General features: G+C 49.7%; 3 protein-coding genes across 3 annotated transcripts in view; all 3 read left to right on the top strand.

The window, feature by feature from the left end:
* LOC121834003 overlaps window positions 1–8899 on the top strand; it is a 14704-nt gene extending 5805 nt beyond the window's left edge. The window contains exons 5-9 of the mRNA XM_042287732.1: window positions 331–480; window positions 819–1034; window positions 2473–2647; window positions 5998–6074; window positions 8412–8899. Coding sequence (XP_042143666.1) covers window positions 331–480; window positions 819–1034; window positions 2473–2647; window positions 5998–6074; window positions 8412–8687 — 894 coding nt within the window. The 3' untranslated portion in view covers window positions 8688–8899. The remainder of the gene's footprint in view (window positions 1–330; window positions 481–818; window positions 1035–2472; window positions 2648–5997; window positions 6075–8411) is intronic.
* Window positions 8900–37277: 28378 nt separating this feature from the next.
* On the top strand, window positions 37278–39178 carry LOC120847197. The gene has a single exon (XM_040219045.2). The coding sequence runs from the start codon at window positions 37307–37309 to the stop codon at window positions 39176–39178; it is 1872 nt and encodes a 623-aa protein (XP_040074979.2). The 5' UTR covers window positions 37278–37306.
* Window positions 39179–47885: 8707 nt separating this feature from the next.
* On the top strand, window positions 47886–50377 carry LOC121833994. The gene has a single exon (XM_042287726.1). The coding sequence runs from the start codon at window positions 48317–48319 to the stop codon at window positions 50375–50377; it is 2061 nt and encodes a 686-aa protein (XP_042143660.1). The 5' UTR covers window positions 47886–48316.
* Window positions 50378–72089: the final 21712 nt, after the last annotated feature.

Below are 72089 nucleotides of genomic sequence, written 5' to 3'. Positions count from 1 at the left end.
ACATGGCGGCCTCAGTGAATGGGCGGAGATGAGGGTTCTGCGGCTGAACCGAATTTATTGATGAAACTATCGCATTTACAAAACAAAGTTGGAAGATATGTAATAACGTCAAATGGGTTTCAGCAGCATAGTTTCAAGCAAATGGTCTTTAATAGCTTGGTTAGGTGAAGTCCTCTTATTCAGTGTGTTGCTAGAATGTGATATTATGGTAGATATGTTTCTTAATACATGCCCATGTGAGATGTGATGTGCTGTATACAAGAGATACCATTTTGCCAGGATTATTTTTAAACAAGCTCTCTGAAATTCTTTTTTTGTGGGTACATCCAGGACTCCTGGCGCGTTGCCATGCGATATAAAGCAAAACGTGAACGGTCAAAGCTGCGGATGCAGGACAACACTGAAAAGCAGGCTTCACCGCGGAATCAGCCGCGGGCATCGAGGGACCCTAACCCAAAGCGGGTGACGAGGCCTGGGACGGTAGGAGAGATTGTTTCATGGAGACTCTTTTCTATTTTAATGGGGCACTAAAGTGCTTTCTTTACATCCTCGTTTTATGGTCACGAAGGTAGAAGAAGCATCCCAAAATATCTAAAATTACTAACATGTGCGGCCAATTTGCATATTAAAAAAAGTGATCAAAGATCCTGACATCGTTGACACAGAATGACTGACGGCGCTCGTCAGCTACTCGCAAGTGATGGGTTCCCACGTGGAGTCATGACCATAAAACGAGGTTTCAAAAAGCACTTTAGTGCCCCTTCAAGAATTGGTAAGCCTTGATACTAATTTTTTTACTTTTGTGTAATATATTTCAGAACATAGTGCTGCCAGCACATGGAGAGGATGCCGAAAGCCTGCAGGGCCATATCATCAACATGGAAAAAGAACTGCGAAAAGCAAATCCAAATGTCGCCTATGTTTCCGACTCCATGTCGAGGACACTTGCTACACGGCGGGCATGGATAACCACTGATCACCCAAGTGTGGCAGCCATTGTTGCAAAATACCCTGCTTTTGAACATAGCAGTTTTGTAAGTATTATTGAAGGTAGGATTTTAAAAGGGCTGTGCAACTATTTTAACATTAAAAAGAATTCTTAGTTTGTAATTTTTAGATTGTTTACCTTGTCAAGTGATAGAAGTAGCTTCTCTTTCCTCGGAAATAATGCCATAACTTTGAGGAATCGAAAAATGAAAACGGACTATTTCTCTATCTGCATTCGCAACGTGGCGGCAGTGTGAAACATGTAGCACTGCATTACTGAGGGATGATGTTATAAGTGTCCTCTCTGTTGGGATGGTGGCACCATCTCCTTGTGTTGGACTAAAACCATGTTCTACGCTCTTTTGCCTGTCGTGCGACCTTGACGTCAGTGGTGCTCATATCTTACTTGCGTCACTACCACGGGAACCGGACGTCTCCTCGAAATTAAAAAAGCGTCTTACGTTTGAATCTTTTTTTTTTTTTTTTTTTTAATGAAAATTTGGGCTTGTAGGAAAAAAAACTGTTTTCTATTCTAGAGATGGTGAAGACTAACTCCCAGGCTTAACGTCCCAAAGTTCGAAAATTGTTGCACAGACCCTTTAAACAGGCACTGAAGACCGTTTTGAGATCCTCATTTTGAGGTCATAACTAGGGTTTGGTGTTTTCGGTTCAAAGCGATAAAAGTATGCCGAATTAACTTTCGGAAATTCGGTTGATCCAGTCTTCCTGTGTCAAGTTTGCTCTTGTCCTCTCAAGATAGTCTCAACTGCTGGCATTGTATTTTATTCCTTTGATTTTTTCTCAAAGAGAAAGAGGGCAGGTCATCTTGTCTGATCTAATTCAGGTTGTATTGTAGGGGACACCGAAAAAAAACACGCTACTATCTAGCACACACCATCACGCTTCCACTTTGGTTAAAAGAAATTCAGTTTGCTGCTGTACGAGCATGTTGCCAGTAGAAACTAACCAGCTTTGGCAGTCCTCAAAATGGGAAGGAAGAGAAGGCATGCCAAAAATGATCATTGTCTAGAACAGCACATAGAGTCTGCGCACCACATCAAAGTGAAAACTACACTGTCCTAATTTCTTTAAGGAAAGTTGAAAATACAGCAACAGATAAAATAGTTAAGTGCCTAATGTACTGCACTTTGGATGGACAAGCATAAAAAGAGTGTATTTCATCATTACATATTCATAGACAAAAACCGGTTAACTTGCATCTGTAATATACTTACCAATAAAAACCAAAACATCATTATTCAGCAAGGTTTCGTAGCACCATGTGTCCGTCTGCAACAACGGTAACTCACAATCTTTGATCACTTCATTAATAAGGCGATCCGCCGCGTGTGAATGTAATTGCGGGTTTTTTAGGACGCTTAGAACTCGTAGACAGAGTTATGATCATAAAAGCACTTTAGTGCCCCTTTAAGTGTTCCAGAAACACAGTTCACTTGCCTTGACATCTTTTCTTTTTTAATACAGTTGCAGCAAGAGTTTACTGCTGTGACAAGCAAGTCAATGGAGGTCAGCTTGGCGGCCTGCCTGTCCGAGAGCTGCCTGCGGATCTTGGATGCCGCTAGGAAGAAGCGACACCTGTGTAGCTTTTTCGAGGATCTGGACCGACGGGTCGCACAAGGGGACAAAGGCCCGGAAGATGGTAGGACTTGATGGTTCAAATAACTTGGGGTTGATAAGATGGATACTGCAGGAAGGCTACAATGCTCAGTCTTCCTGTGCTTAATCTTTGTTTAGATAGATTAGGTAGAAAGGAGAGAAATGTACTATTTGGGCGTGTTGGTAGCTTTTATACACTTAGAAAGAGGAGACACATAAGAGATGACACAGACAGGACAATCTTTCACCTTTGACTACATTTCTTTTAGACTTCAAGCACGACGTACAACCATTCTGTGGGAAGAAGATAATGGGTAATTGCTTGGGGGAAGGGGGCACAAAACGATTGCAAGCCAGGTGGAATGCGAAGGTATGGACACGAATAACGCTGCTTTGGATTCCTAACATGCAATTTTTATTCACGGGGGAAAATGCCCTGGCTGCGCTCCTAATTTCGCTGCCATGACGAATTTGGGGAGCCACTGCAAGTTTGTCAGAGAAATAATCTAGGCTTTTTGGATGTTGACTGAGCCCACAGAATATTAGGTTCCCCACCCATCTCTCTATAGCAAAAAGGATTAGCCATTCTGAGGCTGACAATGGACGTTGAGCATTGAAAAACACTGTAAGGCAATGAGTTCAGCAGAGTCTACTACGCAGACGCCCCTTCTCGCTGTAATTCCCATCTGCCCCCCCGCCCCTTCCGCTTAGAAGCATCTTTGTATGCCAATCCTTTTGCCCCCCCCCCCCCCCCCGTCTGACTTAAAGGGGCCCTGCAATCATATTTAGGCGTCTACCTTTTTTGTGGTTTCCAGGTCTCTTGGGGTTCGGGCAAGCCAGCAGGCACGGAGAGAGTAACTAAATATGAGTGCGTCATATTTTAACCGGACGACGCGGAACCTCCTCCACCGACGAGGGCGACTCGCGTTGGCGAAAGCGCGCGATATCTGACGTCTTTGGTCCTGGGCTTACTGCTGGTCAGAACCGCTAAAATCTTTTTTTTAGTCGAGATACAAAATATAAGTGTCGCGAACCGTTTCAGTTATGTATGAAAGTAGTTTTTGTTCTGTAAATGAGATCAGAAAAGAAAAAAAATGCAGTTTATAAAGTACGGAAACAAGAAATGACCCGTCGACATACCCTCCACCAAGCGGCGAAAAAAACGGCGCATACTAGAAAGGGCTAGTGCGATGAGGCGCCGACGAACGGCGTGCGTAGAAAGGTCCCGGATGTACGCGGCGGCGCTGTGGTCGAGGATCCGACCGGTTCCGAGCGTCCAGAAGGCTTTCGGCGCCGGCTTTGCTGGCGGTTTTGCCATTTGGCGGTATGGCAGCGCGAAGTGGCTCCCGTTCTGCACTGATATTTACCCCGTGTTTGCTGTCGTTTGTGGCCAGTGAAGTGTTATGCCGAATTAGTCTTTAATCGTGCAGCAAATGCAATGCGAGCCGCCCTGACCGCCTGCTTCATACAGCCGATCCAACGGGCGCTTTAGTGGCGCCCTCTCGAGCCGTCGACACGGAGTACGGCAGCCGTGAGCGCTCGATGAGCTCACTATCCCTCCTCTAGTTCACGGCCGCTCAAGCCAGGACCTACTACGTTATGAAGGAGGTTATTTTTTGCTTGTTTTTGTGATTCTAATTTGCCTAAAACTTTTAAACTAAAGCGAAATTTGAGAAAAGAAAAGTTTCATTAAGTTTCTACGTTCAGTGCGCTCAGGATCGGTGCAAATTAAAAATCAGTCAAAAAGTTGTTGCAGGGCCCCTTTAAGCATTTTCCTATTCCCTTTTTCCCATGGAGTGGGGCACCATGCTTGATAAATGTAGTTAAAGTTGAAAGATGGTCCCATCTGTGTCGTCCCCTATTCATTTCCTCTTTCTAGTTGTTTGAGAGAAATGTTGCATGTGCTCTGTAATAGTTTGTTATCTAGTCTCAATAGTATTAAGTTTGAGCCAACATGCCTTATTCGCATTGAGACCTAGACTTAGTTGTGTGGAAGCGTGCTCTTGCTTGTCTATGGTTTCCTATGAGGCATGTGGTAATGAAAGTTGGCTACCGTATTTATTCGAATCTAGGCCGGCCTGATTCTAAGCTGACCCCAGAAAGTTTGAAGCCAGCAAAAACAAAAAAAAAACTAGCCTCGAATGTAGGCCGAGCCAAAAGACTAGGACACCATTCACAAAAATGAGACATTTATTGGACATGAAGATGTTCAATCTTCATGTTCACCGGATTATGAAGAGGCTGTGGTGACGGCCTTTCACCGGACCACGAAAAGGCCGTGGCGACGGCCTTTAGTGGTCCGGTGAAATCCATCCTCGTTGCGGCGCACTCAAATATCCTCTCCCGTTGCCTCCTGCAACGACGGACAGTTCTTTCATCCATGCTGAAGTCCCGCCCGGCTTCAACGTTCGACGACAACTCTGCGGCTGAAACAACTTTTCTTTTAAAAGCGGAACTATAATGGCAAAAAAACGCCATGCCGCACGCAGGCGTGCGGCGTGGCGTTTCAAGTATTAATGCAGGTGATACTTGATAGTGGTGATACTTGATAACTCCCCATCTACTTAAGTGGCTACTGGCTCGGCTAGTAATGGCTACAATACTTTCTTTTCTAGGTGGCGCCAGCTGCGCGCCACTTTAATTTTACTTGGAAATTGGCACATGTTTTAAAAACCTCGAATCTAAGCTGACACTAGAGTTTGATGTATTGGTATTGGAAAAGACTATCGGCCTAGATTCGAATAAATACGGTAAATCAGGAAAAATTACCAGTGAAAGTGGCGTGGCAGTCTGGACTGAAGGCGATGGTTATGCATCGGCACAGCCATGCTAAATAATGTTGCCCAGAGTTTGTCAGGGAGTTTTATCAAAATAGTCGGGAAGAAACTTGGAAAAGTCAGGAAATTTGAACTCAGTAATTTGGTAGACACCCTGGGTAATTCCCTTATGTCCACAAAGCAGCTGGGTTCCAGGCATTTACACTAAAAACACGGAAAAGGGTACAATGCACAAGCTCTTAGCTTGAAGGGTTGATTTCAATGCACAAGCACGTGCATTACATTCGGGCCTACCTCAGCCTCAACCTCACGTCTGTAGCATTCTAGTAGCTAAGAGCAAAACCTAGTTTCCGAGTAAGAGTAAAATAGATAGTTGTACGCCTTTTCATCATATCAGCCATGATGCTTGTATATCGAAGAGAGTAGAGGTTTTCATATTCTGAGGCAGCATAAGCCAGAAATATTCTTAAGCAACCTTCTGGTTCAGGAGCATGACCTGCTCATACTTTGTGCTGTGTTTTGCCATTTTGTGACTTGTACAGCCAATGTCCTTGAGCCATTTTATGTTTTCGTGGGCAGTTTGTACTAAACGTCATCATGGCCTTTATCATTACAGAAGTTTTGACAACGGCTGCTCTTTATGTATTGCCGTCGTTGGTTAAGGAGAGAAGCTCTGCCTTTCTCTACCCACATGTAAGTTTCAGGGACCAATCTTGTTCTTCACAGTTTATAATGTAATTGCAGCTTTTTAAATGACTTTGAAGCAGTCTATATACATTCTTACCTGGCTCTTATAAGGCGGCACTAAATTTCTTTTTATGGTGGTAACTTCATCTACACACTCTAAGGTTTTAAAAACCCTGAATTGTGTTGTGTGGGAATATTTATGCAGCGCGGTTTTTGTCTGCATTCAAGTGATGCGACATGTCTCGCACTGTAGATGAGAAATTTAGCCAAAGCAGTACAACCGCCAGCCTGGGGTCTTTACGTACGTAATGCAGTAGTGAAACACGAACGTGTGCCGGTACGATGCTCATCCAGATTGAAACGGGTAGGGGTAGGGACTGAACCCAGGATCCCTGGATTCTGCAGTGCAAGCTTTCGCTACACATACTCCTAGCTGCGACACGGTGCGCTAGGCCACCGATCCCCCCTTAAAAACCTTGGAATTGCAATAATCTGTGGCTTATTCCCATATTCATACCTGCCAACTCTTCTGAGTTTCCGAATTTTGCTTCAAATCTTACGAAAACATTTTATTTATTTATTTATTTATTTATTTTTAATTCGTTGTTGGCAGTATCTTGCACCACCACAAGAGGGCGATAGGTACTGTCCACGGCAGCGTCGTGGTCCTTACCGTCTTTACTATCCGTGTATCCGGTGGCCACGGATCGGTCCACAGGTTGGCAGGTATGCATATTAGAAAGGTGACCAAACATCGTTACACGCCCCTTGTTCTGAGATATATTGCAGAGTGAAGTTGCCAAGAAAAAGGGAGCTCCTCGACTAATTGCAAGCAATAGCCTGCGGTTACCCATTTTATGACCTTGCCACACATTTTTTTATCAAGTTGACAGCTCATCATCAGAAGGTCTCTGTTGTAGATACAGTCTTTTGGGTATTGTGTCCAAGGTTGGCTTAAGGGTTAAATCTGTCTTCTTTTGGGGGACTGGATTTCGTGTGTTAAGTGACCAGCCGTTCGAAGAAAATGTTTCGATTGTTTTCATTGCCTGAAACGGCTAACAACTATGTATGAGGGCAGTTTCAAAATTTCAGAGCAAACAATGACCTAGATTTATATTGTAATTAGAGTTCTAGCTGGTTGCAGTGATTATATGTAGTGGCCATAGCTCTGAAACATTACGCATTACTTGGACAAATAGTGTCGTATTTCTCGGCTTTACATTGTCATGCTCTAGGCATATACGTTTAGTGTCCTGATTGTCACAATTTCAAATGGCATTTTCATACTCCCCATGCCTGCACTGATCACTGAACAAGCACATTTGAACTTTAATATGCATGTACATGGTAACTGAAAAAAGAAACAATTCGTTTTCCAGAACAATATTATCCCCCAAAAAATTATTTTGAGTTAGAAACCGAATAACGTGTGCCGAATTCAACAGAACTGAAAACGCTAAACCCCATGTATATTGCATCGGACGCTGTAGGAATATTTAGGATCCATTTGAGAACTCAAAATGCCAAAAATATTAGAAGAATTACTATAGCACATTGAATTTCAATGCTGTGTGTCCTCACTTCCTACTCTTCTTACTGCTGTTATTTTTTTTTTGCATTTATCTCTGCATTTTTACTTAGGTGCTTGCATTAATTTTTATGTCTGCTGTAGTAAGTGCTTTGGAAGTGTACATATATGATTTTATGTAATCCTGCTTTTTTGCACCATGCAGATTTGGTAAATTATACACAAAATGTGTGCATCTTAAAATTTTGAGCTCTGCGAAACCGGAACATACCTATCTTTGTCTTGCACTGCTGTAAGCTGCGGCAAACCATGACATTATTGCCATGGTGACCGTAGCTGACTTGGCATGGCATTAGTAAAAAAGAGAGCGTGGTAGTGGTAGCAGAGGAATGTGATAATGCACCTTGCACTACATTGTTGTGCTCAGTGCGCAACAGCTTAGGGCACGTAGAGTGGTAGGTCATATTGCGGAACCCAGGGAGACATTGTTCAATTTCTGTCTATTTTAATCTGAATGAGCATCATACTGGCATTTGTTTGTGTATCTACTATGTGAGCGTATTCTCAATCCTATGTTAGCAGTCTTACTGTGCTCACCAAATCACCCATCTACTGCAGAGAACTTATCTGGCCCTTTTGAGGGCTGACTAACTTCATGTTGTCTAAACATCTGCGCAACACAACTTTTTGGGTGGATTGCTTGGCACTTTGTCTCACTTATACAATAACATAATTACAAAAGAAAATATAGAATTTGGAAATGTGTGCCATGGTATTTGTTAATATAATGCTTATTTTTTTTTACATTTCTTTAGGACCCAGACGCACTTCAAGCGTACCCAGCAGTGAGCTATGAGGAGAACATCTATGAGTCGTCATCGTTCGTTGTGACCGTGGATGGACTTCATGTTAAGGAAGACTCGCTGCTGGCTGCAATTACAACCATGACTGCCATGTATTGGGTGTTCAATATGGAATTTAGTCCAAGAGCCTCCAAGACAATGCAGTTAATGTCACATGTGTTTGGGGTTAATTCTGGCATCCCAGCTAGCCCTTTGGTGCGGGTGGCCATAGGTATTCTTTGTGGCTAGGTTATCCCACCGGCAGCTGTACACCTTGTAAAGGTTTCTTTTTTATGAATTTCAGGCCAAATTTTAATGAGAAAACTTTGCACCACAGAGCAAAGAGGTTGATCTCATTTTTCTATCTAAAACAATTAAGGTGGGAGGCTGGTCTTTAACTTTTCGTTTTTTATTTTTCATTTATCGGGCTGAACTTTAGTATACTTATGTATTTCTGAGTGATGATTTCAAATAAGCAATTAGTTTTCAGATAGCTTCATTAGATTTTGAGTTATTAATAGATTTATCATTTTAACTAGGTCCTCCTTACGGGCCGTTACCATAAAATTGTCAGAATATATCAGAAATATCTATAGAATTGCATTGACCAAGACATGTTTTGTGCGGTGATGCTATTTTAAGCCTGATTTAATGATAATACATCGGTAAAAAAACATTTGCAATCAAGTTGCACAAAACGGGAGGCTCTATCTTTTTGAGACTAATTAATTAAAATTATTGTATGAGCTATAAAGCAACAAAAATAGCATCACCGCACAAAACATCACTTGGTGATTTCAATTCTATAAATATGACTGATATATTCTGAAGAATTTTACGGTAACGGCCTGTAAGCAGGACCTAATTAAAATGACAAATTTATTGATAACTCAGGATCTACTAAAGCTACCTGAAAACTAATTGCATATTTGAAATCACCACTCAGAAATACATCAGTATACTAAATTTTAGCACGATAAATGAAAAATAAAAAACATGAAGTTAAAGACCAGTCTTCCCCCTTAATAATGTTTGGAATAAAAAGGTGTTCAGCGTTTTGATCAATTTGCTTTTTAATTAACAAAGCTACAAGCATAAATCAATTAAGAAACTTGGGCATCACCGAAAATTACTAAATCTTTGTACTTCAAAAAGATGCAACATGCATGCCACATTTTACAGTATCCTGAAGAAAATGTGCTCTATGAAAGCACCTTAAATTTACGCTTTAATGATACTTTTTTCAGAACGTTGTAAGAATGCTATGCACGCATACCTTTGTAAAGTGAGGCAGTTTAGTGGTATTGCATTATACGTAACGAGTTTTTAATTTTCATTTAATTATGCTCTTATTTTTGTTATTTAAAAGTTAATTATTTGTAAATAATTAACTACCTTTATATTCCCTAGGCTATTAATTTTCCTACGTTTGGCCTTATGATATCAGCCTTTTGCTGTGGGTGCATAGTTCTGGTGGGAACAATTTGGCCTGCACTTTCTGTAGCACTTTGTAGTTTTATACTTCCACTTGTTTCCAGAATTTCCATTTCACTATTTTTATTTTTTTATTTACTTATATCATTGTCTCCTGATGTTCCAGAATCTCACTTTATTTTTTTCACACCACATGTGCAATTTTTTTGTTAAGAATTTAAACTTGCAAAGGCTCTGAACTAGTGATGTGCTTTGTAGCACACTGTGATAGAATTCAGGCTCACTGTACTAATTTTGTAATTTTTTTTTATGTTTTGAACTGCAGTTCTTGACTTTGCGTCATGCATAAGGCATGTGGAATTCCATCTTCCTAATTTGTTTTTTATCAATGTCAGATTACATCATGTTTTATGTGTTTTACATCAGATGTGCATTGTTTTTGTTTAGAATTCAAGCTTACCTATAGTCTGATCTATAGTCATTGACAGGTTAAGAACCCAGTACAAGCCCCCCCCCCCCCCCCCCCCCCCCCCTTCCCTAAAGCTGTCTAGTCTTATCACCTCAGCACAGCAATTGCTGGAGATGGTTCGAGGAGGGACTCACCTCCTCTCCAGCATTTGCTCAAGTGGTGTAGAGCTTTGCGGGGCAGCTTGTCCTGGGTTCTCAACCTGTCCCTGACTATAGTGCCGTGCCTGCAGTGCACCCTGTGATAGAACTCCAGCCCACTGCCACTTTCTTTGTCTTTTGTTTACTTGTTTTACTTGTTGGATGTGTTCGTAATTTTCATCTTCACAGTTAGCTTTTGCTTTTTTTTATTTTCTTATATCAGTGTCTCTTAATGCCCCAGAATAAGTCATATTTTATGTTTTTTCACCCCATATGTGCAGTGTTTTTTGTTTAGATTTCAAACGAACGGGCTCAATTAACTGGTCCATGCTGTGATACAACTGAAGCTCACTGTACTACTTGCATTGTATTTTGTTACATGTTTTTAACAGCAGGTCTCAAATAAAGGTGTGATTGACTTGAGCTGCAAACTGAAAAACCATCGAGGCAACAGCAGTGCATCTTCAAGCGTACAGCTTGTCCTAGGGGACAAAAAGCAAGGGCTCAAATATTTGTCCCTATGGAACAAATGTAATGGATTAACATTTACTCCTTCGGGATTAATATTTAGTCCTGTGGGACTGAATGTGTGGGATTAACATTTAGTCCTAGGGGTCTAAGGGGTGGGTGCATGTGTTAGTCCTAGAGGACTAAATGGAAGGGCACTACTGTTAGTCCCAGGGGTCTAAATGCAAGAGCACAACAGTTAGTCCTAGGGGTCTAAGTGGTGGGTGCATCTGTTAGTCCTAAGGGACTAAATGGAAGGGCGCTACTGTTAGTCCCAGGGGTCTAAATGCAAGAGTGCAACAGTTAGTCCTAGGGGGACCAACTGTGAGGGACTATCCGTACGGGTGCAACAGTTGCTCCCATCCCCGTTAGTCCCCAAGGGGACTAATGGTAGTGTCAGCGCATTTACTCCCCGAAGGGACTAAATCACGCTCCCTTTTTTCTTAGAGTGTAGGTAAGGCTCGAGGTGCGCGATGGTTCCGTCGCAGACGCTCTCCAAGTCATCTATTCGCTTTCTCAAATCGTTTATTTCTCTCCTATAAAGTTCCAAGTCTCGGTCTTGGCGCAGAATGTCGGATACATTGAAGGTTTTATTTCCCAATCGCACGTAGTCCTCTACGAAAGGCGCAATCGCACCTTCCTCGTCCGCCAAGTAGGCTTCGCGGCGTTCCAACTTTACCGGGATCCATTCGTCGTTGTCGTCGTCGACGACCATACTACTTCTCTGCCTCTTAGCGGACAGTGTCTCGAGATAGCGTCAATGTAGCAGGTCCCTCGCCCTAATCAAGTTGTTGTACATCATAGTTTCTCCGACTGACACGGGCGCGTCCACCTTGCGAGCCAGGATCTGAAGGGCGTCGATAATTTTTTGAGGAGACAGCGAAGCGTCGGGGTGTGCCTCGGCAAAGTCCAGAATCTCCTGGACCACGCGCAGCGAATCGTCCCACTCGTTTCGCAGGCGAACGGCCTCGGCGTGCCTCTTGATGTAGTCCAGGAGAGCGTGTTTGTACAAGTTTTCTCTGTTTACGGGACACGTCATTTTTTTTTCCTCTCTATCAACAGACCTCGAATATGGCCCGGATGTCGTAGCGTAACTTCTTGCTGCCTCGAACGCTGTCGGAGGAGTCGACGGCGTACTGCCGCTGTCCCAGCCGACTTCCTCGAACAAAGTTCATTTCCAAGTCGGACAGGTTCAGGGCCGGAGGCAGCGTCGCGTGATCCGGATAGAAATCGCCGACTCCTTCACCGCTCCTCCTCCTGAGAAACTTCCAATAGGTCTTGTTGTAAATGGACGCGTCGCCGCTGTCGTAGACGGCGTACGCGTTGAGTCTGCCGTCCGCCACGCATCTCACCTCGTGGCGCACGACTGTGTTTACGTCCACGTCTCGAATGTCCGTCGAGTACGAGGCGTCTCCGTTGGTCAGGTAGAGGCTGTAGTCTCTAAAATTGCCCACGACGTTCTTGCCGTACTGCATGCACTTGCGCAGGTTCTCGTCCTTTTCCAGCTCGGACGCAAAGCCTAGGATGCTACCAGAGATGTACGCGTTGCCCAGAAACCACCAGCTAGGCACCGCCCCTTTTGACGTGAGAACGGGGAGCGGAGTGGTGAACGTGTTTCTGTCCGAGTACGAGAGGCCTCGCTTCACTTCGTTCAGGGTGTTTATCACGCTCCAGACAAAAAAGATGCCGTTCAAAAGGCAAAACTCGGCTCCGTGCTGTCCGCGCTTGGATATTGGCCCGCCGGCGATCCGACCAAAGACTTGGGCGTTCATGGTCCTGTAGCCAATCTCAAACACGTACGCCATGTTATGTTCGTGCGTGCCGACTATAACGGGAACCGGCTCGTCTCTCTCCGTGCGCCTCACCATCGTTTCGCGCGTGGTTCGCGGAACGAGGTTGCTATGATCCATCGAAAGGCGGTAGAGAGCAATCTTGCTCAGGCCGTCGAGCCAGGCCGAAGGCCCCAGGTACTTGACCAACGGACTGGCGGCCGTTCTATCGTCGCTCTGTCTAACAAACTTGCGGTATATGCCGCCGCCGATGGCACCGGCGTACCTGTTTTGTGCCATTGAACGACGCATGACGCAGTGCGGATACACGAAGCGCAAGTCGTCTCGAATGGCGGTTTGAATAAAGTTTGCCAACGGATTCGGCGACGTCGCTATGTTTAGTTTGCCGGCGGCCACGGCAGCGAGTACGTTGTACAGCTCGTCGAGGCTATAGTAGACCGTTTTTAAGAGCGGCTTGTGCTTGTCGTCGGGCCCCACTATCGTAGTAAACAGGGGCTTTACCGACCCCACGTACACGTTGCCGTCGGGAGTCTTTTGAAACTGAGAGGAACCGGATAGGTGTTCCACTTCCGAATTTGCCACTTGGGTGAAAGCGTCGGTCACCATGGTTGTCCAGTAGTGGGTCAATTTGACGGACAGATCGTCGTTCTGTATGCCCGACGGTTGATCCGGAGCCCCGACAAAGTCCTCGTTCAGACATTTGCGTATAATTTGCGCGACGACGTTGTATGACAGCATTTTTATTAAATAAAATGGAGACGTTACCCACTTTTTCGGCCTTCCTACACAACCTGGCCAACGTGTACTGGGCCGGCTGCTCGCCCTCCAATTCGCTCAGGATCCCCAAAGACTGGTTAACGGCTTTCTCGTCGACGCCAACCAACTACGTTTTGGCACTGGGCGAGCCGTCGACCACCGTCCAATCGCGAGACGTAGGCACGACCGGTGTGCTTCCCAAGTCAGACTTTCTCAAGGCCGAGGAAAATCGTGCCGGTGGAAATGCGAATAACCTGTCGATAGTGGTGGTGGACGGCGTTCAGTACGACGCCAGGGAAAAGCATTACGTGAGACTCCAGCGAGTTTACGGCGAACTGAGCGAGAGCGCACCGACCCTGCCGCCTGGAAAAGGCTTCTCCGTCCTGATGGACCCGAGCACCAACCTGCCCGTGCTCTCGACGCTCAACACGGTGGACCGGATGCTCTGGGCCCTGATCGTGCGCAACGCCGCGAGCTACCACCACTACAACGCACCCGACATGTGGGGCGGACTGCCCGCCGAATACTACGACAGCGATTCAAAGAGACTCGCATACGCCAACATGATCAACCAGACCTTTGGCACAATCACCAATGTGCAGGAGCTCTTTGTGGTTAACGAAAGTCTCGGAGACTGTCTCTTGGGCTGCAACTTTGCCAAACTCTTTGACAGACACTTTTGCAGCGGTGATCCCAGCTTACCGTCGTCCTACGGAGGAGTAAAGACCTGGGTCGTCGCGGCATTCATGTACCTCTACTCTCCTTCGGTCACGCAGGCAGTGGTAAACGGACGGACCAGCCTCTGTAGACACGTGGAGAGGACTTTTGCGCTCGGAAGACCAAAGTCGGACATGTACGGCATAGGCGTCGATCTGTGCTTGGCCCTGGACAACTTTAGACGCAACTATGCGGCCGCCCTGGGCAACGGCGGAGTGTTGGCTTCGCGGTTCGGAACGCCGTGTGTAGACTACCTCTACGCCTTTCAGACGATCGTTTACAAACTGCTCTATAACGAGACGACCAAGAAGAGGACAAACGTCCAACTCTGGTGGTCTCACCATTACGACGTCGAAGTCGGGGGCAGCAAGTTACCTAGCGGTAGCGTGGACGAGATTCACGCGCAGTGCATCGGAAACCGCAAGTTTACCCTCGTCGATTCGGCGGTCCCCGAACCCGCCAAGTTAAAGGAACTCAACGAGCATTTTACGAAGGAGGTGAACGAGCACTTGAAGAAGGTCATGCTCAAGGTGCTTCTCCCGGCCTTCTCCAAGTGGTTCGCGAGCGACTTTTTCCACTACGAGCAACGCGTCGTCAAGAACATTCACCAATTTATCGCCAGCATGTCTCCCGACGCGGACCTGTTGTACAACGACTCTAACTTCCAGACACAGTTCCCGGGTCGGAGCAACAACTACGCCCACTTGAACGCAATGGTTCAGCAACAACAAGTCGCCGCAGCCGTAGTACAACCGCAACAACAGCCACCACCGCCGCCTCCGCTCCCGGGAGGCGTCGGTGTACAGCCGCAGATGGTAAGGGAGTTTGATCCGGCTCGCTGGCTACAAAACGACAGACTCGTCACCGACTACATAAAAGACTACAACAAGGAAAACATTTCCGAGACCCTGGGTTTTTACCTGATGGACAAGAACACGATGAAGATGGTGCCCAATGCCAAAGACGTTCTCTACAAGGACAACGTCATTAACGTGGCCGAGTTGGCCTCTATAATTAAACAGGAAGCGACTGCCAAATACAAAATTTTATTTCCCTTCGACAAGAGATTGACAGTGTTCCCCTACGAGGTCTTCTTTGGCGAGCAGGACGTCCGGCGCATCGACGACGACATTTCAGCGGTGGCTCTGAGTCCGATCGAGACGTGCGCGGTCTTGCACGCAAATACCTGCAAGTCGGTGTCGGAGAACATTGTCACAACGTATCGTTGAACATTAAACTTCGTAGTTTCGTGAAATTTTGATAGTCATCTTCTTTTATAGTCTTTCTCTTTGATCCGCTAGAAAAGATGTAGACACTTCGCAGGATTCGCTTGATGTGGTGTTCGCAGGCCTATTGTAGTACGTCCAGCGCTCGGGCCTGTATGCGTACTACCTCGTTGGGCTGGTTTTTATTGTCCATGCATTCTCGCACGAGGCGATCAAAGGGTAACCTACGCATGGCAAAGTCTCGGTTTTCCACCGGTTTCTTCTTGACACCGCCTTTCTTTTTCGACCCTCCATTCTTTTTCGACCTTCCATTCTTTTTTTTCACGCGTCCTTCTTCGGATTCTGTCTCTACGCTATCGCTTACGGACCCGATTCTTGAATCGTTGTTTCTGTAAATCTGTGTGTCTTCTTCGGATTCTGTCTCTACGCTATCGCTTACGGACTCGATTCTTAAATTGATGTTTCTGTCACTCTCTGCGTCTTCGTCGGCCACTGTCTCTTCGTGATTGATTACGGAGTCGAGTATTGAATTGACGTTTCTGTCCCTCTCTGCGTCTTCGTCGCCTCCTGTCTCTTCGAGATTGATTACGGACTCGAGTATTGAATTGACGTTTCTGTCACTCTCTGCGTCTTCGACGGCTCCTGCCTCTACGCGATCGAGTATGGACTCGAGTATTGACTTGACCTCTCTGTCAATCTCCATGTCTTCTCCGTTGAGTCCGAGTCCAGCGGCTCCTTCGATAGCGTCCATCTAAATTTTTATTTATACCTGTGGTGAGTATTAGCGTCTCCTGTTGCTGTTTGCGTTATTTGCAGACGAGATTTGTATCATCTGCGCTACCTTACAACTCATGTCCAAAACGTTTCCTATGACATTCAAGCCCAAGATGGTTTTATCTGCGGTGGTTTCTATCACTTTGCTTCGGTTCTTGAGCGCAAATGTTGCCGAACCGACCGACGCTATTCCCGATGAAACGACGCCGACGAGCGAAGGGAGCATGCTGTACTGGGGGAGGACGTCTCGAGTTGCACCTGCTTGGCGGGTAGCTGCCATCTCTTTTTATATATATTTAAAGCTGTCTACCGCCGAGATTGTTTTGTTGATGTTTGCTAGCGTCGCTATTGATCTTCCACAATTGCCAGCTCGAGGACAGGATGCAACCGGCGTTCCCCAACATGCTCACCGAACAGGCCGTCTTGTTCAGCTTGGTGCTCATGTTACTCTTTTCCCTTTGCTTGTAAATCATTGCACCCATTGTACCGGCTGCCAGCGCGGCGGATGCTATGGCTATGATGGAGGGTTGTTTGGATGGAACGACTACTCCGTTTTGGGTGGCCATGATTCTCCTTTTTTTTATTATACGAACAGAACAAAAACTAGAAAAATGTTTGTAGTGAACAGGGCACTGCTCGATGCGTCCTCCGATTTCGAGGACGACCGCGACGACGTGGAGAAGACGCCGACTATGTCGCACGATTGTAATAAACGGTCAAAGCGTTCGCCGGAGCCGGAGTGCAGTAAACGCGCCAGATTCGACACGCACCAAGAAGCGCACGCTCGAGATGAAAGGGGCGAATCCGACTCCGTATACGGGTTTACAATCGAAGACATCGGTCCGGAGTACGAATACAAAGATTCGACGCCGACTGCAGTCTGCGATCGCGCGAAGGAAGAGCTCTACGAAGGCCTTACCATAATTTCATCGAAACTCTAAAGAACGAGTGCGAAAAGAAACGGATGGACGAACAGGTCCAACGAGAGGGTGTCAAGAAATCCTACGCGAGAATGTTTACTGCGCCCGACTTTAGCAATTTGATACTTAGCGACGACGCGTTCGACGCGCTTAGTAGCGAAGACGATTACGGAGAAGACGAAGACAGTGAGTATCCTAAACAACCGGACTTTGGCGACGATATTATACGCGCGTCCTTCAGGACGAACCAGAAAGCCGACGCATCTTCGTCGGCCAACCGGAGCAGCAGCCGTCGTCGTGCGCTCTGCACAAACAACTCGAGGACTATCTGCGAATGCTCAATCATTGGTTTTCGTACGTCGTGCCGGACGACAGCGTGGCTCAGGTCTTGGACATGAAGAACGTTACGGACCGTTTGGAAACTATATGCCTCCTCTTTCAACTCGTCGTAAACCTCTTGGTGTATACCATAGCCGACTCGATTCACGCAAACTACACCTACAGGTCAAAGGTCCTCTGGCGCAACTCGGGTATCATTGCAAAGTTTTGGAAAGTCGAGTTGGAAGACTACACCAACACTCTCATCGTGTTCAACGCAATCGTGAAAAAGACCATCGTCGAGTTGGACTACTCAATCTACTCCGAGGCGGCCAACAAGTACATAGAGAGGTTGCAATCGCCCGACGTGTCCAAGACTAGGGTGTGCATGGACCCGTTTAGCATAATGCGAGAGACCTGCATCGACTCGCTCTTCAAGTCACTGATCAACCTCATTACAAACACCATGCTCTACGACGACTATGTGCGGAGAGAGCTCGTGTCGCCGATACGTTTCGGCGGGTACGAGTCGGTGGCCAAAAAATCGCGCAACGCCAACCTGGTCAACGGAAAGTTGGGAGAGCGACTGTCTTCCATCTTTTCGGACTCGCGGAGCACAGACTTTGGCGCCGTCTACGGCACCGTCGAAGAGCTACGTAACGACCGGAGGAGGCTCTACTCGGACAGTAACGTGTTGGACAATTCGCTGAGGGCCAACGTGGAGCTAAACAGCACCATACAACGCGTCCTGTCGCGCAACGGCAGCTTCGTCCATCTCTTTTCGCACACCGACTCGAACCAGACCGTGGTCAACCGGATCACGACCATGCACATGTTGAGGGTGGCCGTCTCGTACACTCGCTGCGTCTCCATCGTGCTCTCTACGCCCCTGTTTACCGAGAGGACCTTTCTGCGCGGAGACGTTGCCGTCTCGGCCGTGAATCACGGCGACTACGTAAACGACACCGTCATGGTGGACAACCTGTCGACTGTGCACGCTTACGCCACTTCGATGCGAAACACAGAGACGATAGATCACAAATTGTACCCCGAGATGGTTAGCGTCGTCTTCGCCAAGCCGATTCGCCTGTCCATGCGCTACTCGGAAATCACCCGAATACTAAGGTATTTGGAGCGAGTCAGCGGCGAGGTGGACGCCTACCATATCGTGCACTGTGAGGTGACTTCGTACGACATTCAGCAGCGGGCGTCGTCGCCACGCACGGACGAAAACGGCGTCAGCCTCACCTCGATAAAGATGACGGTAGACGAGCTCGGTCAGTGCGTCGAACAGCACATACGAAACGTGCCAACACTCTTCCTACCCAACAGCCTGAACGAATCGAACGACCTCGCGCTGTTGCAGAGGGGCGTCGATAACCTCATCATTTGCCAGATTCAGCCGCGCATAGACGAGTGTTCAAAGTATATAGCCCTGTACATGGCAAAGACTCCGAAGGACATACCGTTTTTGAAAAAAACGGCCTTCAATATGCTTTCGGCGATCGTCTTCGGCTACATTAACCAGGCTAGCAACGCGATCCAGAGAACGCGACGGACGGAACAGATCATGTGGTGGAGTGATCAGACGACGCTCCTGTCCAACATGATCACCTTCCTCAAGGAACAGCTCCGCGAGTATGAGCGGGTTACCACAATGGAAAACGAAGCGCCCGACGAAACGTCTGACGAGAAAAAGGGACGACGGGATAGGGTAGAAAAGACTGCATCTTTAATGTGTTGAGTAAAAATTGTAACCTAAACCGTACTATATCTTTCGGCGTATTTTTTCGGATCGCGGACGATTAGAGTGCCGCAGTAGGCGGTGACGCCTATAAACAGTGTGCTCACGACTCCCACGCCCGTGTACCAACCAAAGTCGATCAGATCGGGAGACTCATCGTCGTCGCTTTCGGGGTTGCCGTTCGAGTCGTTATCGGTTATGTCTGCTTCACTCTCGGCTTTCTGCACATCTCTCTGCGGATCGGTATCGTGTATGCTATCGTCGCAAATGTGCGTGACGATGAATGTCTCGACGCTCATGCCGAGTTGATTGGTGGCCGCGGAACCGCCGCAGCCGCTGTGTACGTAGTTGTCCTCGGTCACCGTATAAGCTTTGCCGTCGTACATGAACATGTAGACGGAGGCGCGATCGTTGCACTTGGAGCCGTCGAGCGACGATTCCCACATGGTACGGTTGAAGGGCTCGTCGGGTAAGGGGTAGTTGTGGATGGTCTTGGCGTCTTGAAAGTAGAACGCGTAACCGTAATTTTCGTAGGGATTCAAACTATCGATGTACTGAGACAGGTTGGTTTCTTGCCCGTCGACCATTATGGCCTTGCTGTGAACAAAATTTTTAAAGGATACCCCTACTCGATAGTAGTTTTCGTCCGCCGAAAACCCGAGACGCCCGTGAGACGGGTCGGTGATGGCCATCTTGAGACGCCACATGTCGTTAGTCAGGTCCGTGACCCCCCAACATGTACCGTCCTCTGCGGCGAAAATGAAACGCTTCGTGTCCCAGTTGTACGAGGGAATAATCAGGCTGTCGTTGAAGAAATTTAAGATGACTGGTCTGCCGCGAATGCCCGCCAGTTCCCTCTGCAACATGGCCTCGCTCATGAGCGTGTGCGTTCTGTGTAGACCGGAAACCTGAGAGTGCGCAATCGCAGAGGCGTCTTGAATTCTGAGAGTCCGGAGAACGTCCATAAAATACTTGTAGTCGCGATCGAAGCTATAGCCGCTTTGAGCGACCGTCTGCTTGGCCTCTGAGAGCGCTTCCTGAATGTCCGTGTCGATGTCGCGCGAGCGACATTGGTGCCCGAGCCAACCGCCGTACATTATTGCAGAGTCGTTGTATCTGCTCGAGCGATCCCTCATCACGGATACTTCGTTCGATGTAAAGAACCGATTGTAAGATTCGAACCACTGTGAGTAGGGCAAACTGCCCCCGTATCCCGGCGTGGAAGGGTACATGAAATACGACGCATTCTTCAAATGCTGAAAACCCACGGCGTGGGCCAACTCGTGTAACACCGTGTGTAATATGGTGTCCGCCGAGGCATTTACGACCTTTAGCGTGTTTATGTGGATCAGCTTGTCGTACACGGCGTGTGCCAGAGCGTCTCGGCTCCCGTACAGAATGCTACTAAAGTCGTATAGGCACTTTCGCAGACCGGGTCGCCCGTCTAGGTAGTTATCCTTGGTCGAGAGGTGCGGTTCGGTGTAGAAGCCGTTTTCGGTCGAGGAAAGGTACTCTCCCAGTTGAAAGGATATCGGAAAGGGCCTTTTGATGTGTAGCTGATTCCGCCTGTCGGGCAGAGCGTCGAGAGACGAATTGTATTCCATGACTCGAAGATTGGAGCCGCAAAAGATGTGGCCGTTCAAGAGTTCGGCGGCGAGTTTCACCACGGCAGCCAGTTCGCGGTTGGTGAGCGTGCTGATGGCTTCGTCGTTCTTGATCACGTAGGTGTATATCAACTGCGGGCTCCCGTAGGATGGGTCGTTTACGGAATTGCGTATGTCGGCGCTCAAGTCGTAGCGCGCCAACACTATGGAACTACATAAAGTTACGAGGACGAGAATACGCATCGTTATTATTTTATTTAACAATTACCCCTTGTACTGTTTATAGCATAGAGCACCTCCGCCGCCGAGGCCGAGGAGTCCTACGATTCCGATGAAAGCGGGTAGCCACTCGGCGTATTCGTTGCTCACCGAGAGGCACTCGCGCTTCTCGCCCGATGCGTCATCCACCATCTTTTTCGGCTTTTGACAGTACACTAGGGGCGGTCCGCCGTACAGAGTGTCGTTCTTGTCGCACGTGTACAGTACGGCGTAACTCGTCTTGTTCACTTTGAGTATCTTTGAGCGAACGTTGGCGACCTTGAGCAGACTCTGCCAGTAGGGCAATTTTTTATTGGCGTCTGATTTGGAGGCCACCAACGACGGCGCCACGAGTAGCGCAATCATTAAACCGATACGTACGGTCGTCATTTTTGTATTCAATAACAAAATAATCATGAGCACAGTCCCCGTGGCGCTTCTTTCGACGGTAGCCAGCTTCCTGTTTGGATGTTACCTATTTAGGTCGTGCGTTTCGCGAGATGTCTTGCAAAGGAGGAGCGCCTTGCTGGCGGACAAAACCAAACCGTACAGTAAATTGCCGTCGGGCTACGACGCCGTCGCTGGCGCGGAGCGCTACCCTTACCACGAACAGGTGGCCATCAAGCACATGGCCGATACGTACGGTCGGCGAGCGAGCGTAGCGCCCGAGAGACACGATCTTTGGTTCCATTGGTAAATAAAAATGTCCGCTTCGACGAACGATCGGTACGACCGCCGTCAAGACCCGAGCAGGAGCGTTCCGAGGTCTAGCAAGAGCGACGAAAAGCAAAACTCGCTCATGAAAGCCTTTGAGGCCGCAAAGAACAAGAAATCCAAGAAGGGAAGAGACGAAGTGTCTGCGAGCAAGATGGAAAAGGAACGCTACTACGCCCGCATGAAGTTGCTCTTTTGGATCTTTTGCATCCTGGGTTATACCGGTTGGGTCGCCGGAGTAATGCACGGCCTCACCGACGGCAACTACATGTTTCGAGGCGTACTCGGTACCATACTTTGCATCGGAGGTCTTTTCTTTATGTTGATTGCACCGATATCCTCGGCGGTCATGAAACCAGAGTGTTCAATCCGTCAGTCGGGCCTATTGCAAGCCTCGTCGTGCCTGATAGTCATCATGCTCAGCGTTTTTGGGGTTGCCGTTTATCACATGTACATGCAATCTCTCGTGGCTAAATAAATTTACACTCTTTGAAACTTCTCGTCTTTGTCTTTATTATCGATCAACGTTTGCGGTATCCGTAAATTACCATCGCTCCGAGTGCGCTGCCGGACAGCATGCTACCAATGAGCCAGGACACGCCGTCGCGGCCATTGTCGTCGGGTTCCGCCGGGGGAGGACTGGATTTGTCGTCGACGGGATTCCCGTTGTCGTCGACCTCCACGGATTTGGCAGGCGTCGACTCGGCGCTGTTGGGATCGATGAGCATCTCGTATGGGATCGAACCGAAGGTGTTTTCAAATACGTGGGGCATGGCGTATTCGGCGTCCATCGGAGACACGAGCCACGTCTTGTCCCTAACGCGTTGCATCTTGCGACCGTACGTATCGTACCAGGTAACGAGACGAGTCTTCTGATCGATGAACGGAGCTCTGGTCTTGTGGTTCCATTCGGTGGCAGTGACCTCCCCTTCAATTTTTGGAGGCACGGCCTTGATGTTGGTCTTTGTCTGAAGGATCCGGTACGTCTTTAGCATAAACACCTCCCAGTTGTCCACAAAGTCTCCGACGACAAGGTCCGGGTCCGTCATCTCGCCGACACTGGTAATGTATCTGTTGTCCACGCAGTACACGCCGTACAGTTAGCAGAAAAATTCCACCAGATTCATTTTGTCGGTCGTGTTGAGGTGCTGAAAGTCGTAGGGGACGTGGCATGAGAAGCCGTCGATGTTGATGTCGGTTCCACTCGAATTGTTGCATATGGCCAGAATAAAGGACATGATGGTGTTTGTGGCGCCTCGTTTGGTCACCGTATCGGTGCACTCTTTCAGATACGCCATGCGGAGTTTAGTGCAGATGTGTTGCAGCCTGGGCGTGTCCGCTATGGCCTCTACGTTCACGTTGGGGTTCCAGAGCAGCGCTCGGAACGTCTCGTTCTTGAAGAGCACAATGTGCCCGTTTTCGTTAAACTCCAAGTCTCTCTCTCGCCACACGTCGTTGACGTGAATCTGCGGGTACATGCTGCTGTTAATGTCCTCCTCATATTCACTCACTATCGTATTTGCGATCGAAACGGACGAATAACGGTTCGAATGCGGCATTTTTTATTATACTAGTTTCGATAAATTTGCAGCCCCTTAATGGCGAACACCTCCCACTCGGTGACGTATCGCGCCGTCACCACCGACGTCGACGATGTCTCGACGGACATGACCTCGTTGTCCTTTGCGTGAGTGAGGTACATGTCCAGTTCGCACTTTACGATTCGGCGCCGATCGAATGCAGACAACTCGTGATAGGCGTCGGGCACGACGAACGTGAAATTTATAAACACCTCCTCGTCCCTGGTCTTCCCATTTGCGAGCAAGTCGTCCAGATAGGCGAGACAGAGCTCGTAGAGCGATTGCAGTGACCGGAACGTGCCGTATTTGTCTCTAAAGGCCTCGACCAGCTGCGTCGACACACCGCCCGCCCTGGCCGCCGATTCCACCGACGTGCCGGCGTCCCAAAGGGCGTAGCGAAACAACTTGTTTGTCGGAAGATTCATTCTCAGTCGGGATGAGTGCCACGAACGAGAACGACGATCTGGATCACATTATAGCTCCATTCCTGAGCGACAACTATATCCGGGAATTGTTTTTGATCTGTCCGACGGGTTCCGGCAAGACGAGGATAGCGGTTTTATAACAAAGGTCGTCGTCGTGGTGCCCCGGTCCGCGCTCCTGGCCGACACCGAGCGCGAATACCAACGAGTTTTTGGGACCGACATCTACAAGGCTCCTTCGCGAAAGACAGTTTACAGGCGGCTTGCACATCCACACTACGGTCTAAGCAAGAAACCACCGTCTTTATCGACGACGGCGGAAGATCGTTACGCGGTGGACGTTTGCGGATGCCGTTCCGGTAGCGGCGTGGTGCAGATTTTCACCCGGAAAGACTTTGTTCGCTGGGTTCGCAAGTCGCAACACGACAAGTCGGACGAGGTGGTGGGCTACTTCATAGACGAGTTTCACACTTTCATTTCGAGATGGAATCTCAAGAGCGACGCATGTTTGGGCGGCAGCGACGCGACCACCGGACCTCTCGTAGCGGTGGACGAGCGCAAGAGGAGCTACAAGGTGCACGCTCGCAACACCGTCCATAAGCTGGCGCACGAGACTCGCGACCGGATATTTGTGTGCAGCACGGCCACCCCGTTTTTTACAAAATTCGAAGGCGAGCTGCTCCAGTGGGTCACCACCTTCGACCAGGGCATAAAGACGGTCGAGGACGCCGAGAGATACTTTAGCATTCGGATGGTCGTTCCGAAGCAAGTTTCTCAAAAAGATTTACAAGACGTCTCTCCACGTGGTCAGGGACGACGGGAGTTACACCGTGCCCAACGTGGTGGACGTGCGCTACCCTCTGAGCGAAGACGACTTCCCCGCAATCGGCTGCGACTGCAAACGGGAGACCTGCGACGACATTCACTGCGTCGTCAAGCGAGTCTTTGACGAGATTGTGAAGCGTCCCAAGGACAAGCACTTTGTCGTTTCGTACCGCTACGACATTAGAGAAAACATTTTGACCATCATGAACAACGGCAAGCACGAGAGCAAAACGACGGCCCGAAAGTTTGTCTGGAAAAACATGACCATCATATTCGTCGTGCCAGGGGACCCCGCCTGGTACCTGACGAAGCTACGCGACATGTACAACAACTTTACCTCCTCGGTGATCATGGTGACCAATTTCTTTTTCTGCGAAGGCCACACGCTCAAGAACGTCAAGCACATGCACATCATCGCTGGATTCCCCACCTACGAGTGTGCGACCATGTTTCAGGCGCTGGGCCGCGTCTCGAGACTCGGCTCGCACAGCAACGTGGACTCGGCCGTGGTCAAGGTGTACATGTACAACGGCCAGCACTATGCCACGAGACGCGGCAAGGCCGTCGACAGGGAGAACGTGATTCGGAGAGCCATGGTCAGAATGATTCGAGACACCCCCCTTTCTCCGGCCACCGCAGACGGTAGACTCTCGAACCTGCTGGCGCTGTACGCGACCAACAACGACGACAACCGCAAGAGCGAGCCTTCCGCAGACGAGAGCGAGATCGACAAACTCTTGGCCGCCACATCGCGCTTTGCGTCGTCAAAGTACTCGTACAACATTACCGGAATAGGCATGTGCCTCATTGACGACTCCATCAACAGGTACAAGATTGTCCAGAAGCAAGCCATGCGGCAATATTTATTCGACAAGCGAGTAAAGACGACCAAGAACATACGAATCGTCAAGGACTTTATGCGATCCACCTCCTTCGGTCCGGGCGAGATTTTTCTATCGGTACTGGACGTGACCTTGACGGGCGACGCGCTCGTCGATAACATCAGACGTCACGTTGTAAACAGGTACGTCATCTCAAACAAGATTGATAACTTGCCGCATTACGCAACGTCCTACAAGAAGCTCATAAAAGGCGCAAAGCTGGCAAACATGACCATAACCGCTCTGCGGAAGGTGCTACAGCAGGCCGGACTCGGGTCCGACTTCACCCACCGCCACGAGGCCATCCTGGCGTTGTACGAGTGGGGGCGCGCAAGTAACAGGATCATTGTCCTGACCCCAGTTATGACGCGATGACGGATCGACAACTGGACCTCTTACGATCGACGGAGGCTTCGCGATGGTCAAAATTCAATTCAAAGGCTTTCACGACGACGGACGGCATCCAGATACCCACGAGCATGTCCCTCTTCAACGTCCGAGTGCCGGCTTGCACCGCGTTCCTCGCGGACGCGCTGGTCGAGAACAAGTGTGCCAAACGCGTCGAGGGGAGTCTTCACGTCTACTACTTCGGCGTGGCCCTCTACAAGACTCTGGGTTTAGCGGAGGCTTGCGGTCTAGACTTTGCCTCGGCCCTACACCGAGAAGATCTCGGCCGCGTCTACTTTACGCTGGCTTCCAAAGTGTTCCCCTCGTCCTGTCTCAAGGAAGTGGCGCCGAGGACACTCTGCTACCACGGAACGGTGTGTGGCTACCGACGTCCACTGACGGGGGTGGTGTTGGAGCTCTGGTCGGTTCACCGCGGGGAGGCTTCGGAGGCGCTCTTTCGGAAGTACGCGGTGCAGGTGGTGCCCTACGTGCCGCAACTCTTCTCCTTGGACTCGGAAGGTGCTGGTGATCTGAAGGAGCGGCTCAAGATTCTCTTGGACTCGTTGGGCGGAATCGAGGACGAAGAGTTTGCGAGCAGGTTGCTGGTCGCGTCCTTGCTGCAGTGCGCGGCCATGCGGAACGCAGACGAGGCCTGGGTGGATCCATTCGTCACCGTCGATGCTGCGTGCGAAGACGCTGTTGCGAAAATTGCGAGCCAGCTTCGAGACCGCTACGGACTGACACTGGATGAAGAGGCCCCGCTACCCTACGACTACGTCTGCCACGCCGTAAGGACGTGTTCTGCATCCGCGTGTGCGTGGGACACGTTCGAGGGGCGGACCTGGGACAGGTGCATGGAATACAGGGGGGGCTACAAGTTTGCCGCGGTCGGTCGGTACGACGACGGCCCTTGCGTCCTGTACGATTTTTGTTCAATGTATCCGTCCGTGCTCGTACAGTTTACAGAGATCGACTCTACGCGATTTCGGAGCGTGTCCGAGTGTCTTCTCAAGTCGGCCTACGAGCTCTTGAAGGAGAACCCGGGTATGAAGAGGATGTTGAAGAAGATGTGCAACTCGGCCATCGGATGCATGGGCAGTTACAAGCACTCGATCGGCAGAATGAAGTGCCTCCAAAACAGGTCGGTCCTGGCCGCAACGTGCCGGCTGTCTAGGACGCTGCTAAAGTGCGTCGCGACGATGAGGGAGCGACTGAAGCATCTCCGAGTCGTGTATACCGACACCGACTCTATTTTGTTTTCCTCTCCCCAGCTCCGAGAGATTGACTGGAACCAACTCTTGACGGAGATAAACACCGAGTGGATTCCGAATCTACTACCGCCCGGAGCCGATTGCTATCTGAAAATGCGGGTGGACAAGTGCATGCCCCGCGGAGTCTCCGTACTCGAAAAGGGAAAGTATCTCGAACTCTCAAAATAAATTGTTGAGTCTGCATACCAATTCGTCTCTGGTCTTTTCAATATCTAAACACCCGGTCTGCCCGTTTGTGTGCAACGGAGCGTGAATGCCGTACTCGGGTAGCCCAAACTTTTCCAGACCGTTGACGACCCGCTCTCTATCGATACCGGGTAGAGCGCGGTACTCGTCCAGGCGCCTCTGCAACACGTCCATGAGCTTTTGTGTGGTGCTCAGGTCGACTCTTTCGAGGCCGTCGATGGAATTGCGAACGTAGACGTAGGCATTCACCTCGGGCTTGCAGAAGGCGTTCAGAAAGTCGAACACGACGCCGGGGACGTCCTTGGTCTCGACGAGGATCTTGCGAACCACGTCCGCCCTCGTGTGGCGCGGGTAGCCGGGATGCTCGTAGACGGCGTATCCCGGCGAGATTTTGTTAATCTCTAGCGGAGTGCGCGACACGTACTCGAAACAGGCCGCCGCAATCTCCATGTAGTGTGCTCGGATCAATTCCAAAGGGTTCATAAAGTCGTGATCGATCGGGTTGCGGGCGGACGTCACCAGAACGTGCGCCTCTTCGGTGTCGGTCAGTCGGCGGCGCTTTTGGTGAGACAGGACGGCCTCTTCGAACAAGAGCCTCTTGACCGACTTCATCCGCTCGACGCGGTACTTGTCGGCCAGGAGAGAGTCGGGTGGGACTGTTCGTTCCATCGCCAGACGATGGGCCTTGTGTAAGATTTCGGCGTACAGCGGAATCACGACCTTGGAATAGTTGCGAGGACACGCGGCGTTGTTAGCGCGAATGTTGTTGTTACGCAGCCAGTTGGAGAAGCGCTGCTCTATGGTGTTTACGTACTGGGACAGAGCGTCCGCCTTGTCGGTCACTGGTGCCACCACTACAACGTTGGCGTCGTCGACCACGAGTCGGTGGCTCGCTCGCCTGTGTAGGTCGGGTGTAAGTGCCAGTGCCGAGCGCGCGAGTTTGGGTAGGCGAGCGAATATCTCCTCGGCGCTCAGGTAAAATTCGGAGAGAAACTCTTCCTTGTCGGGGGTGCCCCAAGTGGCCGCCTTGGCGACTTTCCACTCTTTCACCAGTTGCGGAGAATGTCTGTAGACGGCCGCGGCTCTGACCACGTCGTCGTCCAGGTCCAGCGAACCGTTGTGCAAGACGAGTCGGTAGCCGCAGCGAATCAGGTCTTCCACGTGGCCGCCCTCCGTCTGTAGAGGAACCACTAGGCGCATGACGTTTGGGATCTGGCCGAACGCTTCGGCGACCGCTTCGTACGGACCCGACCCGTGTCTCTCTTTTAGGTCTTCCAGGTAGGCTTCCTTGACGCTAGAAGGAACGAAACCCACCCTGAGCATCACGGGTTTCACCTGACCCGGCGTGCTGCCGTTTAGCGACGCCGGCAAAGACACTCTGTATCCGAGCGGCATGCCGTAAGCCACGGCGCGCGACACGCCCCTGCTCATAAAGGAGCGGCGTATGACGTTTTGAGTACAGGGAACGATCTTCGTGGTGTTTATTCGCAGGAAGGCGGCCACCGACTCGTCACAGGCCTGGCTAGTGAACAACTCCACGTTGACGCGGTTTAGGTAGTTTGTAAAAGCGTTGCCCATGTGCGTCAAGAACCAATCTTCGTTCTTCAAGTATTGATCCAGCGAATAAAGTTGTACCGGTGGAGCGGACGGTACGGCAGTCGATAGGTCTCTCAGAGTCGTCTCCAACATGTATTTCCTAGTGTTGTCCATCAGGCTCTTTACGGTGCTGCACAGTTGCGAGTCCAACTTTATTTTAAGTCCCGTAGTAGAATCTAAAACTAGTTCCACCACTTCGGTCGAATCGTAGTTTACGTTCAAGCGTCCCTGTGGAGGGTAGATGCCCCACGTTTCGGGGTGATCGTACAATAGGCCGGCGGACAGTGCCGCGCATCCGGCCAACTTTACCCAGGGCGACATTGCCGCGCAGTTCGTGTAGCCGTAAGTGTCGGCCGCCGTCAACAACCATTCCAACGTGCTCGCAAACGGTAGCGAGTAGAGTTCGTACACTGTCCACAAGTCGTTGAGGTCTTGCAAAGTGTCGGTGGAAAAATATTTGATCACTAGAGGCTTGATGTCTTCCCTGAGCACTACGGTTGGTACTTTTTGTGGCGGTGCTGGTGCTGGTGGCGTTATCGTAACCTTTGGAGTTATGTTTGGCATATCGAAAATGTCCAAGTCTTTTCCGTACAACTCCTTATAAGCTACTTTGACTTTTTCTCCGAAATTCTCGTACGAATAATAGCCCGTTAATATCAATCTCTCTAACGATTCGAGTGCAAAGACGCTAGTCTCTACGGTGCCCGTTTGGCCCAACTTCAAATCACGGTTCGTGCTTTTCGCATATTTGTCACACATTGGCATTGTGCCCATTATCCATTCTACATCTTTCTCCGGTACGTGCAATTTCAAATACAAGGAGTTCCTACCATATATTCTTTTAAAGAGATCTAGTATCGCAGGAAACGACACCTCCGAGCTCGGTCTATTCACGACCACCTCGTCGGATCTATTACATAGATCAATTGTGCTCCTGATAGGAGCAGTTTGGAACTCTTTCACTAGAGCGAGCACGACAGATTTTACAATCTTCGTAATATGGTCGTCGGTATCCTCCTTGGTGATCTTACTTTCGTCTATGGCTTCGCCCGCCCCTATTAAAGAGCTATACCATTCGCTTGCTTTCGTCTCTTTCCGGGAGTACAATAGCTTGGAGAGCAGAACGTAACTGTTTTTACACTTTAGGAAGAGGGGCATGAACGGAGCTCGCTGTCGGTTGAAGACTCCCCAGCGCACTCTGTGACGATCCACCGTAAAGACCCTATCGTCGTGCGCGGTAACGAAGGGAGTGTCGTCGTCGTACGAGAGGTATTGTCCTTGCATCGGAATGTTTGTGCGACGGGCTGATTTCAGCATTCTCGTGGTCGCGTTTTGTCCGATCGGATAAAACACGGCGGATTTCTTGGTCGCTACGCTCAGAGCGGTGGACGTTCGAGTAAACAGGTGGTTGATGCTACTCGGTTGATAGTTCGAATAACCCAAGTCTATCCAAACCCCAACGCCTCGCGCAAATTCTTCGGCAACGTAGTGTTGTAGCAACAACTTGACCTGACCGTGTTTCTCCAGGTACCTGACTTCGTTCACCGTGTTCACATACTGACGGACCAAGTCTTTCGTATCTTGCCGCATGGGAAAAACGCAGTTCCACGCCATCTGGCAGTGGTCGTCGAATCGAATGGCCATCTCTTCGGTAATGTCTCCCTTGGCTAACATTATTAGTTCTGCGCTGGCAAACGTAGGTGAAAAATAGGTTCCCCATTCCTCGGCGCACTTTCGGATCACGCCGCTCATTGCCGGTAGCATCTTCTTCGAGTGCGCGGAGAGAGCCGACGCGGCGTATAGACAGTCCACGTCCACGTATCTCACCTCAGAGACGTTCGTGTCTCTTTGCACCACGTTCGCGGCGAGCGTGAACGTCAAGGGGCGACTCAGCAGATCGGGAGGGGTATCCCTACTTTGTCCCGTAGCTTTCTTGACTATAAATTTGGGAAGCATAAAACTATCCCCCTCTAGTACACAAACGTCGTCTTCGGTTGCGTTCTGAAAATTTAAATGATCTCTTATAGTAGTGTTTGTAACGTAGTCGCAATAGGCATATTGAATGGCCTTAACTTTGGCATCAGGAGTAGTTTCGAAGGAATAGTAAAAACCGGCGAGCAGTATCCTGCACCAATCTACGACTTCGTCCTGCTCCAAGTCCAAGAGCTTGGTGAGCTGCGGAGCCAGAGCTTGCGCCAGTTTGCTCGGCGACCTACTCAGAGCCCTGGGGTTGTCGGCGATAAATTTCTGCCGACATTTTGCAGAGTCAAAGTCTAATTTCGCGGACCAGTAGTCCACGAAGGCGTCGTAATTCAACATTTTTTTTGTTATAAAACGCACCGATGGATTACGAGCAACTGGCTACGAATCGAAAGCGACTCGCGATGGACATCGCGAACGTGCTGCCTCCTAGACGGGGAAGTTCTCCCCAGGGAGGAGGAGCGAGACACTCGCTCCGTTGCCTGAGGGGAGGGACCAGGAGGCGGGGACGAAGGTGTAACCTCCGTCGCAGCTGCGGCACCTATGTCCTTGGTGCGACTATGTGGATCTGCTGCTTTCGCAGCTGAGATAGAATGCCCAGGAAGTGCAAGCTTCAGCCTGGGCGTAGAGGACTGCAGTGGCTTCCCGTGGTCTGAAAAAGACACCTGGGTCGCCACCGATACCTTAGACGGTGCAGGTCCTCTGCTGAACACCGCCTCGGCAAAAGATCCTCTCTGGAAAGCAGAGAGGCGGCGCTTTGCATCCTGGTAGGAAATGTTTTCTTTCACCTTGAGAGCAAGTATTTCTTTTTCCTTTTTAAAGTGGTTACATGATCGAGAGTAGGCAGGATGGTCGGCGTTGCAGTTTGCACATTTATAGTCGAGGTTGCAGTCGTCAGCAGTATGGTCAGAGCCGCTGCACCTGGCACAGGTTTCACGACCACGGCAAGCTCGTGAACCGTGACCGTATCGCTGGCAGCGAAAGCAGCGAAGCGGGTTTGGGACATATGGCCGCACTTTGCAGTTAATGTAACCCGCCTTTACGGTAGGGGGCAACGAGTTTTTCTCGAACGTCAGTATGACATGTTTCGTAGGTCGTTCCTCGCCGTCCTTACGGATTTTAATTCGTTTTGCGGCCACAACACCTTGAGTGCTTAGACCCTCCACGATTTCCTCTTCGGAACTGGTTATGAGATCATCCTCAGATATCACACCGCGAATGGTGTTTAGCGTACGGTGTGCAGATACGGTCACTTTGAGATCATGAATCATATTCAGATTGAGGAGGGCAGTTGCCTGATACCTTTCATAAATCTCGACAAGAAGATCACCGGAAAAAAGCTTTTTTGCTTCATATTTTGCCCCGAGTGTGTTTTGAAGAACTTTGGCAACAAGGAATGGAGACAGTCTTGAAAGTGGCATAGAAGAGTCATCGGAATGTAGAACGAAAAATCTTGTGAAGTGATCATTTGAGTTGTCTCGTTTCAGAAATGTGGATAGTGCTTCGGTCCGGCCTCTTTTCGGAGGCCGATCAGGTTGTTTTTGCTTAGAACCCATAAGAGGGGAATGGTTTTCGGAAACTGTGGTGCACCGCCCACCACCGAGCCCAACAAGGGAATAGAAGTGGCGACTAGGCTGAATCATCCTGGCCGGGCCTTACCAGGACTCCCGTCTATGAGAAGCGGGGGCCGAAGTGGTGTATTGCCTCGCCCGGGGGGCCCCGAAGGGTCCAAACCTACCCCGGGCTCGGCTCAACCACCAGGATGCCCTTTTCCCCAGACACGGGAAAGCCACGCACAGCCATACGTGGGCGGGCGAACCCGCATGGCTCGGGGTCCGTGGAGATGCCACTCTCCAAACACCTGCTTTCACAGGTGCCCCCTGCGGGGAGACAGGCGTGATCGGCATCTAGGGCGCAAGACGTCTTTGGGACCGCCTTGACGTTCCTAGTAAAGACGAGATCTGGGTCGCAAAGGTGCCCGATAGTCATCTTGTCCTTAGAGTGCTGGTCGCAATATACCGTAGTCGCGAGAAACGGTCCTTAATATACCTCCATCCGACGTGACCTTTAGACGGTTGTATCAAGGTCGAATGGGCAGTGACATCGAGATAAGCTTACATATAGATATCGCGATAAGGAGTCGCCTAGAGGACACGTGAAGTGCCTCCCCACAAAAACGAGGGTGCGTGGCCTTGATCGTTGTTCCGTTGTTTTCCCAGGCGAAAAAAAAAAAGGACGGTATGGGTTTTTCATTTTAAGTATCAAAAATTATCTTTACGCAAAGATACACTGGCGTGATTGTGGTGATCAAAAGAATAAAGATGCAAATTATCGTGAGCCATTCGTTGTTTTTATGCGAGTCGTCGTTGCTGTCGTCGTCGTCCTTCTCGTCGCATAGTGCGTCGATTTTTAGGCGTTTGAGAGCCTTCTCGGCGCTATCCAGATCCTCTACCGGATGATACTTGTAGTCGTGACCGCACAGAAACGTGGCGTTTTTGCCGTTACTGCACGTCACTCTCACTCGGCTCCCCACCTGGACAGTCGTCCCGTTGATTAAGGGACACTTCACGAGCTCTGGGGTGTAGACGGACGCGTCGTTGCCTTTACACGGATATCTAATGTGCGGTGGCTCGCACGTCTGAAACACGTACGGCTTTTGAAAGACGTAGCCGCGCGGAACGTCGTACACGCTCTCCCTGATATTGCACTGCACTTTGAGAGTAAAGTCTGGATAGGCGCACAGATGCGTGTTGTCGAATTTTTTTTTAACGTTGCCCCAATAGTCTACCGTGGCGTACATCATTAGGTCGAGTATCTCCTCGTAAGAGACCATCACGCTCGTAGAGTTGTTGCAGTCGGCAATCTTGTCTCGTTCGTGGACCTTCTTTTTGGCGGCGGCCACTATGCTTCTGTATTGGCCGAGATTAATATTGGTGGATTCCAAGCTCTCGTATGGATTTTTGGTCTTGACCGAGCATTCGGTCATGCTCATGCACCAGTTCTCCTCGTAGAGTCTAGCGTTTTCCGAACACTGCACCACGTTCGTTGTGATCAACGTCACCACAATTGCCAATGCGAACATCGTTTATACGGTCCTAGTATTTCCCGCTAACGGTAATTGGAGGGTTCTTAAACTAAAAACAAACGGCGACGGCGGTATTAAAAACGCGACGCGATGTTTTACATATTTGCACAATGTGGATTGCTTCCGTGTAACGTAGTGGCCCTCGTGTTCTTTGCCATGACTTCGGTGATCATGGTCGGCTATGGCACCTCTTGGAGGTGCAAACTCTGCCTCTTTGTGTGCTGTTTCCTGGTCACGAGTTTCGTATGGCATTGGATCTACCTGATACAACTGAAGCAGGTCGAGATTGACACTTTCAATATCAAGTATCCGGAAGGCATTCCCGAAAAATGCCTCGTGGTCGGAAACGAGCCGTGGTATGTCCTAAAGCGATATATGTACGACGACGATCTGTGCGAACGCTTCTACCAGAACCTCCACATTGGCGCCATGTGGCACGTCAACCCCCTCCTAGTGCTGAGCGATCTGATCGGGAAGACGGTGATGCAGCCCATGACCTTTCTCGGAAGCTACACCGGACGCTTCGTGCAAGAATTTTCCCAACGACAGACCGTGTGGAGTTTGTTCAGCACGCTGTCATCGCTCTGCGTCGTGGCGGTAGTTTACGCCTTGTTCTTTTTGGCGATTCGCACGTGCTACCGTCACCGTTCCGATGTGTGGGCTATGTTGCAATAATAAACGGTTAAACGTACTAATGTAGAAATAAAAACGATGGCAACCACCATGCATGTGCAGACCTCACTCGATTGTAAGGTCGACATCGGACCGCTCTTAAAATACGAACGCCAGACCGTAACGGTAAAGGACGTGATAGATGAATTTAACAGCGTCAATGCCATCGTCTTGGTTCAACACGACGGGATTGTGTTAAATTTTCACAACCCGTTCGATGCCAAAAAGATAGCCTTCGTTCTACGGAAACATCCGCTGGAGGTGTGGAAGAAAGACTCCGTCGGCAACCGAGACGAGACCTTCGCGCACCCCGGCGACCTGTTGCTGGCCCCGCAATATAGACTGGAGACGCCCTATTACCGATCGCCGTCGTCGAACCTTCACGTACACCACACGCACGCCTCCGAAGATGAGACATGTGGCGGCTACGTGTACGTGATCGACGGACTCTCGGGCAAATACCTATGCACGCTAGACTACCTTTACTGTCTGTACAACTCCGTGGACGTGACCAACCGCAACCCGTGGTCCGTGTCGAACGCGACTGGCGTGAGACCGAAAAGTGCCGCCATATGCAACGGTCTCTATTGGCAGAGGATATGCACAGACGGCATGGCCAGAATGCGAGACGACCTATACTACTCCAAAGACGTCGGAGCGGCGGTTGCCGCTGGAAAGACGGTTTTATACGGCGATTTAAACAGCTACAGGGAACACGAAGTGGGTTACGGTTTTGGTCTGGCTCTGGCCTACGTTATCGACGAGGCGCTAGACAAGCTAAAGTATACGAAGCAGAGGATAAACGACGAACCGCACTATGCTAAGATGTTAAGCGACCTCGACACGTCTCGCCGAGCGCACGACATTCTCTGGATGGCCACCAATGCGATGCGAGAAGTCAGGGCAGTGCAAACCGCCGTGTGTGTCTTGTTCGGGAGAGAGGTGTACAGTCGAATGATGCTCTCGATGAATACGGAAGGCGTTCCGGTCGGTAATGCCTACAACACTTTGGCCGATGCGTACATAGATGCGGAACCATACTTTGTCAAGTACGACTTTGACAAGCAGGATGCGTATGCACGGACGTACCCGTTCGCTAACCTAGTCCTAGCCCTAGTGTTATTCAACTTGGGCTAGTAACCTAGCCCAAGTGTTATTCAACGGATTGGTCAACGACTGGCTACGCTATTTCGTTAATAAAGTCGAAACCACGTTTCCGAAAGACGTGGACATGTCCAAACACAAAAACGAACACGTCCTAGACTACGAAAAGGACGACGACGTTGCAGATCCATCTGCGAACCGGGAAAAAGTTTACACTGGCCACGTGTGTTTGGCGCGAGAGTCGACGTCGTGCAACGCTATATTCACTTTTGCCGTGGACGACGACCTCATACTCGAAACGTTCGCTAGTCCGATAGAGCCCTTGTCCATTCTACTCACGCGTCCGCAAAGGAACGTTCAGTGTACCGAAATGTGGAGGTGGATTTTTAGGACGGCCATGAAGTCCATAACGGGCGTGTCGATCGCACAGATCGTCGACTCTCACATAAACAACTTTGACTACAACCTACTCTTCAACACTATAACCATCACCGGACTCAGAGCTTCCTATCTCTTTAAGACGCCAGCGCAGTTGCTAGCCCCACAGAAACCACTGACTGATGTCGTTATGAAGAGTGCCGCTGCCTTCGCACACGCCGCGTCGTCGTACGATTTCTTGGATTTTGTATTGAATGCTTATACGCTCGGCTACCTGGGTCCGGTGGATAAAGTGGTGGATTCGGAAGTTCCTAGATGGCTTTCTTGGTTCGCGTGCCCATCTAGACACGGTCCACAAAGACCCTAATACCCTCGAAGACACCACGCCGCTGCACGTCACCATACCGCTGTTTTGCAAATACGTCAAAGAAGACCTGCGGCCGCAAGAGAGAGAAGAGTTTTGCGAAGCCGCCGGCAAGGCAGCCATCGAGGGACAATCTTTCGAAGACGTCACTAGACTAACGACGGGATACGCGGTGGACAGGTCCGGCGTTCCCAACATGTGGACAGTCTTTGACCTGAACCCCGTGTCCAACGGTTACTTTGTCACCTACAAACTCGCGTCCGGTAGAGGCGAAGAGCTGCCGCTGATTGCCATGCACAACGTGGACGCCAGCCATCGACACGATCAAAACGTCTTGCTGTACCTGTCCAAGTACCCGAGGCTCTTGAAGGGCTGGGACGTCGTGCCCTATTTCGTGGAGCTCATGCACCTCGTCTCGTGCGTCAAGGGCGCCGTCATGTGGGTCTACAGACGAGACCCGTTCCGAACGCTCATATCCAACGTCCTGGACAGATACTACGACGGCCCGCTCGTCGGGGGGTTGGATGCCGACGAGTATCCGTGCCCCGTGTACGACATAGACAAGCTAAGCACCCTATACAAGTACGTCAAGGCCGTCATGATCAAGAACGACGTGCCCGGTCACAGGACCATCTCCATGGTGCGGGTCGGCCACTGCTACGAAAACTTTGTGGCGCGCGTCGGCGCCTCCCTACTGACGGAAGAGCAGTTGGGTGTCAAGAGGCGTAGCATTCGCTTCCGGAAACCTTACTGATCTCAAATAATAAAAATGTATTCCGTACAAATTACCCGGGACGTCTCATTGACTCTAGACCCTCTGATAGATTTCGAAGCGGGGGACTTGTCCGCCGTAGCTGCCAAGAGCGCATTCGAGGCCAACATAAGCCCAGGAACTTTGGGAGAGTTGGCATTCGTCCTGCGAGAGAGTCCTTACGACCCGGACGACCATAGGCTGCTGCATCGATTGCCGCCCCCCGTCGACCCGGTCACCTTGGTGCCCGACGACGACGGCGGTGGTCTGGCGCCGTCGCGTTGGACGGGCGGCTACGTTTACCTAATAAATCCTCTCACCGGCGAGTACCTGTGCTCGCTGGATTACTTTTACCGAACTAGGACCTTACGCAGATTCGACGACGCGGACAGATTCTCGTCTTCCGCGGCCACCAGGTTCAGGCATCCCGACGATGCGGTCAACAACGCGATGCTGTGGAATAAATTTGTCGCCGCCAAGCAGCAGGGGTGCGCTCGCACTCTGGACGATTTGGCCGACTACGCCGCGGCTGTCGGCAATAAGTTGCTGAGCGTCTACCCGAGTCCCGAGGAAGGACGTGACTACGGGCTGTGGGTGACGAGAATCTTGGTCGGGGACCGCTTCTCTGAACGCCAACTCTGGAGTGCCTTGGTAGACGACGACGACGACTCGTGTCCGGAAATTGTTCACCAAGCCGCCTGCTTATTGTACGGACCGACCGTGTACTGCCTCTATTCACCTCTAAACGAAGCGACGAACGGTAAAGAAGTCCCGGTGGCAAATTATCCATTCGATCAGAACGAAGTCTTTAGGCTCCTGGCGCCGCTCTTCAAAACGCCTAAAGTCTACGCTCCGACGTTTTACGATTTCACCACAGATGCCGCCGGACCGCTCCTCGGCATTCTAGAAGCATTCAGACTCGTCGCCGACTTTTGGCTTTCGCTCTTGTTCACCGACCCCGTCACAGTCAAAGCTGCTCAAAGCCTAGCGATAACCGAAAAGTTGACGGTGACGAGCGATTTCAACAACAACGTCTTCACCGAGGAGGGTGGAAACGTCAAGGTCATAAAGAGGAAAGGCGGCGACTTGGCTCTGTCGTATCTATTGACGAAACCGCTCGGCAAACTCCAATCGGCGGGAGATTGGGAAGCCGTCTTTACGCTGGCCGGGGTCCCTACCTGCAGTATGTCACAGCGGCTCGTCACGGCGTGTAGAACGAGCTACGCGTACGGAAACGACACTCTTTCGCGGTTCGGCAACAACTTTTTCGCTATCACTCGGGGCATGCGGAAGAGGGCGGCGTACGTCACGCGAGCATGCGAGTCCTGCGACTGGTTAGATTTTGCCCTAGAGACGTGCTGTAACGACGGAGCCTGGCTCTACTCCGACGACGGCTCTTTGAAAGAGTCGACCGCCGCGAACCTCGACGCCAACTCGAATCGCGTACCGCTGTTCTCGAATCGAACCTACGACGACGATTTCAAAGCGGCGGTAGTAGTTCCGGTGATTAAACACGCGTACCAAAGGCTCCGTAGCATGTTGCTAAGCCCCGGAGTTTGGGGTAAGATATTAGTCCCTAACGTAGGGTTCGTGGGCGCGGCGCGAACGGATTGTTCCATAGGTCCACTGGCCTCGGTCGTCTATTATAGGTTGCATTACCTGAACAATCTATTTCCAAAAAATTCGTCGACAGTCTTTAGTGAGGAAAAGGTACTCCAATTGATGGACCTTTGCGAGTCCAAGACCGCGGCGCGACGAAGTTCGATGAGAAGATCGCTTCAAACGCTCTTCGAGTCCGAAATATCTAACGTGACGGCTCACATGGCGCAGAGGAGGGTCTCCGACTTGCACCCGAGCGACTGCTTCCTGCAAGAAGTGTGGTCGGCCTGATGCGCGACTGGCCGATGAATAGGGTGAGGATAGAGATGGAGGACGTCGGGGACGTTTCTCTCGACGCAAAGTCCATCCACGTCCTCCACTCTGTCCTGTACGGGCCGTCGGGGACGGTTGCGGCCACGTGCAAGCGACAGACCGCGCCAAATAACGCGGCACTAAAGAGCGACGTGATGCTCTGTAACATTTTCGGAACCTCCAGTACCGACGCCTGGAGCAGATTCGCCACCTACGACTCGGAGATCAAGAAAGTCGTGGAAAACAGTCATTTATTGTTTCACGATCCCACGACGTACGTAAACAAAGTCGTTTTTTCGTATAGAGTAAGGGATCCCACCGCTTACTTTCCAAAGCTGCTGTCGCATCTAGAGGTCCGTCACTTGCTGGACGCGTGGCTAGACTCGGCCACCTACCGCCCTTCTCTGGTACTCGGCGACACGAAAGAGAAAAGGGAAAACAGGCGAAGAGTAGAGAAGTTGACCTTCAAGCTCCTCAACTTTCCTTTCGCCACGGCGCGATGGGTGCGAGTTTTGACTTCGGCCTGCGAATTCCTGACCGGCAAATGCCACGTCTTCTTCGACTCGGGGGTTTCGGACGAGGTCTCCTCCAACAATTATCTTCGCCATCACGGGGCCATGTACGTGGACAACAGGATGGAACGCGCGATAGACAAGGGCGGAATCGCCAAATATCGTATGGCCTGTGCGTCATTTAGATAATAAAAATGTCGTTACCGATGTTCTTGTCCGTTTATTCAAACTATGGACCAACCGATATCAACGTCCGACCCTTCCTGATGGCCATGAACGTCAGGTACAAGCTCAGGTGGGACTTGGTCTCCGGCCTACGCAAAACGTACTACCCACACTTTGCTCTAGAGGAAGGCGGTTTTAGACTAAACTTTTTCGTCACGGATAAGGCTCTGTATTCGGGTAAGGACGGCGAGCTCGTCCAAGTCGAAAACATACTACCGAACCAATACTGTAGTCACTGTAAGACGGTCTTTGATCTTAGCTTTTACCATTACAAGGGTGGTGCTTACGTCTACTTGTGTAGAGAATACGAGGCCAACACTCCTTTGACTATACTATGTTCTCTAGACTATGCTCTGTTGGAAAGGGGCGTGTATAAACTACCTCCCAACAGCGATCGGCGACTCCTCGTGAAGAACGCTTTTTGTAGAGATTATTTTGGAAAGACTGATCAGGCCAAGAACGTCACGTTCGACAGATTCACTCTCGCGTTTACTAGAGAAGAAATCGTGCCTTCGTTCAAGAGTAGATATATGTATCTGAAAATGCTGATAAACTCCAGAAACCCCCACCGCTCATGCGGCTCGCGAGTAAGCTTTCCGCTCCGCCACCGCACGTTACTGTCACGGACTACGAACTTTGCTATAGGTGCCTCGGGAACACCTTCTACATGGAGAAACCTTGGCTGACCAGTATCTACGCGCTTTCGGGCACAAACATTGTCGTAGGACCAACGTCGGAGATAGACGAGTACATAAAATATTTAGTTGGGCTGATACACTACGTCGAGGCGACGACCGACCGTTTATTTCGGATGGAGTATGATTTGCCAGCAGACTGGAGGACTCGCCTATGGACGAAAGTGAAGTCTTTCTGGCGAAATCGCTTTCTACGTTCCAAGGCTACGGAATACTTGGACAAGACGAGAGTCGCGGTGGACAAGACCGAGGACGAGCGATGGATGGTATTTCACGAGATATTATGTATGGTGTTGACGTCTCCGTTGTATTGCGCGATGGCTTCGCCTCTGTTCGATATCCCATCGGACGCCGATGGGGTGGTTGCCAAACAGACCTCCATCCAGTACTTTCCAGAAAACGCTTCGCCCATACCTCTCATAACTAACGGAGAGTCTACAGTCACCGAAGATAGAGTGAAATTGATATCTCCCATACCTTTACAGCCTGAACGAAAAATCAAGTACACGAACGTAGAATGCAATTATTTAAAGAGATTTTTCGAAAAAGTAAAGAAACTTGGTGTTTCATACGAGCCGACTGTAGCCAATAATTCTGAGAATGGATATTCAACAGAGGAGGCTAAGCAAATGTTGGCATTTCCTAAAGACACGTTTAATAATGGAAAGACGTACGAAGCTCTATATGAAAAAATAATGTCAGCGCTGGCTACAATGTGTAAGCGAGACGAAACGTACGACAATGCAGATACACACGAAGTTGAAATCGTGGAGCATTTAAAGCTAATTTCGAGAGGATCCGTATTCAACAGAGTGTACACCTATAACGTGGGTAGAGATGACGACCTCATAAACGAAGACGTATGGCAGATCGTCGACTCTTTGTCCATTCACGCGGCTAAGAGAACGGGCACCGATCACTGGAAGCGAATACTAGACAGGTTAAAGTCAGGAAATAATACCACAACGTTACCCTTTACTAGCACTCCACTCTCAGTGGCTCTATACTCCGATTATGTCGTGGACAACGATGGAGACATATTCTTTGCCAATAGAGCGATCCAGAACTACGACTTGTACGACGCGACACTCTATGCCATGAACACCCTGACGCTGTTCAACGAAACGGCTTGTAAAGTCGAACCGTTACACTTGATGGTGAAAGAGGAAAACGCGAGAATGGGTCTATGTATGCCCCTACAGCCTTTCGTGAGACCGAACCGCACGTACGTGGACCGTTGGACCGCCACGTGGAAAAATTTGGAAACGGAGATTAGCTCGCGCGTCTTGTTCCCCCTGATGATATGGGCATTGAGCCTAAAGGTCATTGAACATTGAAACATTGAAACATTTCTTTATTTCCATCAACGATGGGGGAAAACCAAAGGAAAAAAGCTGCTATTTGCAGCTTGACCGGCCCTTTGGTACCCCTACAAGGCAAGCAACACTAACACAGAAAAAAAAAAAAAAAAAAAACAATAGAAGGTATGTTTTAAGTATTATACAATGCAAGAGATATCATTTCTGCCCACTGACATAACATCAATTCCTAATGATGCGATATGATTTAGTAGCTCGGGAAGTGCATGTTTAATTCTTTGACGTCCAAAGTTAGTTCGTGATTGTGGTATATGCCATGGATGTATCTGACGTGTTTGACGAATGGAATCGTGCAAATGAAGGTCCGCAATAGCGAGAAAAGTATCATATTTACCTTTCATGGCAGACTGGAATGTTAATATTAATCGTTGTGGATACATTTTTGAAACGTCAAGTATGGAGTACTTCTCAAACAGTGGCAAGGATGGAGAGGTTGAAGGGACATTAGCTATGGCTCGTAGAGCTTTTTTTTGCAATATTCGAAGCAAGTTTAAGTTCGTTGTGCCGGTAGACCCCCACACTAGGTGCGCGTAGCATAAGATGGGATAGAATAGTGATTTAAAAAGTTGAATTTTGACACTTGTGGGTAAAATGTTTCTATATTTATTTAACACACCCACTATTCTAGAAAGTTTAGTGCGAACGTGTCTAATATGGTCGTTCCAAGACATGTTATAAGAAAAAAATACACCAAGAGTTTTTACATTTTCAACATATTGAATAATATCAGTGCCATATTTCAGAAGAGAGGATGAGGTTGCTTGAGTTCTGGAATGTAGTTGGAATATTATAGCCTTGCTCTTGCTAGCATTTATATGAAGGGAATTGTTTATGCACCAGGTTTTTAATTTTGAAAGGACATTATTTGTTTTGCTGATAAGACGTTCACTATTTGAATCAGAAATGATCATACTTGTATCATCTGCATAAATAATAAAATCTACATCAGAGTCAATAGCAACTATATCGTTTATATAAAAAAGAAATAAAAGGGGACCTAGAATGCTTCCCTGGGGAACACCGCAATTAATGTTAAGCAAAGAGGACCTATGCTCGTTTATGGAAACATATTGGCAACGGTTCTCAAAATATGACCTTAACAATGAAAATGAAACTCCCCGAAAGCCATACGAAAATAGCTTGTCTAAAAGTATACCATGGTTGATGCAATCAAACGCTTTACTAAAGTCAAGGAAAACGCCAATCGTTGTTAACTTTTTTTCTAAAGTATCTAAAATAATTTCTTTTTGGTGCAAAAGGGCAGACTCGGTAGACCTAAATTTTCTAAACCCAAACTGAGATTCTATTAATACATTATGATGATCTGAGAAATTTGTGATCCTTGAGTGCATAAGCTTTTCTAAGGCTTTTGAAAAAATAGGAAGAATGGATATTGGACGATAGTTCCCCATACTATTTCTATCTCCTGCCTTAAACAGTACTGTTACTTTTGCTGTTTTCATGCCTGTGGGAAACACACCCGACGAAAGAGCAAGGTTATAAATATGTGTTAAACAAGGCACAATGAGGTCGACAACAAATTTCACGGGTTTAATGTTTATACTATCAGCATCGCAACTGTGATTGTTGCGTAAATTATTTATCGTCGAAAAAACTTCATATTCATCGGTAGGATAAAAAAATATAGTATCACAAACTCTAGGTATATTTTGTGCTGCATCACTGCAGTAGGTACTAGACCCAACGTTCACAAAATAACGATTAAAAGCATCTGATAGTTCAGAACCGCACTTTTCCATCCCATCAATAACTAATTTTTCTATTCTATCATTGTTAGTATTTTTGCCCAAGAGAGCATTAGCATGAAGGATGACGTCCAACGATACGACGTGTACGCCATAAGTAATGCGAAACACTTGTACAACATCTTTAACAATGGAGGCTCCATCGACCGAGAAGATTTGGAAAGAAGTGTAGCCTTAATTAAGGCAACTAAGGTCGCTACTCGCAAAGTGTTCATGGCAAATGACAGGTACGGAGACTTAGTGGCAGGCATGGGTAGCGACTTTGGTCTAGTCCCCAAGGTGATGATAGCTCAAATGGCTAGATTCCTAGAAGGCCTGATGGACTACACTACACTCTCAGATAACGGCTTTGATCGGAGCCCGATCGTGCACCACTGCTACGTCTTGGACGACGCGTCGGCTCTCTTACAGGTTACCAAGAAATACGAACTGACCGACGGGGGAGTGCAGATTCATCCTCTTTGGACCGAATACTACACCGTCGTCCATCTTAAACTGGGTAAAATTTCTTACGCGTACGGTAGCGACGGAAACTCGGCATCACTGGACAAAATAGGCGAGGTCTTTTGTACCAACGCTCTCAACACGCTCTTTGCCAAGATAGACGAGACCGCTGTGCTACCGTCGAGCATAGCCACGGACAACAAAGTTACGGAATGGAACGATTTTTATTCGATATACATAGCCGAAAACGCTTTCTCGAGCCACGGACTCACCTCGCGACGCACCGCGAAAAACGAGATCGTCACGGTGCACAGAAAAATCGGCTACGAGAGCTTTTCCAAACTGGCGCCCAACGTGCGAACGCGACTCTTTAGGGATCTGGCTGACGTCAAGGTTCCGGCGGTGGTCGAGCTGCTGAAAGAAGAAGAAGGAGAAGGATTTCACCCGCGCTACTTGCTCCATAGGCTTACGATAAATAATTCCGGTCGAGGAATACTCTTGACGTCTTACGAATACAACTTTTTGAAAATAATCTCGAAACCGTCCTCGTATGTATAGATAAAAATATGGATACAGCGCTGTCCTACGACGCGGGTTACATAAACGAGGTTTTGAACGCGCGGAAGCCCTACGACGAAAAGAGGTCTTCCCGGCTCTACCTCCCGTTTTGGGGCGAGAAGCTCGACGGCACGCACACCGACACTCGCTTTGCCGTGTCGTGCCACAAATTCTTGGAGTACCTCAACGCGGAGCAGACCTCCGTCTTCTTCCAGAATCTTTCCTCGAACGTTGTAGTCTCTAGCGCCCGCCTAAAACGAGCCAACGACGCCGTGCTGCTGGCGGTGCGAGACTCTGACCGCGTCGTCAACACCGTCTACGGACCGAGTCCCTGCTCGCTTCTGTTGACGAGAGACGACCAGGTGTTGGGCAATAAAATCGCGGCCTACCGCTTTCATAATGTGTCTTGGTTAAAGCTCGACTTGCACGCTCTCAAGAAGAGGCCCGATCGAGCTATCTTCCGACCAAACATTTACGTGTTGGACGGAGACGACAGGGTCTTGTGCACCTTAGACTATTTGATTTGCAAGGTGGGTTACTACACCAACTGGTCCCCAAACGACGAGAGCATGTCTGATTTTCTCGTGAAGAAGGTAGACTACCCGCTCGCAGACCGAAGCGTCTCGGGTCTCTTTCGTATACCCCGCTTCGGCAAAAGAGCAGACTACGTTGCCTCTCTCGTTGCCGCCATATCGAACTGTCAGAGTAATCTCAAAGTTCGCAGGCGGCACGATTTGCCCGTTTTTATAGCCATGATTTGGAACTCGCGACCCGCCTCGATTCGATGGATACAGCAGAGCGGGCGCCCTTGGATACTCTCCGACTACGTGACCTCTAATGTTTATCGCGCCGCGTCTTTCGATTTAGAACGCGTACAACCAGAGAGTCTGGATTACTTTAGACGCATCTTTGACCTTTACCAATCGACCGCCGTAATAGACCAGATGATCGACGCATGCATAGCCTACGGCGGTGACGTTTTTGCAGCGATCATGTCCTCTTTCGAAAGCCGGGCCGAAGAGCTGATCGATTACGATTCTTTGAGCGCGGAGACTCAAATAACGGTAGGGGTAACGTCGATCGCGGCCCTTCGCGGGGAGAAAGAGACGGTGCTGACGCACCACGAACTCTCCCCAGAAGCGGTCGACAGGCTCTACAGCACTCGACTACTCGAGGTCAGACTGGTGGAAAAGGATCCGCTCAACGTAACGGTCACGCCCAACCACGTCTTTACCACGCTGAACGACAGCGTGAAGAATGCGCAGAGATCCGAACGACTCACGGCCGAGAGTCGGGGGAGGTCTACGAAGAAGAAGAGGAAGAAGACTACGCCGACTCGCCCCCGCCTCGATCGAGCCGCAGTTGGTACGTGTCGTGTCCGGCCCAAGTCGAAGAGTTTCAGGACCAAATATACAAACTCAAAAAGGAGCGCGAACGACTACAGACCATTTACGAAAACCTCGTGACCTATCTGTGCGAATTCCTGTGGAACGGGATACCCGCCGACGGTTCTTGGGCTAGAGCAAAGTGGAAGACGATCGAAGTAGGTGGGGCCCCGAAGGACGAAGACGAGGATTTGCTATGCTATGGTCGGCGCGACGCGAAAGTGGAAGGAATGGTTCTACCTCACTTTAAAAGAGACGAACACGTGGTAATCACACCCGCTAAAATATACCTGTTGAGGCGCATGTCCCACAACAACAACTTATTCGTAGCGGCCAAATACTCGAACGCGGCGTCGGTGCTCCGGTCCCTCGTGTACGAGCCCTTGTACGGAGATAACCTGGTCTGGTGGGGCGACACCGACGGTAGCGTCTTGTCCAGCAAGTGGGTGCGCATGGCCTTGTGCTTGCAACTGCTCTACGGCAAGAGCACCCCTGCGACCAACGATCCGCAATCGGCCTTTAAGAACGATTGCGTGAAGAGGTACGCTCTGGAAGCCGCGTGTGTAGACAGATCAATCTACAACATGTTTACCTCTTTGATCTTTTCGCGGCCCTGCGGACCGGCGTCGTCCTATCCCGCCGACTTTACGCGAGACATTGGCAATGATCAAGCGAAAATCGCCAAGTTTAAGGAAAGGTTTAAGCAAACGCTACACTCGTGGCTCTCGACCAGAACGTCCAAGGTTCTGCGCGACAAATTTAGATGTATAGACAACTTGTACATGGACCCCGTATCTTTCTTTAACGCTCACGGATCGCGCGTCTATTTGAAGGAAAGACTCTGGACGGATGCTTTCGCGATGTGCGAGGAAAGCACCGACGCTCTGGCGAACCTGTACGACGCCATGATCGAATTGGAGAGTCCCGTCGATTCAACAAACCTGTCGGAAAGACTATGCACCGTTTCTAAACAATATCGCCTCCCCGTCTTAGAGCCCTTGGTAAACGAGATTAAAGACTTGGTCCTGCAGCACATTGACGACGGCGACGGGGATTGGAATCGCACGATAGACACGGTCGGAGAAACCTTTAAACCTACTTTGGGGTCCGCTAATAATGCATTCGCACCTTCCCAACACGCGGTCTTCGTAGATAGGGGCTACGATACGATATCCGTCTACGAACCTGTAATGCATTTCGACTTGGAAAATCTAAAGTTGTGGTTTAAGTTTATACTCAAATTAAAATATGGGACTTCTACGATGCCACTCGATGTGGGCACCTTGCGAATGGTGACTTCTCTACCCATCAAGTACGGCGGATCGCAGACGGGTGTATTTGGCTCGAACGTAAAGTACTGGATTTACGAAAACGATAGCGGAAAGAAAACGATGGACCTATGCACCAGACTGCCTCAGGACATTCAGGTGACAAACAAATCTTTAAAAGCCTACAAGTATTGGATATACAAGAACGTAACCGTCGATGGCGATGCAATCGCTTCACAAGGCATGATTAACCTTATAGAGCCGTCACCGCACGCAAAGTCTTTTATACAATCACCTTCCTCCTCTGATTCCTATCCATTAAATATAACGTTCGAGTCCGATGGCTACTTGACCGTTTCGCACATGTTTGACAAACGAGGCAGCGACTCGCGACTAGACTCGTTCTACAAAAACTACCACCTGAATAATTGCGCGTATTGGCAGAACAAGAGGGTGTCCGACTTGGAACGAATCGTTCCACTGCTCGACGGCTTTGGCAACAAGAATTCAAACATCAGCTTCCGCACAGACGACATTGCCGAGCGCATGGCCCAAACGATTGCGAACGTCAAACTCACTCCTTCGAAACCTGCAAAAAGTTTCGATACCTTCGACACATACAGGCAGCTGGCCGTAGCCTTGGATAAGCTAGGGAGTCCCCATTCCATCAGCGAAACCATGTACATCTTTAGAGACATTGTGGAAAACGAACCCAGAAAAGACAAGATTGTACGCGTCTTAGACGAACGAGTTAGATCGGCGCGCGCGGTAACCGTCTCCACATTCAAGCCATTGGAGCTTCCGGAGCTTTCAAAAGTCCAGATTGAAATCATATAAAGAACCGGATTATCGACTCGCAAAAAAATATCCAACAGGCGTGTGACAATGGAGTTTGCGAACCGAACGTGTACGCAGAAAGGCAAGGGACCTTGTTGGACCTGGCACGAAATAACACTGATGAATTCAATCCTTTACACAGTCGGCATGGAGCTGAAAGAAACGATCGACGAGCCAGGCGCTTTCGCCCTGAGGGACTTCTCGAGAATCGTGTTTGTCCAAAACACAAACGACTTTCGCAGCCCGGACTACGACTGCCGCAACCTGCTCTACTCGCTCCTACGCTACCACTCGTGCATACGCTGTGTGGAGTTTTCGCAGTACGTAATCGGATCTTCGACTACCAAGCGGCTTTACGGAGCCATGAAACACAACCGGGGACTGCGTGCGTTCGAAATAAATGTCTTTCAGGAGTTGCCGTCCGAACTCCTCGACGCCTGGGGAACCCTGACCAGACTGGAGAAGCTCGTCCTCGTCTGCACAAACGTGCCGTGCCAAAACCAATTCGCCGCATTGCTGGCGCGTCTTCCCCTAAAGTGGATAGAACTCGTTCAGATAAACAGAGGAGACGAGCCCGTAGATCTTTTACGAGACGTCGCACGAGACCCGAGGCATCTGCAGACGCTGCGTCTAGAGTCGTGTGTGGTCAATCACTACGCTAGCGGCCTATGTCAGATCCTGAGACACAAACGTTGCGTCGTTAAAGACTTGACCCTAAAATGCCGCTGGCGGGATGCCGCCGCTGTAGCCTTTGCAAACGCCCTGACGGAGAACCAAACACTCCGACGACTGAACTTCGACGGTTCACAATTCCCTCCGTCGTTCGTCGAGCGTCTCTCGGACTATATCGCCTCGAACCCCGAAGAGTTGGAGTCGTTAGTTTTGTCGCGATGCGCTCTGACCGACACATCGGTAAGGACCATCGCCCGCGGTCTGAGTACGAATAGGACTCTACTCAATGTCGACTTTAGCTACAACAACCTTTCGCACGCCACTCAGTCGGCATTGCTACGAGCGTTGACATTCCACTGTCCAGTCGTAGGTGATAGGAAACGGGAGTTGCTACTGTGCAACTACGACTCGCTCGACCCTTTTTGGGGATACGATTTGCACGTCATGAGCGTAGAGAAACCGACGCAGGCGTCGTGTGCCAAACTGGGCGGACGGACCCTCGACTCCATTCGCACCATGAAACTTTTTTGGGACGACTACCTCTACGACACATGCAAGATTCTACTCAAGTCCAAATCTCTACGAAAGTTGCACGTGAATTTCCCACCAAGCGACGAGATCGCGTCAAACTTTATCACCCTAGCTGATTTTCTCAAAGAAACGACGTCCGTTCGCGAATTTTACATCGATTCGCCGTGCAGCACCACTTGCATGGCGACCTCGATCTTTAAGGCTTTGGCCGATAATCGAAGCGTGGTCGTGTTCCGGTGGCCAGAGTGCGTGATAGACGATAGGAAGAGCGATCTACTCAACGCTCTGGAAGAGCTATTTCGAAAAAACAAGACTCTTATCGACCTCTCCATCGGCGTCCACCCCAACGCGCACGAAAAGGTGGCTCGTGCGATCGGCGAGAACATCCTGTCGTTCGACTACGCGTCCACCTATCGGTCGTTTCCGATGAAGGAGGTTCTCGGGAGGAATCTCTACCGCTGCAACAGGGCTCTAGATCTCGTTAGAGACCCCTATTGCGTGACGGCAAACCTACCCGTCAGTACTGTCGCGAAACTGGAAAGCGTCCTTTTTACGAGCTACTTTGCCGAGCACTATGCTCGGGTGGTTGGCGATGGTCGACTACCCGAACTGTTGAAGCGTTATCGCCAATACGTTGCGCGGCATTTCTTCCGACTCGTTGGTCTGAGCTCCGACATGGCTACCGACGCCAGCCCGTTCATGAATTACGATTGCTGGTTCGAAGTGTCTTCGAAACTTAAATTGAGCGACGTCGTTTTCGAAAAATCTTTAGACGACCTTATTACTACGTGCAGAACTTGTTTGCGAGCCATAGCTCTCCACCACAAAAACTTTCGCGACGCCTGCCTCTGTCACATTGAGCAACATCCCGTTGGTGTTTCAAGGTCGCCTACGATGATACGATAAGTCTTTTTTTTGAGGTCATCCTGTGGGTATAAAAGAAGGAACATTCAAACTACTACAGACGCTAGATTTCCAACATGAAGAGAGTTACCAAGCGCCGTCAAGGTTTTGTCAAATATTTACGCTCTCGAGACCCCTCGAACGTGCTGATAGAAGCCTACGGTCAACTGACACGAGAGTTTGGATTGCAAGGCATCAAATTCCAATCGTCGTGTGTCAAGGCAAAGGACCAATTATGCTGGATGTTCAAGGACCTGTGGACCATCAACGTCATCCTCTTTTCCCTCCAGAGGGAACTGAAGGAAGTGAAACCCGGGGAGTTTGCTCTTGTGGAACTCGTAGGACACTGTAATTGTCACAAACTGTCGGGAAAGTGTAACATAACGCAAGCCGTTATATTGCTGCATCTAATCCTGAAAATGCACAAGTGTATCAGGTACGTGCGCCTGTCGGCGTATGCTTTAAATAGTCCGTATTACAAAGTCATTTACGAGGGACTTTCGGCCAGCATCGGTGTGAAGGAATTTACGTGTACGGAAAGCGCAATAACTATGAAGAACATGCTGTTCAAGTCGCTGCATGCTCTCGAGAATCTTCGAAAGCTCGTTCTCGTCAACGCAAATGTACTGTTTTCGAGCGTAAATGACTTTAGCATCGCCCTGGCTTCTCTGCCGCTAGAACACGTCGAGTTTGCACTGAACGATTTTGGCTCGTACGACGTGTTTCGATACCTTGCCAATAGGCCTATGTACCTCAAGCGGCTCGTGTACAACAATCCGATCAACTCAGATGTTCTCGGAAGCATATGCAAGATACTCGAGAGTCCGATCTGCGTCTTGGAGAACTTGCAGCTGGTATTGTGCTTGCGCAAATACCTAACCGACATGAAACTAATGTGTGCTCTGGCGAAAAACGCAACCTTGAAGAGTCTCCAACTCTCCGCCTTCGAGTTGGCTACCGAAATGACGCGGATGATCGCAGACGTCGTCGCGAGCAGCGAAATCTTGGTGGACCTCGCGCTCAATGTCTGCGGCTTGACGGACGATTCGGCTCGGTACCTGGGGGACTGTCTGAGAAGCAATCCGCGCCTTCAAGTATTGAACGTCGAAAGGAACGAAATCACCGCTGTGGGTTATCGGTACATCGTCGAAGCCTTAACCTCCAACGACAACTTGCGTCAGTTGAAGCTGTACGACGGCGAGATATTTCGTCAGTTCATCGACTGTATGGGCGTGACCGACACGTTTCATCGCATAGACGTGTATGTCATGCAATTGATATCGCCCGGCCTGCATGCGATCGTGGAGTCGAAACTGCAAGACATCGAGAGACTGTCCATAGCGTGCCGTGAATGTCACGACGGGGACTTTATGAATATGTGCGCGTTGTTGGAAAGGTCGACGGCGTTAAAGCGACTCTGCGTCAACCTGCCATATATGGTGTCTATGCGTGCGATTCATGGACTGGCGAGACTGATCGCGCGCACAAAGAGCATCGAGACTCTACAAATCGACAGCAATGTGGTGCATCCCGACGTGGCCAAAGTCATACTGATTGCTCTTGCGCGCAACAAAAGCATCACGCGGATTGTGTGGAGCTATGGCCTGATCACCGATGCGTCAAAGCGACAATTATTTCGAATGTTGTCTAAAAATCGTACCCTCGTGCACATAGGAATTAAGTTAGGTCTCACAGGCAAAAGCTATCGAAAGATGGCCCAAAAAATTGGCCCCAACGTACTGACGTTGGATTCGATAGACGATCAGTGCTGTTTCGAAGTGGCGGAGACGCTACGCCGCAACGCGTACCGAATGAACAGGGCTATGGGACTCTTGATGCGTCCAAACCACACCGTGATGGTGGAAGCAGCTAACGTGAAGGAACTGGAACCGCTTCTCTACACCACGGGGTTTGCTCATCACTACGCCACCATGAGAGACATTTGTCCGCTACCGCTTTCCGAGTCCCTAATCCGGTATCGCCGATATGTGAGGGATCACTTCTTTCGCCTGATCCGTGTTAGCAACGACATGGTGTTTGACGCTCGACCATTCCTGAATTACAAGTGTTGGGACCACGTGGCGTCATACCTGCGACTCAGTGACGTGATGATTTAAGAGAAAGGAATAAAAATGACGTTTCTGGTTGCACATGTGGTGATTTTTTTTTTCGTCGGTATTACGCGCTTCGAGATCGCTATGAAGCCGAGGTTTAACTCGGCTTCACCACCATGGCCGACTCGAAGCAGAACGCGGCCTTGGAAGTAGTGATATGCGAACACTAAAACGACGCCACATAATCGGCCACCATGTCACGCGCAACAATAGAGTTTTTTCGTGGATTGTTCCGATAGTCCCGATATTGATATTTTGCATACGCAAGGGAGGCGGATTATCGGGTATCGTTATCAGTGTCGTGGGCAGTATCTACTAAAACTGTCTTATCGAGTATGTGGAAGACCTTGAACATAGCCTCCTCTATACGGAGAAAAAAAGCCTGGGACATCGACGGCAGAGCCATATGGAGCGCGGTCGCAGAAAAAGAAAGGAGAGGAGAAGCGCGCGAAGCGGCAAACAATAGGGTAGATGCGGCGCAGAGACGGCGAATCCTCTCCGCGATTCCAAAAAAAAAAAAAAAAAAAAACAATTGTTTCTCCGTTTGTCCGCACCTGTTCCCAGAGCGTTTGCATTAACATGTACTAGGGTCGATATAAGACTTAGTGTGAAGCAAAAAATTGCGCTGCGCAAGTGTTTCCTCTTTCGAAAGACGTCCTTCCGCGCCCATTCTTACGAGCGCGGTCGCAGAAAAAAAAAAGGAGAGGAGAAGCGCGCGAAGCGGCAAACAATAGGGTAGATGCGGCGCAGAGACGGCGAGTCCTCTCCGCGATTCCAAAAAAAAAAAAAAAAAACAATTGTTTCTGCGTTTGTCCGCACCTGTTCCCATAGCGTTGACATTAACATGTACTAGGGTCGATATAAAACTTAGTGTGAAGCAAAAAATTGCGCTGCGCAAGTTTTTGCTCTTTCGAAAGACGTTCTTCCGCGCCCATTGTTACGCGTTGGAAACAAACTTTATGCATTTTTACTTTTTAAAGCGAAAGTTTCACGCCAGCCTTAGCTAAAGCGGGAAACACATGTACGACGAAACCGTCCGATCCGACGTCCGACCGCGCAATACGACGGTCGGAGGCGAGGGTTTTCAACGCTCTCCGATGCTACGAAAACCCTCGCCTCCGACCGTCGTATTGCGCGGTCGGACGTCGGATCGGACAGTTTCGTCGTACATGTGTTTCGCGCTAACGCCTCCAGAAGGCTGCTTTACGGAAAAGGTAGACGGATGCACCTGTTCCCATAGCGTTGACATTAACATGTACTAGGGTCGATATAAGATTTAGTGTGAAGCAAAAAATTGCGCTGCGCTCGTGTTTGCCCTTTCGTACTTCCTTCTGGCGGCCACTGTTTTAAGCGACGTGCCAGATCGCAGGAGGACGGCGAAGGGAAAGGGTTGACGTCCTCTCCGCGATTCCAAAAAAAAAAAGAAAAAACAATTGTTTCTTCGTTTGTCCACTCGCTCTTGTGTGGCGCTAGCAAAGTTCCTCCGCTCCTCCTCTCCTACTGCCGGCGGCCACTTTTTTAAGCGACGTGCCAGATGTTATCAGTATAGAGGAGTTTATGCATCGAAGGACGCTATTTCGAGTGGATTTTCTCGGAACACTTTATTTATCAATGACGTCGGAATAGAGATATTGCAAATAAAGGAGGTATCGGATATTTAAGCGATCGCCACTCGACACGACACACGACTACCCACATCGCGACACGACTACTACTCACGCTGTCAATTAGACAACGATCAGGAGTTCCTCGCTATCCTTCGGATCCACCACTTCCAGTAGAGCTATGGAGCTCGATCATCAGGTATTTCTTTTCTTCTTTGTATTTCGATTCAATTATTATATAGACAGGTTTTTGTTTTTTTCCAGACTGTCAGCAGGTGGACAATGTACGAGACCGTGAAGACCGCATTCCCTGTACTGGAGAGGGGATGTAGTTCCGGGTCTACGTGCGGGCTACTCCTAATGCATCACGTCTTAACAGCAATTAATGCTATACTTTTTGTCGTGGGACTTGAAATTGTCGAGATTTCAGCAGAAAGCCTTGCGGTAGAATGTGTGAACACGGGCGAAGGCGTGGAGGACGACATGAACTACACCAAGGAATCGGAGGCGGCCATGATAATGTACCTTCTCTTCAGGCAACATTCGTGCGTAATTCGACGAAATGCTTCGAAATTGGTAGGCAAAAGTACCGTAATGTTTAAAGATTTGATTTTGTGCGGTATACGCCAAAATTCGTCTATTAGTAAATTGGTTGTAGATGAAACTTGCACGGAAACCGACATGTCTGACATGGCGCAAGTAACCGTGGGCATGATGGATCTGCATCGGGCCATTGAACACCTCCGTAATCTACGTATCGTAAATATAAATATCACCACCATGTCTGAGGCATTCACAAATCACCTGTTGAGGTGGATATCAGAGTTTCAAATCGGACTGGAGGAGTTATCTTACGAAAGTGATTTTGTAGATCTGAGGTCCGTGCAAGCGATGCTAGAGAGGCCGGGCTGCGCCCTCAAAAGCTTATACTTTACCGGAGGTATAATAGAGGCAGATTTTCTGCGCGCAATGACGTCTATCAGACGCCTAAAGTTGATTGGCGCTTCCTTCCAAAACGAGGCCGTCGTTGAATTGGCGCGATTGTTGATGAAGACAAATTGCATGATCGAGACGCTCGAACTCAATTTCACCAACCTAAACGACGATACGGCATCCTATCTGGCTGAGGCCGTTGCGCATAATCGGTCTTTAATCGAAATTAATCTAAGAGATAACATAGCCTTGTCTACGCGCAGCCTACGGGTTTTGATAGAGGCTTTATCCATCAACAAGAGCCTACAAGTCATGAGGCTTGGTGACGTGACAGATTTCGGCGAATTGGCGCAGCTGGCCATCGACCGAGGTCAGTGCCAGCGCTTACATTTGGCCGTTTTGTGTAATAGCCGCATAAATGTAGAATTATTGGCACAATTTAAATACGTAACCATCGAACATGGAATGTCACGCGAGGTTCACCAATACCTCGGTGAGACGTTTGACGCCCTCCGCGCCTCCCCGCACGTGCAACACGTATATATCTTTTCCAACTTTTTGAACAGTGTGGCTGAAAAGGTGGCCGCTTTCATAGCAGACTCTAAGACTTTGAAGACGCTCGGTCACGTGTGGACAAGAACGCCAGTCGGTCGTAAAGACGGTTTTGGAAGGCTTATCGGAAAACCACGGACTAGAATCGTTCGAATGGTTGAAGTGTGTCGTCGCGAGCTCGGGAGCCCTGCGAAGTCTCTACAAAGTTTTCAAAAACAACGAGACGTTGATTAAACTGTGCTTGTCGACGACGCCACGCGGCATCGATTATTACGCTGGCTTCGACGGACTGAACCCTCGGCTCCGATGTGTCGAGCTGCGAAAAGATGATTACAACCGTCGCCCCGGAGGATCGGGAGTGTTTGTCATACAAGAGGCAGTGCGACACAACAGGTGGCTCTTGAACAGGGCCGCAGAGTTTGTGGCCGATCCAAGCGTCGCGGATGCTGCTCCGGACATGTACGACGTGCGGGCTCTGGAATCTCTGCTGTGCGATGTAAGCCCCCCATCACCATCTACGTCCAAGGACGGCTGTTGTGTGAATGTCAACTCGAGTGAAGTGGACGTCTTGGCGCGGGCTCGCCGCTACATTCGTGAAAACTTTTTTCAACTGGCAAGAATATGTGACAGTGAAATGTCTCTGTGTGCCTTTCCATTTTTAAACAGAGAATGTTGGGAGGCGGTCGCCTCGTATTTGAAGCTAAAGGACATCAAATAAACATCTTTATGCTCTCTCCTTATGTTTGATTAAATATTAATAGTTACCTAAGACGACGGCCCGAGTGGTCTGGAACACTTGTCGGCCTGTATCGAGGCAGACGATTGTGCGCTCTAGAAACTCTGGCCGTCGCCCAGAAAAAAAAAAAAAGCTGGGCTCGAGGCAACGCTTTAAAAGCATGCTTGCACACCTTCTCGGGTAAAAGAAAGCATAGATAAAAAGAGATGCATGCGCCAGTAGACATTGTGCGTGCATGCATCTTTATATATTTATGCAAGAACTATTTGATTCTGATATCAGGTCGATCGTGTCGGTATCAGTAATTAGAAAGGTCAACTCATCGGTACGGGTTAATATTTTTACCAATGCCATTAATGAGAAGAGGGCCCTAATAAATGCTACTCTAGAGCAGACTTGTTGCTCTAGCTAGGTCGATAAATACACCACCAAGTAGATTACGAATTGTACATTTTTATTCACCACACCACGTTGTTGAGAGCGAGAAAAGAAAAGACGTGCTGCCAACACTCGTAGTTTAGAATAGGCTTGCCACTCGACTCGCACAGCGGGACTTTGTCTCTGCAAATTCCGCTAAATTCGAAAAAACGTTCTTTGATAGACCGCTTGGCGCGCGCCAACATCGATGGCAAGCGGCTATTGTCTTGGGGGTGAGCCTGAGCAAAGTGCCTTGCAAACGAGGCGGTGTCCAGCACGTCTTCAAAGTTACGTACACACTCGCACTCGACAAAGTCCTCCGGGTCGGTTACAAACTCGACGGCCCTGTTCATTCTCAGAAGGTTTTGGCGAAGCACCTCGCCAACTCCAAAGTCCTCGTATGCGTTTTGCATAGCGAGTCTGAGAATACTCTTGGACATGGCGGACGCAATTTGCCCGTAGTCTTTCGCAGTTAAATATGCCGACATCTCCAAGTACGCGAGCGTCTTGTTGGTGCGCAGCATATGGAGCAGAACCGGTAGACTTTGCGGGTAAATCACGCAGTCTGCACACGACCACTCGACCACGCTTCGGTTCTCTGCCATCGCCATCATGACGCTATCCACCATGGTGAGGTTGCTCATGAGAGACTTGAAATGAAAGGTTTCGACCGTCGTCGTGGCTCGTAAAAATTCGGTTATACTGTCGCAGGTCTCTTTGTAGATGAGTGGCAGCAGGTTGACCTGAAAGACCTTCAAGGCAGTCGACTGTGCCGCAAAATGAAACAGTAGCTTCGAATAGGCACTCACCGCACCGATGCCGCTATAGTTTACGGTCAGGTTCTTAATGGTCGAGAGAAGATTCACGGCCCGCAGATCACACAGAGCATGACCCATCACTGTGCCGACGACTCCAATACGAATTCGATCTTGTAAACCTCGCTCCACGATCGTTTCCAAGACCTCGTCTATGCCGCAGAGATAGCCGAGATTCACTTCGACTAGAGACGAGTTTTTGCTCATGGCTTCGAGTAGGAGAACGCATCGCTCCGGCCACACGTTCGTCGCCTCGAGGTCGAGTCTCTTGAGCGTCCGATTATGCACGCGTAGCGCCTCGGCTATCGGTGCGATCCAATCCCCTTCCATTCGAGAGTAGATCACTTCCAGTCTCTCGAGTCGCCGATTCTTCTTTAGCGCGACCGCCAGGTTGTCGATCGCTTCGTTGGATAGTAGGCAGGCCTTTAGTTAGAGAACCTTTAAAGTCGAATTTTCGCCCAGTGCCTCAAAAAATCGCGCGCCGGTACTCTCCTCTTGCAAGCACCTAGATAGTCTGAGTTCTTCGAGGAGGCAGGTGTCTCGCTCCATCAACGTGGCAAGGTGGTAGATGGCATCTTCGTGCACACTGTTATTGTCGTAGACAAATTTGCGTAGTTTGGGTAGCATCGTTAAAGTGGTTAGGAAAAATTCGTCGTTACCCTCGACAGAATTTCGGATGAGCTCCACGCATTCGATCCACGGATTGTATCTTAGAGCTCTCTTGAAGGTGTTTGCAACGTCCCGACGTAGTACGGTATCCACCAGACACAGTTCCCTTAAATTGCCGAGTCGCGAAGCCGCGTCAAACACTTCGTTCATATATTCGCCGTGTAGATTGTGAATGCCAAATTTGGTGACACCGTCATTGTCGGCCAAGCTCTCCAGAACAAAGTCAAAATGTGGCGAAGCGACGAGTTCGGACGAAAATTCAAGGCGTTCTATGCACCGATGACGACGTAGCAACAGGTTGACTGCGATGATGCTGTAGCTCTCTGGAACTCTGCAGATCGCCGTCGACTTGTCGAAAGACACAGACCCGACCAGGTGCCGTAACGTGAAGAGCCGGGGTTCGATTTCCACCAGTTTCATACAACCGTTATATAGACATAGGTTGATGTTGGTCAGGTCCTTTACGATCCAGCATCTCCGGTCCAGGTCGCAGGTGCAGTCGGCGTGCCAGTCGAAGCCTCGCAACTCGAAGGCTCGCTTCATATTTAAATACGATTCTACGAGCTCTTTCGGGATGCATTTCATGTACTCTTGGTGTCGTTCCATAGTTTGTGTGTAGATTAGCCGCCCCCATCCCAGTGTATATATATATATATACATTCCAAGGTCGTAGACCCCACCCCCCACTACTCTTTCCATCACTCGAGACATGCGACCCTGACGACCCTGGACGGAACGTACTCCTCGATTAACGAGGCGCCCGGTCCCGACTTTCTTTAGGCGTGATAACACTTTAGCGACCTTGTACTACATGTATATATACACACCCACATCGCAGGATGGAAAAAAGTTGAAAAAGATGAAACGGCACCGACAATACATAACACGCATCTCGAAAGATCTCGTAGAAGTGTATCTTCACGTGAAGCAAGATTTTGAAGCTCGAGGATTCGATATACACGCCGACTGCACCTGCGACCTGGACCGGAGATGCTGGATCGGAAAGGACCTGACCAACATCAACCTATATCTATATAACGGTTGTATGGAATTGGTTGAAATCGAACCCCGGCGTTTCGTATTACGTCATTTGTTCGGCTCGGCGACGAACAGCTACGTACGCCCCTACAGCTACACCATCGTAGTAATCAACCTATTACTACGCCGTCATCGCTGCATAAAAAGCGTCGAATTTTCAAGCGAGATCGTCGCTTGGCCATCTTGGGACTTTGTCTTGAAGAGCCTGGTCGACAACGACGGTATCAACAAGGTTGGCATCCACAAGTTCTACGATGATCATCTGAAGAAAATGTTCGACGCCATCTCGCACCTCGGAAATCTAAAGGAACTTTCCCTGGTGAATACCATGTTAAAACACGACGTTCTAGAGGCCTTCGAGAGAACCTTGCGATGCAACCCTTTCATTGAATGCGTGGAGCTCGTCAACAATGTCATATACGCGAGCGACGAAGTTTTCGTAGCCACCTTAACGCTGCTACCGAAACTCCGCAAGCTTGTGTACGAAAATAAGGTTGTGGATGAAGACATCATCGAACACCTGGCCACGCTGATGGAGCGAGACACCTGCGTCCTCGAAGAACTTAGACTATCCAGGTACGTGAAAGAGACGGCCGGCGTCCGACTGTCCGAAGTACTCGGCAAAAATTCGACCCTGAAGGTTCTACAAATCACCTCTCGGTGGATGTCTAGCGAAACGATCGGAGCATTGGCGACCGCGCTAAAGAAGAATCGACGGCTCGAAATGCTGGACCTGAGCTACTCTCGGATGAAGGGGGACTGTATCGCGTCGATAGCCGAGGCACTCCGCCTGCACAATCGAACGCTGAAGAGACTCTACCTCGAAGCGATAGACATGTGGCCGGACCCGTGTCTTCAACTCCTCGAAGCCGTCAGCGAAAACTCTGTGTTGGTCGAGGTGAATCTTGGCTTCATCCACCGCACGGAAGAGGTCTTGGAAACGATCGTGGATCGAAATTTACAAGACCGACTCTACATAGGAATGCACGACGCGGGTATTAGGTCTACACTGTGCGACCCACGGTCCGTGAATCTTCTCTCTACCATTACGAACCTGACCGTGAACATAGATTCGGTGGAGACTTATTCGTTCTTTGACTTTGCGGCGACGTCGAGCGCCTTGAAGGTGTTAAAGGTTAACCTGATTACATTCGTGCATAGCGAGTCCTGCGACAGCTTGGAAAACTTTTTACGCACCACGAAGACGCTGGAAACGTTTCACGTAATGGGCGGTCCCAACATGGTGGACAGCGTCCTGATGGCGATGGCCGAGAACCGAAGCGTGGTCGAGTGGTCGTGTGCCGACTGCATGATGCTTCGACAATGTTTACCGGCATTAATAATAATAATAATTTTTTAATAATAATAATTTTTATTTTTGCATCCGTATGGGTTACAGACGCCGGAGCCACGGACAAAAAGTCAACAAATGTTGACTTGACGGGGTCCGGGCCCCGTGCACTTGGCAGACAGCTATGGCGATACAAAAATAACTGCAGAGATTACAGCAATACGTAAAATACATATATAAAAGAGACCTAGGTTTCACAGGTTAACGAAAACAGCTCTATACAAAAAGTAAGTACAATGACTTAGGGTTTATATTGTAGATGTCCACGTCATCTACGCAATATTTGTTTAGCAATGAGGGTAGATTATGTTTTAAAGACTGGTAACTGTAGTTCGTGCGAAACGGAAACACTTTCCATTCCTCGGAGTAGCGGGTGCAAATGGTGGGTATGTTTTTGATTAATCCCGATGTCTGTTTCAGAAAATTAATAGATTCAGGGGAAGAAAAAAGAAATGATCGAGTCAAAAGGTACTCATAAAAACGATGTATATTTATAATTTTGTATCGTGAAAATAGAGCCTCTGTGTGGGCTAAGAAATGAACGTTTCCAACAAAGCGCAAAACTTTTTTTTGTAGTAATAATATTCTGTTCAGTTACGACATCTGTTGCGCACCAACAAGACGCTGGCGCACCTAGAAATGAAGACATTTCTGCCGATGGAGGAATGCGGACAGATAGCGTCGGACATACCCAAGACGCTTCTCACGCTGATTCTGAAAAACAGATACGAAGACTTTGACGTGGGCGATGTGCTTCGCCAAAACCTTCTGAGAATGAACAGGGCCGTCGAGTTTGTGACCGACCCGGAGAACTTTGACGAGTACGAGTGTGTACGCGATTTTGAAGACGTACTAGACACGGCTTCGTTCTCCAGGCACTTTGGTCAATGCCACCCCCGAGACAAGGACCGCTTGCCCTTCTTACTGGCGTACGCCAAGCGGGTTATCAAAGAACGTTTTTTCGAATTTAGCGGAATTTGCAGAGACCCAGTTCCGCTGTGCGCGTCGAGGAACGAACCAATTTTAAACTACGAGTGCTGGCAACGAGTCCTTGACTTTCTCGTTCTAAATGACGTTGTGCGTTGAATAAAATGTTTAAATCCTCTCACGTGTCCTTGATCGGAACTGGGATATCGTATCCTGTTTCATACTTAGTGTGCAAAGCTTTTACTCGAGATTCTGGAGGCCAAGTTTAAGATCATGTGACGGATGTGTACATTAGGTGTATCTGCTATTATCGATGATTTCGAGACGTGATGGGTAAAGAGTGTAATATCGCGTCATTCGTGCAACAGCTGCCCTGATGGACGAATCCATCTTGCGTAGGGCATGCCCCGAATACTTTTCGGGTCGGGACTATTTCATGGACGACGTCGTTCGCCGTCCCGACAAGGAATACCTGGCCAAAAAGTACAAGGACCTTCCGCGGGACGTGTTGGAGGACCACATCAGCATGGTCGAGACGACGGACACCATCAGTTTCCATTACCGGGTCTTAAATCGCCACATGGGCGAGCGCTTCAGAAGCATCGTGGCGGACGTTCTTCGAGAAGATTACGCAAGGTACTACAAGCGAACCGGTAAAAGCGACGGCTTTCGCTACTTGTATACCTGCAACGACGAACTCTCACCCATCGACTACAACGTGACATACATGTACGACATGGATAGTCTTCAGACGGTCTTGGACAAGGTTTTCCAGGGCCAGGAGTTTACGCACGTATCGTCCAGAGACACGTCGACCGTCTACAAGCGCTACCGTGGCTATTCGCGAGCCCAACCGAACCACAAGAACATACCCATCTACAACATCACGGACGAGTATCATCTGCGGCGTAGCACGGTCAAAGCCTCGACGCGCATCCCCTGGGTCTCGTGCGGACCGAACCGGCACAGCAAAGTCTCTAGCGTTTACTGGTCGGATAATCCAAAGGAGGAGGACAAGGTAGTGTACGTGTGCGACGACTATTGTGCGACGACACATTACTACGACCCGTTAGGGATCAAGGAGATTGTCGTTAGCGAGTGGTTTGTCTTTCCCGTAGCAGAGGACGACAACGACGTGGAGAAAGCACAAGACGCCTGGTGCATCGCAAATACCGCCATGGACTCGATGGTTCTTAGATACATTCTGGATAACGCGGACTGCGACAAACTACCTGTACCTTGCTCGTCCTTGGACCATTCGCTGATTCTGTCCAAGATTCAGAGGTTCGTAAAGCGTCGTTGTCACGACGTTTGTCTGACAAACGATCACGTCCGTTGCGTAAAGATCGGAGATGTTACCGTGACCTCGGTCGACGCGAGGAGCATCTACGGCATCATCGTGACCTGCGTGTCGACCAACGTTAGAGGCGTCGGCCAGCGCGAAAGCGAAATGCGCGCAAAGTTTGTACTCGCCTTCCGAGAAGGCTTCTTAAAGTATATGGACGAGAAACTGTTTCACCCGACCACCGTCGTTTCGCACGTGCGCACGCTCACTTCCAAGCGGCGGAGCCGATGCACCGATTACTCGAAGCGCGAGTACAAGAATGTCAGCCACGCGCTACTATGCTCCATGGAATGCACCGTCTCCTCCGTGTCTAGACTCAAGACGATCCACGTCCCCAACACGGCCTTCCTGTGCGACCTACCCTTTCTCGAAACCGTGGTCTTGACAAAGACGAATCACCAAGACATGTACCGAAAACGGTTCGAGGTCTTGGAAGACGGACACGTACTCGTCTCCACCTTCAGTCGGCGTCCGCGGATAAAATAGACCGGCTGCGTGGCCACCTGCAGTCCAATCTGCGACGTCGTCGTTTTCAAGCCCACCGCCGCCGAGCGAAAACTAAACGGGAGATTGCCCAAAAAGTATCACCGCTTCGAAAGAGAGCTCGTTCACTTTCCGAAGGCTGTTACGACGACTGCAACGCCGACTCAATGTGCGGTCCCGCGCTCTACAAGACCAAGACGACCTTGCCCTTTGTGTCTGCCTACCAGTTTGTCGACGACATTGCGATCGCGCCCAGGAGGCGCGCCAACTCCGTTTCGGCGATGACAAAGGCGTACTATTTTTTCAAGGATCGCAGCCACTGCTCCGAAATTACGGTGTACAAGGTGCCTAGGCACCTGCGTTCCGTTCTAGCGTCACATTCGAGGTGCGTGGACGTCGGACACACCACTCTGGACGCCTTCGTCAAAATGTCCGTGCTAAGACAGCGCGGCGAGGTCGACTTGACCGTGGACGTGTACACCTGGGAGGACAAGCAGCTGGTTCGCAATTCCAAACTCTCTGAAAACATGAACAGAGGCTCGGCGTCTCCTACCAATCAACCGCCGCTGAAGATTGTGGTGATGTGCGACTCTCAACCGTCCAAACACTTGCAAAGGTGTTCTGTGCGCTACGTTTTAGAGGGCGTCGGGGACGATGTCTTGATGGGTGGAATCAGACTGGACTGCGTGGCCTATCCCATACGCTACGGATCGGACAATTGGTACGACGGCAAGCGGATCGTAAACTACGTGTACGCCCAAAAGGTGAATTCGGAGCACGCCTTTCTGTCGGTGAGCGTTGTTCATTACCGCCGACAGGAAGAACCGCCGGACTACGGGACGTACGAAGAGTTGGTGGCTCGACGCATGTCAAAGACGGCGGCCGCTTCTCACATCGGGCCGGCACTTCCGTACACTCGCAACTTTGTCGTTAACGCCGTGCGACACGACAGTTCCCAACTGGCGCTAGGGCTCAACACGGAGCACATGCCCCTGGTCGTCTCGGTGGTCTCTTTCGAGTGCATCGTCTACCTCGTCACAGTCTGCATCAAGAGCGCGTCCAATGCGCGAGAAGAGGAGTTACGACTCCCTATACAGCAGGCCTACTTCAAGATTCTATCGCACGACGAGGACGGGGGAGACCCACGCAACTCCGCGGTGATCCGCTACCTCAAACGAAGACTCGACACCATCGGACTCTACAACACTTCGTTTCCGATTAATAAAAACAGACGAAGGTGATTACGAATAAAAATGTCGTTACTCGGTCACGAACGCGTTCCCACCACGGCGATCGTAAGCATAAACTACGCCGTAGACGCCCTCAAGAAGGACGGATGCAACAACGTAAACGCCATACTGGGATCGGTTGCAGATTACTTGATTAAATACGGCACCGCGGAGAACGGTGAAACGCCGCCGCCGCCGCCGTCCCGCGAATACGACTATTACAGCCAGCACGTATTCCGATACTTTGGCTGCAAAAGCATGTTCTTTAAACGGTCGATTCGGGAATCGCCACTGATCAAGTACGTCTGCCCGAGCCAAGTCGAGGCCGAGCGAATCGCAAAGTCGCTCAAGATACCCGTAGACTTTAAAGAGACAAACTTTGACTCGCTGACCATGTTGCTCGGACAGGAAGTGGCCCTCGTTTTACCAAACGCGAAAGTAGATCGCATAATCATATCGCATAAGCAGCCCGAGCAGTCTGCCGTTTCTTTCAAGAGCTTTTGTAAGGTGGGTCGCCTGTATCAGGGAAACGAAACCGGCGACGGAGTACCCATAGGCACCTCGCTCATGTTCACCTGCAAGGCCAGGGGCTTTGCCGGCAAGAACCCGACCGTCTTTGTGCACGTGTACACTCCGATAACTCGTCAGACGGACGACGCGACCTTTTTGGAAGCCGTGCGATCCGATCTCCTCGCAAACTCGACTGGCAAACACAAGCGAACGACCATACAAATGCGCACCGTCAAACTCCCGACCTTCTCCGTCGAACGAGTCGTTCGCGATCCGATCAGACCGGAATTGTTGCACTACACGCGTCTCGATCACTGCCTACCCATGGAAAAGAAGACCGATTACGAAGGGGAATACGTGGCCTTCCTGGAAAACCCTTACGACGGTGCTCCGATCGTGGTTGCAGAGCCCTTTTGGATGTTTGTCATCAGGGGCTCGGTCGTGGTGTCCGCAGCCAAAGTCACCGAACGCGACATGCATTCGGTGGTGGACGACCATAACCGCAATAGCTTTTTATCGCTCGACGATGGGCGCGAGTCGCTCGTCTACGACGCCGAGTCTTTAAACAGACGGTCCATCATATTCGACATTACCGACGTAGATTTTTCGCCCGATCTGGGAAGTGCGTCAAAGTCCAAGTACGAAAATTACAAGAGACCAAAAACGGAAATTGTCAGTTCACTAGAGGCGCCACCACCTCCGTCCGACCAGCAAACAGTTACCCCTCCTCCTCCTCCTCCTCACGGTCCTAATAGTAGCGTAAAAAAAAGGATCGCACGCGGCGCTAATAAAATATCCGAATCGACGCACCTCTAACAAAAATGTTTATTCTACACGCACCCCCTTCCAAACCCGATTTTAACCTAACGTTGAGAGAAGACGCCGCCGGTGTCACGGCGGCAGCGACGGCCGCCGAAAGACGCAAGTCCAATCGCCACGCGCCGTACGATACAAGGGCGAGAGCACCGACCATCCAACACTTGACCGTATTCGATTCCGTAGAGGCGTACGAAGCGACCGACCCCAAAACGCTGCAGTACCCACACACCGGACTCTGCCTTCATTCGCTGCAAAACGACTCGGCCTACTTTTACGACTACCTCTCCAAGTCCATCGCATCGCCCTCGTTGGATCTACGAAGTCATCCGCTGTACGTCTTTACAGACTTTCAAAGCACGAGAAACAAACACGACGCGCCCGTGCCCGACGTTCTGTTTCTTTGCGGACGCAGCGATCGCTGCCCCTTCGCGTTCACCGCGACGCGCGCTGCAAATCTAATTTACTCAAAATCGGCCTTTGTACGGACGTCTAAAATGGTCAAAGGTAAAAATAGCCAGTACTTGGACGTTGCCAGCAACCTAATTGCGCGCTTACAAAGAATCGAAGCCAAATACTTTAAGATACACACGCAAGACTCGGCAGTTTTGCTTTTGTTCAACAAACTTTATTCGTAAAGTTTATTGAGGTTTTTGCACCAGTGTGTTTTGATCGTGGCCACGAACTCGGCTCGCTGCTCCTCGGTTAGCGGCTTCTGCTTCAACTTGGCGGCGGTCTTGGCCACCCACATCGGATCCGGACTCTCATCCTCGTCGATCGTCTTTGGCGGTCGCCCAACAAACGTGGCGGCGAGTAACTCGGCCAACCAGGTGGACTTTAAGATGCACGTTGAATCCACAATTATGGGCAAGCTGTTGTGTCTCCGCTGAACGGGATACGTACCCGTGCTGTACAGTCGCTTTTCAGTGTACATGCTGTGTGGCGAAACGTCGAATAAAAACGAAATCACCCGCACCGATTGTCCTAGTTGTTGTTCAAAGTCTCTGCGGTTGTGGATGCCGACCGTACACAGTTGTTGCTTCTTTTTCTCGGTCCGAACAAAAACGTAGTCTGGTAGGCCGTGACGTCGCTTCAAGAAATCAAGCACGCTTCCGTACTCCATTATGAAGCGAGGCGGCGCTCCATCGATGATCCGGCCCTCGCCTCGAGGATCTTCTTTGGCGCTCACGTACATCACGACCACCTGGGCTGCCACGTCCTTGTTTATGCATACTCGACGAGTTCGACCACCCGGCTTGTCTGGGAGCGGATCGAGCACGACGTGATTCTCGTCTTGGCTCACTACCTCCAACGTGTCTTTGAGAGCGTAGCCGCTGGCGAGTCGAAACAATAGAGACTCCATCACGAGTGTTCCAATCGAATTCCTATGCGAATGCTGGAGAGAATGTGTCTGCTTAGTGAGCCTACGTACTTTATATTTATCGGTTCCGTTCGTTTCTTATCTAAAGTGCCGCCCTTCTTATCACACTCGCACGAGGTGATAAACGTGTCGAACACCGTCCCGCATGCGGTGCACTTGGACGCCTTGTGCATCATGTCTGGGTGCGTGCCCAAGTGACGAAGGCTCACCGTGGCCCCCGTAGCCATAAAAGCCGACATCTCCATCTCGCCCAAACGCGAACTGCCCTCGTTGGCTCGACCTTCGGTCGGCTGCTTGGTGAATAAATTGTACACGTGCAACTTGTGTCTCATGTGAAACTTGTCCTCGGGAATGTTTTTCTGGTGCAACAACATGACCTTGTGAGGCGTTATGGCGTTTTTGGTCAAGAGGTGTCCGTTCATGTGCGGTAGCGCGTACCTCTCCGTTACGAAGCTGTTCCGCGCCTCACCTTCTTTCAATTGACCCATAGTCAGGCGGGAAAGAAGCGTGTTTGGGTGAACGATTACGTCGGGGACCGTTCCGCTCTTTACTCCCACCGGCATTTGCGAGTCGCGGAGAACACGACAGACTACACCTTTCTGACCGTGCATCGTAGCGAACTTGTAGCCGTACGTAGGCTTGAGGTACCTCGTTGTCACGCAGTAAATCTTTGATTTTTCCGAATTTGGAACCCATCCGCACTTTTGGAAGGCGAACCCGTAATGAATACGTTTTCCTTGATAAACGACCGCGTAGCGCCTGTCGTCCGGAATCGAGGCGTCGTCTTCGCCGTCTTCGTCGTCCGAACTGTACAGCACGTGTTTCCCCGCGACCACAGCGTGCACGTCGTCAAAGGTTACGGTTATTAGGGGTTTTTCGTAGTTTATTATCGTACCGGGAGCGACACCCCATAGGTCGTCGTCGTAGCGAACAAAATTGGGCGGCAGCCTCTTGAGTATTCTCTGGTTGCGCACGTTGTTGGCGATGATCATGGTCTTGGTGTGTATCGAGGTAGCCTTGTTTGCAAAAGACTCTGAAATGACCATCCCGTCTTCTACGCACCAGGTAATCGCCAGTGGCAAGACGACGGCTTCCACAAAGTCGGCGTCGTTGTCCCCGTTTAGCAAAATCTTGGACTCGGAATTATGAACCACGAATGGTTTTTCCTTGATCTGGGAACGAGACGTCGCCTGCTTTAACATGCCGAAACCCAGAGTGTTGCGCGAAGGGTCGTTGTGTTTATTGAAGCGATTGAGGCAGGCCGAGATGCACATGGAGATGTTTGACGTCTCGCGAGTAAAGCTGGACAGCGACCGTCTAAAGACCGCGTTAGACTGAAGCAGGCGCCTGCCGTCCTCGGTCGTGCGATACAGGCGGCCACTCTGTCCGTAGCCCAACTGCAAGACGCACATCCTCTCGTAAATGACGTGCAGGTCGGGGATGGTCGGGGCGCGGTACAATTCGCGATAGTCGCGCTCCGTGAGCAAAAAGTATTCAACTCCCGGCGAGTAGGTAGATATGTGCGGTAGATATGGGAGTTTCGTTATACAGGCTATTTGTCATCATGGAGATGGGTAGCCTAGAACTGCTTCTGCTACTGGTTCGTCAGTTTGAACAATCGGTCCTGGACGAAGAGATTGTGCCGGCGTCGGTAGAGGACGAGACCGATCGGACGGAGGCAAAAGAAGGCGTCTTAAGAATAGAGCTTTCCGGACACGGATGCAGCGATTATGCATTACCGGCCCTTTGTCAGACCATATTCCAATCGTGTGTATGTCCATTAAATAATTTCTTGCCTAGTTTTTTTTAAATAAAGTGTATACGGTTCGGAGATTTAACGCTCCAGATAATCTTGGAAACAAAAAATTGTCGCTTGGTGGAACCGTTGCGTCTATGGCTCTCTAAAATTTTTTCGCGACAAAAAATCTCGACCGCCGTCGTGAAACAGTACGCCGACGTCGTGTCCGAACTGTCCAGCTGCGACAACGACTCCACGACGACGACTGCGGCGGTCGCTACGACCTGCGAATGCAAACTTCTCAGTGAATACACGTCCACCTCAATATGCTGTAGACAGTGCAACGACAAGGTCGATCGAGCTATGCAGCCTTTCGCGCGGCAATTTTGGAAAATGTACTGGAGCACCATCGCCATGCTGTTTGCTACAAAGACACCCTACATTTACACTCCAAAGACAAAGATAGACATCCAACCCAAAGTCGTTACCGTTAAACGGGAGGGTAGCGAGAGCAGCACGGAATCCACGGGTTGTTGCATTCAACATCCCAAGACAACCACACCGGGTATCACCAAGAAGGGCAACTTTGCAAGAACACTCAAGTGGAAGGGTTTGAAATAAAACAATTTTATTGTTTTCGTCCCATGGCTCGTCTACAGTCTTCTTCCAATTCCGACAGAGTCTTGGAACCGAACGTTAGGTTTTCTAGAAATTGATCGTACCTTTTCCGCACGACGGTCCTCTTGTGTCCTAGCCGACTACAAATGTTTGAAAAAGATCTCTCTGAGCGTAGCGTAGATTTGCATTCTATCGAAACACCAATCCTGCGTATGCCGGACGTTCGATGCCGTAGCTCTATATCCGATCGTAGGAAATCGCCATCGCATTGCGTACTCGGTTCGACGCATTCTTCGGGCATTGCACACACGGCATCTGTCAATCTGTCGGAACAGTCCACCAATTCCCTGTCCTCGTCCTCGTAGGTTTCCACGTCGCCTGTTGTTGCGGTGTTGTTGCAGCAGTCGATGCACAAGATTGTTCTCTCCCCTCTTTTCATTGTCGGACGCCGACGCTTTGGGTAGAACATGTCGCGAATGTCTTCCAGCGACGACTTCTTTTTTGTCATCGTAGAGGTTGATCTTACGCTCCCGCACTTTTCGCACAAACAGAGAGTCGTTATAGGCAAAGTTCTTGTACATGTGCACCATGGGGTGCAGGGTTTTAGTCCCGCGTAATTTGCACAGAATGTCGGCGACAAAGCGACTAGAGCCACACTGGACGGTGATGGTGTCAGACTCAAACAGAGCAAAGTGAAGCTTGACCTTGCTCCGAGGGTTATTGACTGACCAGAGACGAAAGAAGTACTCCGGATCAAAGACGCACATGCATCTGCGTGACGCTTCGTCGGAGGCGAAAAACGAGATTCCCTTGCCTAGATCTAGGTCCGCTTCCAAGACTCGGACCACGTACCAAGGTCGCGTTTTATCCGTCGTTTCGACCAATCGCCTGTCCAGCCGTCGTCTAGTTTCGTAGACCTTCCGGTCAATCACGTCTACGGTCAGACGAGTGTAGTTGAGGAAGGAGTCGATGTTGTCTGAGACGTTGCAGGCGCGCACAAATGCTTTGCACAGATCGTCTTGCGTCTCGATGTCGTTGTTGTTGAGTTCATCGCAGAGATTTACGACGCAGTCGTCGTCGATGCGATCAAAGACCTTGTCGTAGCTCTCGCACTCCTTAACGACTCGCAAAATCTGGGAATCCACGCAGCCATCGTCCGGGATGCGAGTCTTGTTGTACAGGCAGACGTTGCGTCTATCCACCCCCAAGTACATCATCGTTCTAACCTATCTCCGATCGGTCTCTACATATATACGCGGAGGAGAGAGTTATCTACGGAAGCCGTGTATAGATACCCATATTTCCCTGTAGAGTTGACCCATGAGAAATTCCTCCACGATTATTTGATTGGCGTTTCTATAACACTGCATCTTTTTTGCGTCGTAGGACAAGGCGACTCTGTGGTGGCAGTAGGCCTCGTTGTACGTGGGGAGCGGCATGCCGTCCAAGAGGGCTCGTCGCCCGTAAATATCGTACAGGCGATCGTAGTCGTCGTCGCTCGGCAACTTCATGTCCATCCGAAACAACTTACAAATCATCTGCATCTCTACGTTCTCTACGAAACACTTGTACTTTTTGTCGGTCTTGTACAATTTGGCCCACACGTGCTTTTGAACGTCGGGCACGTCCAAGTATTCGCGAAATATCCCCTGCGCGTCCGGAGCGTATCTTGGGATGCGAGACGAGGCAGCTTTGCCTATGGTCTGTGCGTCTAAGAAACACCACTTTGAAAAGGAGTTGCGGTTGGCTCGCGTGATGCGAACGATTTCGGTCCCATCGTCCGGATGATAGCCGCGTTCTCTGTACGGCACGAAAGGAGCGCAACTGATTGTCTTACAGCCGGCCTCGGTAAAGACGTGTCTCCCGTTTGGACAGTCGAGTCCTGGCGGACATGGGTATGAAGTGGGCGTGTCTTCCCACGTAACGTTCCCTTTTCCAAAAAAACTAAAAAAATCGTCCCTCCTCTCGGTTCGCAATTTTTTCAAATATTTTTGCATCGCGTATAAATAGGCGTTTGCGTTATCTATCGTGGTTGGAGGAGCCATCGCAAGAAAAACCTACCGCGTAGATTTTTGATTTAGTATTCTCCAAGATAGAGAATATGGATTCCGTTCGCATGTGGATAGGCCACGCCAAACTGCTCGTTGCACTTATGTTCTCATCCGGAATGGAGCCTATGATAAACCAAGTGGAAGTCTTGGAAAAACAGATTAGAGGTCCGTACAAGGTCAAAAAGGCTCCGATTCATTACATCACCTACGTGCACAATGCCATTCGGCTCCTCTCTTCCCGATTCGAAGACGGCGAAAATCCGAATAGAATAGCCGAGAGTTTTTCGGAGCAACAGGCGTATGAAGACGTGATGCGAGACCTGGCCGGAGACGAAAGCTACACGCTGTACGACGAGCCGGACGAACAAGTGCGCAACTACGTGCTTCG

Source organism: Ixodes scapularis, unplaced genomic scaffold (genome assembly GCF_016920785.2).
Source record: "Ixodes scapularis isolate PalLabHiFi unplaced genomic scaffold, ASM1692078v2 ptg000247l_1___fragment_3__unscaffolded, whole genome shotgun sequence".
Taxonomy (NCBI): domain Eukaryota; kingdom Metazoa; phylum Arthropoda; class Arachnida; order Ixodida; family Ixodidae; genus Ixodes; species Ixodes scapularis.
This window is presented reverse-complemented; position numbering and strand designations above follow the sequence as displayed.

Coding starts and splice junctions, on each gene's coding strand:
- LOC121833994 (XM_042287726.1), top strand. CDS start 48,317: ATGGAGTTTGCGAACCGAACGTGTACGCAGAAAGGCAAGGGACCTTGT.
- LOC120847197 (XM_040219045.2), top strand. CDS start 37,307: ATGTATTCCGTACAAATTACCCGGGACGTCTCATTGACTCTAGACCCT.